Raw genomic sequence first — 72089 nt, forward strand, 5'->3', positions numbered from 1 at the left:
TCACCCATTAGTATGAATGTGTTATAGCCTTACACTGTGAATGTATTATCACCCTAAAGTATAAATGTATTATAACCTTACTCTGGAGATGTATTATCACCTACAGTCTAAATGTGTTATAACGTTACACTTTGAATGTATTATCAAGCTAAATTATAAATGTGATATAACCTTACGCTGAGAATGTATTATCACCTACAGTATACATGTGTTATAACCTTACACTGTGAATGTATTATCACCCACAGTATGAATGATTTATAATCTTTAACTGTGAACGGAACAGGGAGTGTACCAGAACACACAAACAGTTGACAAGGGTTCAAGATCAGAAGGATCAGAACACACGAATATATGGACAAAAAATCTTCATTATCTATAGCACATAGTTTAGATGTGCGAATTAATGAGAACATCTCTATTTATGGAATACAATCGTCAGTGCCGGTTACAGTAGGACACCAGGTGTTCGTGAATGGGTAGCACACACATTAAGTTAAGGCCAAGGCAGCTACACACGGATTAAGACGCCAAGAAAACTAGCGGAAATGACAGTCCAATTCACATAATGTCCCAGACAGTTACTGCCTATGAGAGACATTTTGAAGTTGGAGTAAGATAAGATATATGGATGAACAACTTCTGCATTACACTTAGGAGTGAAGGTGTAGATTCTATCACGTTGATGCTCATTATACATTATCTGAACAGCAGATCGTCCCCACATCTCACAACAGAAAAAGCGTTCGATATTGCATAATTTCATCAAACCAAAATCATAAATTTTGTCACAGTCATAAGAATTTGACTTTTGTTGAAACGTAAGTAGAACGTCTACCATCGTAGTTGTGAAGTACCAACAGGAAAAGCTGGAGTATAAATACGGTATCCTCTTTATTTGTGTCTCAAATAAATACGAGCACGATTTCATTCAAATTTGGCTCTGCGGAGGAACCAGGTATGGTGTATCTGACTTTCCAACCGAAAATGCTAAATGCGTTCTGTATGCAGGACATAGGTACTACCTGCTGAGGTGAGTGAGTGATCTTATGGCGTCACGCTTCATTTTGTCACATAGCCGCCCTTGTAGTGTTTGTCAGAATGTACTGACATTGAGAGTAAAATGGTGTAAAACACGGATACACACATTCATGCTTCGCAGAACAAACAAGGAGGCAATGTTTTATGATGTTCTTTTATTCTAAATCCCTTGAATACTGACTAATTGTCCCGTCAGTTTTGCAGCTACATTCTTGATCTGAGTGAAGACGGATCCCAGTTGAGCCTGGAATGGCTGGAAGAACTTGACGGCCTCGGCAGCGACCTGTGCGGTGGCTTGTCCAGCGTGGGCCAGGAACTGGACACAGATAGTTACATGCAAGTGTAAAGAATGCCCGAAATATGTCAGAACAAAGCACAAAGGTGAAACCCGAAAACAGTTGCATGATGCTGCCAAACACAATGTCATCGTCCACAGGACCCTCGACCTTGCTATCGGGGGCACGGGTGGCCCAGTCGTCTATGGCGCCGCGATTCGCTGTGCAGAGATGCGTCCCTTTGGCACACCAGAAATCTATGATTGTGGGTTCGAATCCAGATTCGCCCCAATTATGTTTCTAGGTTCGTCAGCACGATACTCGTGCTCGTGGGTTTCACCGAAGGGGTAAACGTCTAAGACCTGCTTCACTATGGGCTTTCCTCCGACATTAGGCTGACACGCCTTATGTAACTGGCATACTGTTGGGGGTGGCGTTAAACCTAACTCACTCGACCTTGCTACTGGCAAACTCTGGACACAGACACAGATAGTTACATGAGTTTACAATAACACCAGACCATACACACTGCTTCGTTATTAGAATGCATATGAACACTTGTCGAGAGATAGTAAACTGATATCAATCTGCCCCTTCAACTCCGAAAAATTGTTTCTTTGGAACTTGTAGTTCCAAGTATATATTAGATGTTATGACATGTAATGTCTTGACAAGAACCTGAATGCAATGCTTTAATCATACTGTTTGGGCTCGCCACTAAATACAATGTTTCAAAAGTAACAACGATTTAATGAAACTTACTCTCTGGGCAAGAGCCTGTATACAATGTTTCTATGGAACTTAACTTACTATCTGTACAAAACCAGAATACAATGTTTCTATGGATTTTACTGTCCTGCAGAAACCGCGAAAATAAGGTTTCTATGGAGTTAATGTCTAGACACCCCCCAGAACACATTGTTTCAATGGAACTTACGGCTTGGGCAAGGCCCGGATTACAATGCTTCAATGGAACCTACTTGCTGGACAAATCCCTGAATACAATGCTTTATTGAACTTACTGTCTGGACAAATCCCTGAATGCAGTGTTTCAATGGAACTTAATGTCTTGGCGTGGCCCTGAATACAATGTTTCAATGGAACTTACTGTCTGGACAAATACCTGAATACAATGTTTATATTTAACTATCTGGACCGCCTCCGTGGTCGAGTGGTGGTAGAGCGTCCGCCCAGAGAGCAGAAGGTCCGGGGTTCGATCCCCTGCCGCGTCATACCAAAAAGGGTTAAATATGGTACTTGTTGTTACCCTGCCTGGTTTTGGGCATGAAGGGGCTAAAACAAGGACTGGTCGGCTGGGAGCCAGTATACTGTGTCTGAGTGGGGTATTCATCTCAAACTGTGGCATGGTATCTCAGTGGGCTAACACTACAAATCGGCATCAGTCCGGACTAGTACAGGCAGCCACACACACTCACACTCACACACACACAAACACACACACACACACACACACACACACACACACATGCATGCACATCGCTATATAAGTAGTGCAATAATCTTGGACATGACGTTAAACCCCATTTCTTATCACCTCACCTCACCCTACCTCACGTCACATACTGTCTGGACAAATTTGTATTTTCTGGGCGAGGCACTGATCACATTGTTTCAATGGATCTTACTGTCTGGGAGAATCCCTGAATAAATATATCTACTGAACTTTCTTCCCTGCCGAGGAATCTGAATACACTGTTGCCATGGACCTTATTGTCTGGGAGAACCCTTGAATAAATTTTACTATGGAACTTACTTCCCCGTTTCTACTTAAGACCCCTGGCAGAACCCCTGAATACAATGTTTCAATGGAACTTACTGTCTAGGCGAGGCTCTCAATATCATTTTTCACTGTTACACTACTGTCTGTTAATAGAGTTTTAATCTGTCTGGGAGAATCCCTGAATACAATGTTTCTATGGAATTTACTGTCTTGGAGAACCCCTGAATGCAATCTTTGTTTTGAACTTACTGTCGAGGCTCGACTCTTAATACAGGTTTTCAATGGAACCTACTGTCTGGGAGCACCCCTGAATACAATATTACTGTTTGGACAAACATCTGAATGCAATGTTTTAATGGAACTTACTGTCTGGGCGATGCCCTTTAAGTTACCCAGTGCTGGAGTAAGAGCCTGTGTGGCGGTTGACTTAAGGCTGTCAAGGAATGTTTTAAGATCGCCAAAGGCGGTGCCAGACAGGAGACCTAAAAAGTCTCCAAATGTGTCCTTCAGTCCGCTTAGAACATCGCCGAGAAGACCACGACGACTTTGCTTGGAGAAGAGCTGAAAACATAAATCTCTATCACGACTTTCTGCTGCGCTGTAGCTGGGAGATGCATCTCTTGTTTAACAATATTCTTTAAAGCAACAGTAGGGTACATTTCCACAGTTTTATGAGATATTTGTTTCTAGTAATAGTTGCATGATATTAATTGATAAATCGGGAACTTTTTGCAAGGTAGTGGCAGTAGATGTAATGACCGCCAACGATCTTGAAAGACGATAGGGGTAAGATGGGAAGTTTTATGTGTTTTTGTAATCGTCATTCCGCGGCCTATGACGTTAATGCACAACGGTAAAAAAGTGTATGGTCCCGATAGTACTGTCCAGTGACCCTTCCTTGCACAATATAGTTGTGAGTGATTTGGATTAAACACTGCTTTATATCTAAATGTTTGGCTTAATATAACGTCTGTGTGTAGAATCCTCGAAGGGTTTCATTGCAATGGATCGTGATATTAACCTTTGCAACAGCGTTGGGGACAATATTCTGGATCAACGCATCAATATCAACGTCAAATGTTCCCTTTTCTGAAACAATGAACAAAACAGGAAGTTCTACTTCAAATGTATACAAAGAAGGTCATCTCAGTGAGGTTATCCACATGGAAGCACATAAGTCAGCATCACATTATTCAAACACTGACACAGGCATTTAACTGCACAAGCTAACTGAAAGCTATTATCGCCATAAGCTTCATATTTAATCTTATATGTGTATGTTGTATGTGCCTATAGTAGTACCCATCATGGACTCGACATCCTTCTCCAGGGTGGACAGCACCATCTGGGCGAGGGCTTTGACATCCTGGCCACTGGTCAGACCCTGGGCAGCTGTCTTCAGGTTGCCCTCAAGGTTCGTGGCGATCTGAACGTAATGATCAGAAATGAAATCTTCATAGAACGAGCATCCTCTATTTAGTCAAGGACAACCCGTAGGTCCCGTGACCAAATGATATAAACAATGGTTCGAACGTGTTTTTGAGTTTCCTGATGTATACTGAACAATTTTGACTTGGGCTGCCCGGGCTTTCAACTTGGGCTGCCCGGTTGAAAATCGGTTGAAAATCCCGTGCATTTTGGGAAAGGGTCAACAGTGGTCTTCTAGTAGTTATACTCATAAGTTGTTAGATGGTGGCACCAATTGCTTGGGCTGCTGGAATTTGCTTCATAAAAAGTGTAAGTTGACTATTGAACAGTTGAAGTCATCCCTCTCGACATACAGTCTTGTGGAGACTTATCTTCACGTTAACACACAGCTCATCGTCTTCCGAATGTTATTGTTGATATTCACCTTCTCTGCTTCCTCCTCATATAATGAGTTGAATGATAATGTGCATGAATTGTATTCACCTTCTCTGCTTCCTCCACATATAATGAGTTGAATGATAATGTGCGTGAATTGTATTCACCTTCTCTGCGTCCTCTACATATAATGAGTTCTGAAGAAATGTGCATGAATTGTATTACCTCCTGTGCTCACTCCACATAAAATGAGTTGAGAGATAATGTGTGAAATGTATTCACCTTCTCTGCTCCCTTCACATACAGTGAGTCGAGAGATAAAGTGCTTGAACTGCATCCACCTTCTCTGCTTCCACTACATATAATGAGTTCTGAAGTAATATGCGTGAATTGTATTCACCTTCTCTGCTCCCTCCACAGACTCCTTCAGCTTGTCCACCACAGAGAGCATCTCATCCCTCACATGTTCCAGAAGTCCGGCCTCCACACTGAGAACAGACACGATACTTTCATACATGGCATGCCATCTCTGGCACTGGACATGATTTACAAACACATACACAACACTGTTACAGAGGGCCTCTCATCTTTTACACTGAATGCAAGAACAAACACATCCATACATGGCATGCCATCTCTGGCACTGAGCATGATTTACAAACACATACACAAAACTGTTACAGAGGCCCTCTCATCTTTTACACCGAGAACACGGACAAACACATACATGGTACTTTCATACATGGCATGCAATCTTACACAGAACATGATTTACAAACATATACACAACACTGTTATAGACGGCCTCCCATCTTTTACATTGAAAACAAGGACAAACACATACCCGGTACTTTCATACATGGCATGCAATCTCTAACACTGAACATGAGTATAACAACTACACTACAATAGATACATACCTTCAAGGATGTCTGTAAAGCAATTGGCATTAATTGCCATGTGAAAAACAAATCATCTTACTTTGACTGAAAGCACCCATCGACATTATACATGCTCTGTTTGCTTGACACAAAATCCATCGTTTGTAGAAAAGTATTGAATGAAGGGAATGAAGGAAGTCAGAATATATCTAACCTCATCATGGTGGCTGTCAATAATCGAGGCCTGGCCAATTAAATTATCGGCCAATTGCTTCAGAAATTTCAACTTTTTTTTGTTATGACAACATACAGTTTGCAATATCACACATATCAATCGACTTTTCGACAAACATGATATCAAATGAAGATCAAAAGCATCTTGAATGAAATAAACTTTTAGTACCTGAAGACATTACTTACATTTCACGTTTTCCTACACTGGAGAGGAGTGCGGGGAGTGTGCTTTGGATGATTGTGGGTGCAAGTGCTGGAAAGGATTCAAATACATAGATTACAAATATATCGACATGGTAACACTGCAACCGTTTATCTTGTTCATGTATATCACAAAACATCGTGTTTCTATTATTATAGAGTTAGCATATTCATTAGATTCATGGAACATTGTATATATTATTTGGATGATTTCCTGAGATGGTCCCATCGCGATGATAAAAGGAATAATTATTGTCAGAGATCATACTTCACACAGAGGATGTATCTTTGACAATGTTTCCATAAGATTGACGTGAACAGTAATATACTCACTCTCAACCTCCTTGACAAGAGCTGTAAAATAAAATTGAAAAAGAAGTTAGACTTGTCACTTCATTGAAATGAAATCACTTAATTACCTTGCTTTCAGTTTGCATTTGCTTCCTGGGTCTCACAGCACGTCGTTAAGATTATAAAGATTATTGAAGAGCTTACTTTGGCCAATATTCTTCAGGGCGTTCTTCAGATCATCCAGGAAGTTTCGGCGCTCGCTGAAATGGGGAAGGATTGTAGTTCTTGTAACTACGCATTCCTTGCAACAGGATGAGTGTGTATAATCTGCATTTCCCCTTAAGTAATATTTGTTTTCAGCCAGGCTATACCAAACTCAAACATTCAACAATCATTCTGTGAGGTCAATACTTAACAATCCATCTGTTACATTTAATACGCAACAATCTCTTTGTCAGGTCAACATTTAAAGATCCATGTGTGGGATTAATGCTTAACAAGCCTTCTGTGAAATCAACACTTCCAAATCCATCTGTCACATGAGCGCTCAACAATCCAATCCGTGTTGCATTCTCCTTTTAGTAATATTCGAGCGATTGTGTTTCCAAAAAGGCTGTAACACAACTACTCGGAAGCGACTGACTTATGGCTGACATAAAATGATAAGGAAAATGCGATGCCACAAAAGCAGCACTCAATTTTTCCTTTATTAGTAGAGGTATCAGAAAATTTCTTTATGCATACAGAAATAATATATGTTTATCATGGTGGATTTTCAATAATCAAGTCTTGGTCTCTCATACCAGTGCGTGAAAGCATGAGCAGTGATGAACGTTAACTCGCTACACCCAAACACATACTTATCAACGTTCCACTTTGTGATTACCTGATCCCCGTTTTATTTGACTTTCATGACAAGCATGAAATATTGAGTAACTACTCTGCCCACGAAACTCAACGTGTATTCACAATGGACAGAAAATCTTGGAAAAGGTGTCTGTAAAGTAATCGGCATTAATTGCCATGTGAAAACAAAACATCTTACTTTGACTGAAAGCATACGTTGACATTATACATGATCTGTTTGCTTGACATGAAATCCATCGTTTGTAGCATGTAGAAAAGTATTGAAGGAAGGAAATGAAGGAAGTCAGAATATATCTAACCTCATCATGGTGGCTGTCAATAATCGAGGCCTGGCCAAGTAAATTATTGGTCAGTTGCTTCGGAAATTTCAACTTTACTTGCTTATGACAACATACAGATGCAATGTAACACACCTCAGTTGACTTTTCAACAAACATGATATCAAATGAAGAACGAAAGCATCTTGAATGAAATTAGCTTTTAGTACCTGAAGACATTACTTACATTTCACGTTTTCCTACACTAGAGAGGAGTGCGGGGAGTGCGCTTTGGATGATTGTGGGTGCAAGTTCTGGAAAGGATTCAAATACATAGATTACAAACAGTGGTCGACATGGTAACACTGCAACCGTTTACCTTGTCCATGTATATCAGAAAACATCGTGTTTCTATTATTATAGAGTTAGCATATTCATTAGATTCATGGAACGTTGTATATATTATTTGGTTGATTTCCTGAGATTGTCCCATTACGATGATAAAAGGATAATTGTTGTCAGAGATCATACTTCACACAGAGGATGTATCTTTGACAATGTTTCCATAATTTCTTTTGATAAGATTGACGTGAAAAGTAACATACTCACTCTCAATCTCCTTTGCAACAGCTGTAGAATAAAATTGAAAAGAAGTTAGACTTGTCACTTCATTAAAATGAAATCTCTTTATTACATGGGTTTCATTTTGCATTTGCTTCATGTGTCCCACAACACGTTGTAATATTATTTAACATTATTGAAGAGCTTACTTTGGCCAATAGTCTTAAAGGTGTTCTTCAGATCATCCAGGAAGTTTCGCCGTTCTCTAAAATGGGAAAGGATTTTAGCTCTTATAACTGTGTATTTCTTGTAACAGGGTTTGTATTTCCCCTATAGTAATATTCGTGTTTTCAGCCAGAGAATGTCTTCATGCATACAGAAGTAATATATGTTTATCATGGTGGTCTTTCAATAATAAAGTCTTGATCTCTCATACCAGTGCTTGAATGCATGAACAGTGATAAACGTTAACTCGCTACACCGAAAGTGCATACTTATCAACGTTCCACTTTGTGATTACCTGATTCCCGTTTTATTTGACTTTTTGGACAAGCATTAAATATTAAGCACCTACTCTGCCTTCGAAACTCATCACGTATGCACAATGGAGAGAAAATCTTAGAAGGGTGTCTGTAAAGTAATTGGCATTATTGGGCATGTGAATAGCAAATCATCTTACTTTAGTTGAAAGCCCACAGGATCTGTTTTCTTGACACGAAATCCATTGTTCGTATCATGTAGAAAATTATTTAAGGAAGGGAAAGGAGGCAGTCAGGGTGTATTTAAAGTCATCATGGTGGCTGTCAATAATCGAGTCCTGACCACATAAATTATCGGTCGATTGCTTCGGAAATTTCAACTTTACTTGGTTATGACAGCATACAGTTTGCAATATCGCACACCTCTATCGACTCTTCGACAAGCATAACATCAAATGAAGAACAAAAGCATCTTGTATGAAATTAGGTTTTTGTAGATGAAGTCATTACTTACATTTCACGTTTTCCTACACTAGAGAGGAGTGCGGGGAGTGCGCTTTGGATGATTGTTGGTGCAAGCGCTGGGAAGGATTCAAATACATAGATTACAAACAGTGGTCGACATGGTAACAATGCAACTGTTTATCTTGTCCATGTATATCAGAAAACATCGTGTTTCTATTTTTATAGAGTTAGCATATTCATTAGATTCATGGAACATTACATATCTTATTTGGTTCATTTCTGAGATTGTCCCATTACAGTGATAAAAGGAATAATTATTGTCAGAGATCATACTTAACACAGAGGATGTATCTTTGACAATGTTTCCATAATTTCTTTTGATAAGATTGACGTGAACAGTAAAATACTCACTCTCAACCTCCTTGACAAGAGCTGTAAAATAAAATTGAAAAGAAGTTAGACTTGTCACTTCGTTGAAATGAAATCACTTAAATACCTTGTTTTCAGTTTGCATTTGCTTCCTGGGTCTCACAGCACGTCGTTAAGATCATAAAGATTATTGAAGAGCTTACATTGGCCAATATTCTTCAGGGCGTTCTTCAGATCATCCAGGAAGTTTCGGCGCTCTCTAAAATGGGAAAGGATTTCAGCTCTTGTAACTGCGTATTTCATGTAACAGGGTGAGTGTGTTTGCATTTTCTCCTTTAGTAATATTCGTGTTTACAGTCAGGCTATGCCAGACTCAAACATTTGACATTCCTTCTGCGAGGTCAACACTTAACAATCCATCTGCTCAATTTAACACGTATCAATAGCTTTTTCAGGTCAGCATTTAAGGATCCATGTGTGGGATTAATGCTTAACAATCCTTCTGTTAGGTCAACACTTAAAAATCCGTCTGTGAGAGGGAACTGTGATGAAACTAATTTCAAGGTTCAACTATGGAAACCCAATATGCATACATCTTCATCACTTTGTTTACTCACATATCTCGTCTCCCAACGAGAGCAGTCAGTCCAGCGCTGATAAGACTTGGGGCAACCTCTGAAAGTAATTATGTTTATTGAGTACTTCTAGTAGTAGTGATGGTGGTGGTGGTAGTGGTAGTGGCAGTGGCAGTGGTACCAGTGTCAGGTATGTTTGGAAAGACCTGATATTTTGATGTGTCAAGAGAGGCATATGACACAGTGGGTGGTGTGTCAAGCGAGGCATGTGACACGTTGTGTGGTGTGTCAAGCGAAGCATGTGACAGTGTGTTTCGTGTTTCAAGAGAGGCAGGTGACAGTGTGTTTTGTGTGTCAAGAGAGGCATGTGACACTGTGATTGGTATATCAAGAGAGGCATGTGACCCAGTATTTGTTGTGTCAAGAGAGGCTTGTGACACAGTATGTGGTGTGTCAAGAGATGCATGTGACACTGTGTGGTGTGTCAAGAGAGGCTTGTGATACAGTGTGTGGTGTGTCAAGAGAGGCCTGTGACAGTGTGATTGGTATATCAAGAGAGGCATGTGACCCAGTGTTTGTTGTGTCAAGAGAGGCTTGTGATAGTGTGTTTGGTGTGTCAAGTGAGGCATGTGACACAGTGTATTTGGTGTCTCAAGTGAGGCATGTGACACAATCTTTGGTGTGTCAAGAGAGGCTTGTGACACTGTGTTTGGTGTGTCAAGAGAGGCATGTGACACAGTGTGTTTGGTGTGTCAAGTGAGGCATGTGGCACAGTGTTGGGTGTGTCAAGATAGGCATGTGACACAATCTTTGGTGTGTCAAGAGAGGCTTGTGACACTGTGTTTGAATCTGTTAACGAATCTAGCAATGTGACAACAATGGCGCCAACATCAATGATAACTACGCGTTACACATTAGACATGTACATATGTAGACAACTCACTTTCAGCAATTGGGAGCACCTCTGAAACAAAAGTATTCTGTAGTTAGACTTGTGTTCACTCTTAACGTATTAAATGTTCTTTCATATTTGTGCTAATATTTTCAATGTATGGTCAGGCAGTTACAAAGTATTGATTTTACATATATGTCCACACGTGTTGATCGTTTCAGAAAGGAACCTCGCGTTTCCAGTACATGGAGCATGGAGGACATGTTGTAGGTGCATATTTGCAGCTGAGAAAAAAAGGGTGAGAAACTTACGTTTTCCAATCTCTTCAACAACAGGTAGAGCGGCTGGAGAAAATAATATGCTTGTTATTTGCATAAATAGTAAAAGAGACGAAGTTACATTCTGTGGAATTGTTTGCAGAACAAGGTTATTGTGTGTCGTGACATCTTCTGCACTGGTGGATTCCTACGGTTTACGATGGTTTCCTTTGGGCGTTCTGGGCGCTGCTTACGTTCGGAATACTGGAATAATCTATCAGCCAACTAACTCATTCGAATGATGGTAAAACAGGATGCGTATGTATACGTCTACTCTTTTTTAACACAGGAACCGGCAATTGTGTTACCATGATGATATAACATCTTACCTTTGGCGGCAGTAGCGATGGCATTCCCGACTGTTTCAAGACCTTTCTTTATGTCATCAAATATGTTCCTCCTCTCGCTGTGACAGGAACGGCAATTGTAATGTTGGTAGATGTAATGATTGATATATATTTCAGTGTTACGATATTAACATGCGTTTGTTATTATAAGCGGTATCCGAGAATGAGTAATGTCTCTTTTTAACGTAAGTTATGAGATATGTGTGGGTTTTGCGATATTGATTGCACTACACATTGAACTTGTCAAGTGAAAGTGTATGTTTACGATGATGTGTGATGTACTCATGAATCCTTAATATGTTTTTTTTTATGGGACCGACGACGGCGTGCCTCAGTGATAAATATATAAAATTCCATGAAGAGTGTTGCGTCCATGGTTACATCACGAAGAGTATTGAACATCATGGACATGTGTGAAATGGGCTAAGAACACCAAATCAAGAACCGTTACAACAGTTATTGTCTACAATTAGTTCATAATAACCGTAGTTCGTTATCGTATTTTCGGTCAGTTCGTTATAAGCTTGTTCGTTATAAACGTAGTTTACTGTATATGATTTTCCCTCACATATGTGGCAGTTCTTATCCATAACAGGACAACTTTGTCGAACACTTTCTAATGTTCTTTCACTTTCATCAAATATGTAGAATGTATATTGGAGATTAGTGAATTATAGCAGTTTTCCTAGATTCGGTATCTAACGTTCTATTATGCACGTGATTACAATGTCTGAGGCCCATTTCTAGTTTCATCAGCCATGTAAAAACATGTATTCACTTACATGTCCCTTCTTCCAAGAGCTGCCGTGAGAGCCGTGCTGATGAGTGTTGGTGCCAGCTCTGTTAGAATGTCAACGGCATTATTACACAGCACAAAACATACTGAACCAATACCAATACTAATACAATAAACACACTGAACCAATACCAATACTAATATAACATAGCAAACAACACACTGAACCAATACCAATACAAATATGAAAAAAACACACAAAACACACTGAACCAAACTTAATGCCAGTATAACATAACACAAAACACACTGAACCAATACCAATACTCATATAAAAAACACACAAAACACACTGAACCAATACCAATACTAATATAACATAGTACAAAACACACTGAACCAATACCAATACTAATATAAAAAAACCACACAAAACACACTGAACCAATACCAATACTAATATAACATAGCACAAAACACACTGAACCAATACCAATACTAATATAACATAGTACAAAACACACTGAACCAATACCAATACTCATATAAAAAACCACACAAAACACACTGAACCAATACCAATACTAATATAACATAGCACAAAACACACTGAACCAATACCAATACTAATATAAAAAACCCACACAAAACACACTGAACCTATACCAATACTAATATAACATAGCACAAAACACACTGAACCAATACCAATACTCATATAAAAAAACACACAAAACACACTGAACCAATACCAATACTTATATAACATAGCACAAAACACACTGAACCAATACCAATACTAATATAACATAGCACGAAACACACTGAACCAATACCAATACTAATATAACATAGCACATAACAAACTGAACCAATACCAATACTAATATAACATAGCACAAAACATACTAAACCAATATTAATGCCAGTATAACATAGCACAAAACACACTGAACCAATACCAATACTAATATAACATAGCACAAAACAAACAAAAGCAATACCGATACTAATATAACACAACACAAAACACACTGAACCAATACCAATACTAATATAACATAGCATAAAACAAACTGAACCAATACCAACTCTAATATAACATAGCACAAAACAAACTAAAGAAATACCGATACTAATATAACATAGCATAAAACATACTAAACCAATATTAATGCCAGTATAACATAGCACAAAACACACTGAACCAATACCAATACTAATATAACATAGCACAAAACAAACAAAAGCAATACCGATACTAATATAACACAACACAAAACACACTGAACCAATACCAATACTAATATAACATAGCATAAAACAAACTGAACCAATACCAACTCTAATATAACATAGCACAAAACAAACTAAAGAAATACCGATACTAATATAACACAGCCAAAACACACTGAAGCAATAATAATGCCAGTATAACATAGCACAAAACACACTGAACCAATACCAATACTAATATAACATAGCATAAAACAAACTGAACCAATACCAATACTAATATAACACAGCACAAAACGTACTGGACCAATATTAATGCCAGTATAACATAGCACAAAACACACTGAACCAATACCAATACTAATATAAAAAATCACAAAACACACTGAATCAATATTAATGCCATTACAACACAGCACAAAACATACTAAACCAATATTTATGCCAGTATAATATAGCACAAAACACACTGAACCAATACCAATACTAATATAAAAAAAACACACAAAACACACTGAACCAATACCAATACTAATATAACATAGCACAAAACACACTGAACCAATACCAATACTAATATAACATAGTACAAAACACACTGAACCAATACCAATACTCATATAAAAAAACCACACAAAACACACTGAACCAATACCAATACTAATATAACATAGCACAAAACACACTGAACCAATACCAATACTAATATAAAAAACCCACACAAAACACACTGAACCTATACCAATACTAATATAACATAGCACAAAACACACTGAACCAATACCAATACTCATATAAAAAAACACACAAAACACACTGAACCAATACCAATACTTATATAACATAGCACAAAACACACTGAACCAATACCAATACTAATATAACATAGCACGAAACACACTGAACCAATACCAATACTAATATAACATAGCACATAACAAACTGAACCAATACCAATACTAATATAACATAGCACAAAACATACTAAACCAATATTAATGCCAGTATAACATAGCACAAAACACACTGAACCAATACCAATACTAATATAACATAGCACAAAACAAACAAAAGCAATACCGATACTAATATAACACAACACAAAACACACTGAACCAATACCAATACTAATATAACATAGCATAAAACAAACTGAACCAATACCAACTCTAATATAACATAGCACAAAACAAACTAAAGAAATACCGATACTAATATAACACAGCCAAAACACACTGAAGCAATAATAATGCCAGTATAACATAGCACAAAACACACTGAACCAATACCAATACTAATATAACATAGCATAAAACAAACTGAACCAATACCAATACTAATATAACACAGCACAAAACGTACTGGACCAATATTAATGCCAGTATAACATAGCACAAAACACACTGAACCAATACCAATACTAATATAAAAAATCACAAAACACACTGAACCAATATTAATGCCATTACAACACAGCACAAAACATACTAAACCAATATTTATGCCAGTATAATATAGCACAAAACACACTGAACCAATACCAATGCTAATATAAAAAATCACAAAACACACTGAACCAATACCAATACTAATATAACCTAGCACATAACAAACTGAACCAATACCAACACTAATATAACATAGCACAAAACAAACTAAAGCAATACCGATACTAATATAACACAGCACAAAACACACTGAGCCAATATTAATGCCAATATAACATAGCACAAAACACACTGAACCAATACCAATACTAATATAACATACCATAAAACAAACTGAACCAATACCAACACTAATATAACATAGCACAAAACAAACTAAAGCAATACCGATACTAATATAACACAGCCAAAACACACTGAACCAATACCAATACTAATATAACATAGCATAAAACAAACTGAACCAATACCAACACAAATATAACATAGCACAAAACAAACTAAAGCAATACCGATACTAATATAACACAGCCAAAACACACTGAACCAATACCAATACTAATATAACATAGCATAAAACAAACTGAACCAATACCAACACTAATATAACATAGCACAAAACAAACTAAAGCACTACCGATACTAATATAACACAGCCAAAACACACTGAACCAATATTAATGCCAGTATAACATAGCACAAAACACACTGAACCAATACCAATACTAATATAACATAGCACAAAACAAACTGAACCAATACCAAAACTAATATAACATACCATAAAACACACTGAACCAATATTAATGCCAGTATAACATAGCACAAAACACACTGAACCAATACCGATACTAATATAACACAGCCAAAACACACTGAACCAATACCAATACTAATATAACATAGCATAAAACAAACTGAACCAATACCAACACAAATATAACATAGCACAAAACAAACTAAAGCAATACCGATACTAATATAACACAGCCAAAACACACTGAACCAATACCAATACTAATATAACATAGCATAAAACAAACTGAACCAATACCAACACAAATATAACATAGCACAAAACAAACTAAAGCAATACCGATACTAATATAACACAGCCAAAACACACTGAACCAATATTAATGCCAGTATAACATAGCACAAAACACACTGAACCAATACCAATACTAAAATAACATAGCACAAAACACACTGAACCAATATTAATGCCATTACAACACAGCACAAAACATACTAAACCAATATTAATGCCAGTATAACATAGCACAAAACACACTGAACCAATACCAATACTAATATAAAAAATCACAAAACACACTGAATCAATACCAATACTAATATAACACAACACAAAACACACTGAACCAATATTAATGCCAGTATAACACATCCAAACAAACCCAACACTGAACCAATATCAATGCAATTATCACACGTCACAAGCCACACAGAACCATTATTAATGCCATTATTTCACAGCACAAAACAAACTGAACCAATATCAATACCAGTGTAACATGGCACAAAACACAACCAATGTTAAACTCACTATTCAGTGCAAAAAACAACAACACACTGACTCAATGTTAACTCCGTGATTTCATAGCATAAAACACTCTATAACATCCACCTAGATACTGCATATTTCATTTTAATTTGCAACAAATCTACACCTCGTTTCAGACAGAACTTGCAATAACGCTACACATAGACACTGTATGTTTCAGAAAGAACTTACAATAACTCAATACCTGTCACTGCATGTTTCAAATGTCTTCATATCTATTGCACTTACTTTCCACAGTGGGCAGAATATCTGTAATAAAACCAAAGCAGCACTGTTAATGTACCCGTTGTTAATGTATCAGTGTGTTATGAAACCGAAACATTGTTGTTGAGTAATTTTACTTGAACGGATAGGTTGATAAACATTGAAAGTTATTTGGCTACACTTGTGATATGCCGGAACATAATGTCCCTCTTACATCAACAGTTATGCCTCAGTAGATAATGATGAGGAAATCGCAGCCAAAGGATCAAACGAATGTTTCATACATCGAGTGGAAATGATTGCCATCTATTCCATAGATTGTTATACTTAACTAGAATATGCTGTTTTCAATAGTTACCTTTCCCGATCTGCTCCACCACAGGGAGTGCCTCTACAAGGGAAGTCGTGTAGTTCGTGAGTTCTCGTTAAGTCATGGAGGATATAACACGTCAGAGGTTATCACGCAAACATGCTTTGGGGTGGTAAATGTCATTATTTTAATGTGCGCGTTAATATATTACGTCACAAGGTCATACACTCAGGCATGACACCACCTTGTTTACTAAGTCTCAAGTCATTTGTCTCCTGTTCATATCAGTCCCGTCTAGTGGTAGCCTTTCAGTGCGAGTTACAAGTTCTTTTGCAGAATTATCAAGACATGCCGTTACAACTGTGACAGTGAGGAATAGGACAGTACATCCGTACACATCAACTTGACCATCTCTAGATGTGATGTCTGCACTTGGAATCGTACAATCATTGAACGACAGCTGCCAATGAATTTCCATCGGAAGCCGTCCACATTATATTTCTGGGCAATGTATACATATTTGCCCCCACTTGTAAACTGATTGTCGATACCTGAGACTAATAGTTGATAATATCAATATCCCTGACAGTCAATTCTGACCAGACAAGGGAGAAGCCCTGTTTGTTTGTAAACACTAAAAGTAGTACCTTCCTCAACTTAGTTAGCATAATTAACCGTACATAACCCAAACGGATGCTTTATCCTGCAAAGAAACACCCATTATATGATAGATTTCTATGACCTTGCTTCACAACCATACACGCGAAGTAAGCCTGCGTCTTGAAAATCGTTTGATTTTTAAGCCCAGCATTGGAACGACGTGTGAAGCGTTTTCTTGAATTTCACTGAAATTTCTACTCTACTCTCCCAACTCTTTCTTGCATACAACAATTGCTGATAGGAAATCTAAACAACAAGAAACAGGACATAACAAAATGGCTTACTTTGGGCGATGTTTGCGATGTCTGAAATCAGAAATAGTAAATCAATTAGTCAAGATAGTTTGTTTCAGTGCTTGAAGTTTGTCAAATATAAATATAAGACATGGTTTCTGATTTTTCTTTACACAGAATACCTGCAGGGAGGGGCGCTATCAGACAGTGACCCAGTCACCAGAGGAGCTGCAATGCCATAAGTTGTGCTACATATGACGAGAAATACCTGAGATCCAATGTTTCTCTACAAAATTGCTGACCTTTATAAAAACGTTCGTTGCAGTTGGAGAGTGTGTTTTATGTTTGCCTACCTTGGCCGAACTTCTCGAATCCATTCTTCAGGGTGTCCAGAAAACTCCTCTTCCCGATAGACTTGGCGACGGCCTCGATCTGCTTCTCAACACCCTGGATAAAGGCGTTGGCTGGAGTCAGATGTACATGTATTACTCTATGTCAGATGTACATGTATTACTCTATGTCAGATATACACGTATTACTCTATGTCAGATGTACATGTATTACTCTATGTCAGATGTACATGTATGACTCTATATCAGATATACATGTATTACTCTATGTCAGATGTACATGTATTACTCTATATCAGATGTACATGTAGTACTGTATGTCAGATGTACATGTAGTACTCTATGTCAGATGTACATGTATTACTCTGTATCAGATATACACGTATTACTCTATGTCAGATGTACATGTATTACTCTATGTCAGATGTACATGTATGACTCTATATCAGATATACATGTATTACTCTATGTCAGATGTACATGTATTACTCTATGTCAGATGTACATGTATTACTCTATGTCAGATGTACATGTATGACTCTATATCAGATATACATGTATTACTCTATGTCAGATGTACATGTATTACTCTATATCAGATGTACATGTAGTACTGTATGTCAGATGTACATGTAGTACTCTATGTCAGATGTACATGTATTACTCTATGTCAGATGTACATGTATTACTTCATATCAGATGTACATGTATGACTCAATGTCAGATGTACACGTATTACTCTATGTCAGATGTACACGTATTAATCTATGTCAGATGTACATGTAATACTCTATGTCAGATGTACATGTATTACTCTATGTCAGATGTACATGTATTACTCTATGTCAGATGTACATGTATAACTCTATATCAGATATACATGTAGTACTCTATGTCAGATGTACATTTTTTACTCTATATCAGATGTACATGTATTACTCTATGTCAGATGTACATGTATAACTCTATATCAGATATACATGTAGTACTCTATGCCAGATGTACATTTATTACTCTATATCAGATGTACATGTATTACTCTATGTCAGATGTACATGTATAACTCTATGTCAGATGTACATGTATTACTCTATGTCAGATGTACATGTATTACTCTATGTCAGGTGTACATGTATTACTCTATGTCAGATGTACATGTATTACTCTATATCAGATATACATGTATTACTCTATGTCAGATGTACATTTTTTACTCTATATCAGATATACATGTATTACTCTATGTCAGATGTACATGTATTACTCTATATCAGATGTACATGTATTACTCTATATCAGATGTACATGTATTACTCCATGTCAGATGTACATGTATGACTCTGTCAGGTGTACATGTATTAATCTATGTCAGATGTACATGTATTACTCCATGTCAGATGTACATGTATGACTCTGTCAGGTGTACATGTATTAATCTATGTCAGATGTACATGTATTACTCTATGTCAGATGTACATGTATTACTCTTTGTCAGATATACATGTGTTACTCTATGTCAGATGTACATGTATGACTCTGTCAGATGTATATGTATTAATCTATGTCAGATGCACACGTATTACTCTTTGTCAGATTTACACAGATAGTGGACCAACCTGCGTTTTCCTGTGCGATGACCTGCTGAGTCAGCACCTTCTGCTGCTGGAGGACGTCTTGCAGGAGATCAGCTCGACTCAGCGCGAGGATGCAGAGAACCAGGAAGACCCTCATGATGCTGGTCAAGCAGAGAAACAGGAAACCGTCAGTTGTGTATGTATGCATTTATATCAGTACTTTGACAACAGATCACACAGAACAGGATTCTGAATGAAACATGACAATGAAGAGTCAAACAGTTCGCCGGATGCACCAAAAGCATATACATAAACCACAACGATTAAACAAGTATCCATTTTATGGTCACTCGGGACATCGACTGCTGACCATGTACAACATCAACATGTTCAGAGGAACAAAGTGGAAAATGACAAATGCCTTACAATAGCGTTCAAAGGAACAAAGGAATGTCAGGTGGAAATATACATTGTAGGCACTCTCTTTGACCTGGAAAGTCGATAAGAGACATCGTGTCAGATTGAGTCAACCATCAGATAATAACTCGTAGACCTCCAACCAGAGCACAACCATCAGAGAATAACATGTAGACCTCTAAGCAGAGCACAACAATCAGAGCATAACACGAAGACCTTTAACCAGAGCAAAACCATCAGACAATAACGCGTAGACTTCCAACCAGAGCACAACCATCACAGAATAAGACCTAGAGCTCCAACAAGAGTACAACCATCAGAGAAAAACACGAAGACCTCTTACCAGAGCATAACCATCAGATCATAATATGTGGGCATCCAAACAGAGAACAATAATAAAAAAAATACATCTAGACCTCCAGCATCACAACCATCAGCGAATAACACGTAAACCGCTAACAGCAGCCCAGCCATCAGATAATATTACCAAGATCTCCAACCAGAACACAACCACCAGAACATAACATATGGATCTCCAACCAGAGAACAACCATCAGACCGTGGATCTCTAACAGCCGCACAACCGATGTTCTAACATACAAAGTTCTCGATATTCTGGCCAAACAGACAGTAATCATACATATGTTAACAACTGAATTAGTGCAAAGTAGATTGTTATAAACTGAAGGTAATAATGAAGGACCATTGTCCAGATGCACCAGCTGTAGTGCCTGGTGCTTGCGCTTGGTGCTAGATCCACGTACCTGGTGCTTGCGCTTGGTGCTAGATCCACGTACCTGGTGCTTGCGCTTGGTGCTAGAACCACATACCTGGTGCTTGCGCTTGGTGCTAGATCCACGTACCTGGTGCTTGCGCTTGGTGCTAGAACCACGTACCTGGTGCTTGCGCTTGGTGCTAGATCCACGTACCTGGTGCTTGCGCTTGGTGCTAGATCCACGTACCTGGTGCTTGCGCTTGGTGCTAGAACCACATACCTGGTGCTTGCGCTTGGTGCTAGAACCACGTACCTGGTGCTTGCGCTTGGTGCTAGATCCACGTACCTGGTGCTTGCGCTTGGTGCTAGATCAACGTACCTGTGCGGCGTCTGTGGACAGTGCAGGCACTGCATGGAGGTAGGTCAAACTATATATAGTGGCTGTGCAAGGAGTGGAGGGACATATGCAATCTTGCCAGTTGCTGCATTCTCAGGGTTTTGTAACTGGAACAATGGTTCTACAGTTTGCATTCAAAAACACAAGTAATGGGTAAATTAGGATAAACCCTTTATCCTCAGAGGCCCTAACGCTGTGAGAATGTTATGACCCTGAGCTGTGAAAGAATTACCATCGTACACTATGAAAGTGTTACCATCGTACACTGTGAAGGTGTTATCACCATACACTATGGAGGTGTTATCATCGTACACTATCTAGGTGTTACTACCCTGCACAGCAAAGGTGTTATCATGCTACACTATGAATGTGTTATCACTGTACACTATGGAGGTATTATCATCGTACACTTTGAAGGTGTTATCACTGTACACTATGGAGGTATTATCATCGTACACTTTGAAGTTGTTATCAGTGCACACTATGAAGGTGTTATCATCGTTCACTATGAAAGTGTTAAACACCTACACTATGAGGATGCACTACTGTTACAAACATAAGTAGCACCAATAATGTATTAGTGGAAGTGATTGTTGTAACCATTAGTAGCACCAAGAATGTACCAATGTCAGTGATTGTTGTAACCATTAGTAGCGCTATTGTTGTAAACATAAGTAGCACCAAGAATGTATCAGTGGCAGTGATTGTTGTATCCATTAGCAGCACTAAGGATGTATCAGTGGAAGTGGTTGTTGTAACCATTAGTAGCACCAAGAATGTACCAATGTCAGTGATTGTTGTAACCATTAGTAGCACTATTGTTGTAAACATAAGCAGCACCAAGAATGTATCAGTGGCAGTGATTGTTGTAACCATTAGTAGCACTAAGAATGGATCAGTGGAAGTGATTGTTGTAACCATTAGTAGCACCAAGAATGTATCAGTGGCAGTGATTGTTGTATCCATTAGCAGCACTAAGAATGTATCAGTGGAAGTGGTTGTTGTATCCATTAGCAGCACTAAGAATGTATCAGTGGCAGTGATTGTTGTATCCATTAGCAGCACTAAGAATGTATCAGTGGAAGTGGTTGTTGTAACCATTAGTAGCACCAAGAATGTACCAATGTCAGTGATTGTCTTAACCATTAGTAGCACTATTGTTGTAAACATAAGTAGCACCAAGAATGTATCAGTGGCAGTGATTGTTGTATCCATTAGTAGCACTAATGTGTATCAGTGGCAGTGATTGTTGTATCCATTAGCAGCACTAAGAATGTATCAGTGGAAGTGGTTGTTGTAACCATTAGTAGCACCAAGAATGTACCAATGTCAGTGATTGTCGTAACCATTAGTAGCACTATTGTTGTAAACATAAGTAGCACCAAGAATGTATCAGTGGCAGTGATTGTTGTATCCATTAGTAGCACTAAGAATGTATCAGTGGAAGTGGTTGTTGTATTCATTAGCAGCACTAAGAATGTATCAGTGGAAGTGGTTGTTGTATCCATTAGCAGCACCAAGAATGTACCAATGTCAGTGATTGTTGTATCCATTAGCAGCACTAAGAATGTATCAGTGGAAGTGGTTGTTGTAACCATTAGTAGCACTATTGTTGTAAACATAAGTAGCACTAAGAATGTATCAGTGGAAGTGGTTGTTGTAACCATTAGCAGCACCAAGAATGTACCAATGTCAGTGATTGTTGTATCCATTAGCAGCACTAAGAATGTATCAGTGGAAGTGGTTGTTGTAACCATTAGCAGCACTAAGAATGTATCAGTGGCAGTGGTTGTCGTAACCATTAGTAGCACCAAGAATGTATCAGTGGCAGTGATTGTTGTATCCATTAGCAGCACTAAGAATGTATCAGTGGAAGTGATTGTTGTATCCATTAGCAGCACCAAGAATGTATCAGTGGCAGTGATTGTCGTAACCATTAGTAGCAGTAAGAATGTATCAGTGGAAGTGGTTGTTGTATCCATTAGCAGCACTAAGAATGTATCAGTGGCAGTGATTGTCGTAACCATTAGTAGCAGTAAGAATGTATCAGTGGAAATGGTTGTTGTATCCATTAGCAGCACTAAGAATGTATCAGTGGAAGTGGTTGTTGTATCCATTAGCAGCACTAAGAAAGTATCAGTGGCAGTGATTGTTGTAACCATTAGTAGCACTAAGAATGTATCAGTGGAAGTGGTTGTTGTAACCATTAGTAGCACTATTGTTGTAAACATAAGTAGCACCAAGATTGTATCAGTGGAAGTGGTTGTTGTAACCATTAGCAGCACTAAGAATGTACCAATGTCAGTGATTGTCTTAACCATTAGTAGCACTATTGTTGTAAACATAAGTAGCACCAAGAATGTATCAGTGGCAGTGATTGTTGTATCCATTAGCAGCACTAAGAATGTATCAGTGGAAGTGGTTGTTGTAACCATTAGTAGCACCAAGAATGTACCAATGTCAGTGATTGTCTTAACCATTAGTAGCACTATTGTTGTAAACATAAGTAGCACCAAGAATGTATCAGTGGCAGTGATTGTTGTATCCATTAGTAGCACTAATGTGTATCAGTGGCAGTGATTGTTGTATCCATTAGCAGCACTAAGAATGTATCAGTGGAAGTGGTTGTTGTAACCATTAGTAGCACCAAGAATGTACCAATGTCAGTGATTGTCGTAACCATTAGTAGCACTATTGTTGTAAACATAAGTAGCACCAAGAATGTATCAGTGGCAGTGATTGTTGTATCCATTAGTAGCACTAAGAATGTATCAGTGGAAGTGGTTGTTGTATTCATTAGCAGCACTAAGAATGTATCAGTGGAAGTGGTTGTTGTATCCATTAGCAGCACCAAGAATGTACCAATGTCAGTGATTGTTGTATCCATTAGCAGCACTAAGAATGTATCAGTGGAAGTGGTTGTTGTAACCATTAGTAGCACTATTGTTGTAAACATAAGTAGCACTAAGAATGTATCAGTGGAAGTGGTTGTTGTAACCATTAGCAGCACCAAGAATGTACCAATGTCAGTGATTGTTGTATCCATTAGCAGCACTAAGAATGTATCAGTGGAAGTGGTTGTTGTAACCATTAGCAGCACTAAGAATGTATCAGTGGCAGTGGTTGTCGTAACCATTAGTAGCACCAAGAATGTATCAGTGGCAGTGATTGTTGTATCCATTAGCAGCACTAAGAATGTATCAGTGGAAGTGATTGTTGTATCCATTAGCAGCACCAAGAATGTATCAGTGGCAGTGATTGTCGTAACCATTAGTAGCAGTAAGAATGTATCAGTGGAAGTGGTTGTTGTATCCATTAGCAGCACTAAGAATGTATCAGTGGCAGTGATTGTCGTAACCATTAGTAGCAGTAAGAATGTATCAGTGGAAATGGTTGTTGTATCCATTAGCAGCACTAAGAATGTATCAGTGGAAGTGGTTGTTGTATCCATTAGCAGCACTAAGAAAGTATCAGTGGCAGTGATTGTTGTAACCATTAGTAGCACTAAGAATGTATCAGTGGAAGTGGTTGTTGTAACCATTAGTAGCACTATTGTTGTAAACATAAGTAGCACCAAGATTGTATCAGTGGAAGTGGTTGTTGTAACCATTAGCAGCACTAAGAATGTATCAGTGGCAGTGATTGTCGTAACCATTAGTAGCACTAAGAATGTATCAGTGGAAGTGGTTGTTGTAACTATTAGCAGCACTAAGAATGTATCAGTGTCAGTGATTGTTGTAACCATTAGTAGCACTAAGAATGTATCAGTGTCAGTGATTGTTGTATCCATTAGCAGCACTAAGAATGTATCAGTGGCAGTGATTGTTGTAACCATTAGTAGAACTAAGAATGTATCAGTGGAAGTGGTTGTCGTAAACATTAGCAGCACTAAGAATGTATCAGAGGAAGTGGTTGTCATAACCATTAGCAGCACTAAGAATGTACCAATATCAGTGATTGTTGTAACCATTAGTAGCACTATTGTTGTAACCATAAGTAGCACCAAGAATGTATCAAATTGTTGCCTTTTACAGTATTAAAGAAGTTGTTATCCATAAAAAATTGTGTCTATCAAGAATGTATCAGTGGCAGTGATTGTTGTGTCCATTAGCAGCACTAAGAATGTATCAGTGGCAGTGATTGTCGTAACCATTAGTAGCACTAAGAATGTATCAGTGGCAGTGATTGTCGTAACCATTAGCAGCACTAAGAATGTATCAGTGGCAGTGGTTGTCGTAACCATTAGTAGCACCAAGAATGTATCAGTGGCAGTGATTGTTGTATCCATTAGCAGCACTAAGAATGTATCAGTGGCAGTGATTGTCGTAACCATTAGCAGCACTAAGAATGTATTAGTGGAAGTGGTTGTTGTATCCATTAGCAGCACTAAGAATGTATCAGTGGAAGTGGTTGTTGTATCCATTAGCAGCACTAAGAATGTATCAGTGGCAGTGATTGTTGTATCCATTAGCAGCACTAAGCATGTATCAGTGGAAGTGGTTGTTGTATCCATTAGCAGTACCAAGAATGTATCAGTGGCAGTTATTGTTGTATCCATTAGCAGCATTAAGAATGTATCAGTGGAAGTGGTTGTCGTAACCATTAATAGCACTATGAATGTAATCATTTTATATCAATCCTGACATTTCTAGATCTGAAATTTGACAACACCCTTGTGCCTTTAATCGACGTAGTTCTCCTGACCAGATAACACTATGGTAGAGGCACCATCTGTAATAGATAAGCTGAATAATGTGAGTCTTTTGACAGAATTTAAGAAATGATGAGCCAATTTGTGCAATCCTTGAAATACAGATATATACACTCTGAAAGAGTTGTGGTTCTTGGAAATAACTAAAAATTTCCAAAAGAGATATTAGCTTCTAGTAATAGTTGCATTATAATAATGAACGAATTGTGAACACATTACAGTCCGAAGTGACGTATGACAGTAAATGTTATGACACCAACGATCAAGAAGGACGATAGGTGTAAGATTGAAATATCCAAAACTGACAACCACGATTTGTCAAACATTCATTCACTCGACCAGACACATTGCGCGTGTATCTCCTAATGGCGATTTGAGGGAGTGGGGCCTACTCCTCTTGCAGTTCCTGGCCAAGCTAAGCAAACGTGTTCGGCTGCCGATGACGTTGCCTCACACGTCTCCTTATCAGATATTCTTTATTCTTTTCGTGCTGTTGGCCATCGGCCTATTGTACATTTAGATAGTCTACAATTTAGATAGAACTACGATGATATTTACCAATATTTAGAAGATACGATTTAACACAAAAATGTAATTTAAATAAAGAATACGTATGCATTTTAGGACTACTAGCAATATCTGAATGCAATTCATGGTCATGAATATATTTTAATCATGATACAAATTCAAATACAAATAGTAATGCCATAATAAACAAACAACATGCAGTGTCTATCTTTTTCAATCTCGAAAAAGCATATGACACTACATGGAAACATGGTATTTTAAAGGACTTACACGATTTTGGATTGAGAGGCCGTTTGCCTCAATTTATATCCAATTTTTTAACTGACAGACAATTTCAAGTCCCTGTGGGCTCAACCCTGTCTGATCTTTATAATCAGGATCAGGGTGTCCCACAAGGCAGTATCTTGTCTGTTACACTATTTAGTATTAAGATAAATAGCCTGTCTAAGGTCTAAAAAGATTCCATAGATGGGTCGCTTTTCGTGGATGATTTTAACATATCTTATTCAATTGAAAGACAATTGCAGTTATGTCTCAATACAATCAACGATGGTCACTGGAAAATGGCTTTAAATTTTCTAAAGCCAAGACAAATTGTATACATTTTTGTCCCAAATATAAACCACATCAAGACCCTGTACTGTATTTGGATGGCACACCTATCAAACTTGTAAAGGAAGCCAAATTCCTGGGACTTATTTTTGATAGTCATTTGACATTTAAACCCCTCTATCAAATACCTTAAAGCTAAATGCCTGGAGGCACTCGATTTGTTAAAAGTCGTTTCCAATTCAAAGTGGGGAGGTGAACAGAAGACCCTCCTCCAACTATATAGATATCTCATAACTGGATTATGGCTCCATCGTTTCTGGAGGAGCATGCAAAAGCAATCTAAAAATTCTGGATTCTATACATCACCAAGGACTACGGCTCTACCTTGGATCCTTCGAAACTTCTCCCATTAACAGTTTATATGTAGAGGCTGATGAACCATCATTAAAACTCAGACGTCTAAAATTATCTTTACAGTATATTACCAAATTATCTTCAAATCAGTCAAACCCTGCATATGACTGCGTTTTTTACCCCCTATATGGGGACCTCTACCAAAAGAAATCTTCTCTTATTCCCCCTCTTGGAATAAGGTTGAAAACTGCAAATTCTGATGCGAATTTACACTTGAAAGTATTTCTCCTTACCGCCTTTTGTCTTCAGCCAGAGGTAGACCTGACACTAACAAAATTAAAGAAATCACAAACTAATCCACTAATGTATCAACAAGAATACTAAATATGATACATACAAATCTATGTTTACAGATGGATCCAAGGATGGTGAGGCAGTTGCTAGCGCTACCATCATTGGATTCAGAACAATATCGTTCAGGTTGCCAGTTGACACTTCAATTTTCACGGCAGAATCACACGCCATCTTGACAGCTCTTAAATACATTCAAAATCAATCTAAGCATAAGCAGTTCATTATATTTTCAGACTCTCTTTCATGTCTTCAGGCTATGCAGAATATGTCCAGTACACATCCACTATTACTCGAAATTGTCGAATTATATGATGATGTAGCTACTGGCCAATACGACAAAACTTTCTGTTGGTTACGCAGCCATGTTGGAATCGTTGGTAACACAATGGCTGATGCTGCTGCAAAAGCAGCACTCAACAAATCTGTGACACCACTTCTTATCCTCTATAGTGATATTAAACCGTTGATTAGATCGTACATCAGAGATCTAATGCAAAAGAAGTGGGACGCCCAGGTAGGTATAAATAAATTACATAACATTAAATCAAATATCGGTTACACCTACTTGGGTTGTCAGTCCAGATATGTGGAGGTCATTTTACGACGATGTTGGATTGGCCATACGCGCTACACCAATGAATATTTATTGAAAGGTGAGGATCCTCCGTTCTGCAACCCTTGTGATGAAAGAATCACGGTCAAGCATGTCCTGCTTGACTGTGTTGATTTTGCCATCACAAGGGATAAATATTTCAAAGTTAAATCTGTGAAGGATCTTTTTAATAATATCTATATTATTGAATTATTGGCTTTTTAAAAGAAATAGAGTTGTATCATTAAAAGATTATATATATCTACTACGTTTTTAACAGTAGAATTTTTGTCATTTTAATTGTGGCTAATCTAACATCACAATCGCCAGCGACTGATAGGATGGTGTAAACCCTGCTCGGGTCCATGCAGGTAGCAAAGGTACTGGAAGTCCCCATGGACTCCAGTGTGGTGATCTACCTTCAGTTGCTGGCGACCTATAGCTCCTTTGTATCTTGTATTGTTATCGTATGGAGTTATATTTAAATGATTATCTGCTAGTTTTAAATACAACCTGTGATAAATCTAGTTATTTTACTGTCCTTCGACGACAGGTTTTTATGGTCTAAATATATGTATTTTGAATATAGAACGTTTTCTCGTCACGATATGGCTGAAAAAATGCTGATGTGGCGTTAAATTTTAACTCACTCGCTCACTCACCTCTTACGGCATGAGCGGGTGTCGAAGACTTAACATCTACAAATTGTTTGCATGCTTATACATAGATCTGTTCAATGTCATTGGTATTTATTTAAGCCCCAAATTGCAGCTCCATATAACAATATTGGTGCTACTTGATATCAAATATCTTGAAAAATACTTTATACTCAAATGGATTTACATTCCTGCGTAATTCTAAAATACCAAAGAATACTTTTTTGGCCTGAAGTGCAGCGTTGCATACATGGTTAGACCAATTTAAAGTCTTTGAGAACGATACACCCAAAGATTTATTAGAAGAAACACATTCTGATGTAACATCTCCATAATACCATTTTTCATTTTAGACACTATTCCTCCCTTATTGAACACCACTACTTTAGTTTTATCAAAGTTAACAGTTAATGAATATCTATGGCAAACGTCTTTAAGACCATCAAAGCGCTTCAGTAGGCCAAATGCAGTATCAGCAATTAAAGTTACATCGTCCGCAAGGAACAATGAAAAAGAAGTTCTGTATGAAACTGGATTCCTGGGTCACATTTGGATTCAATTTCTAGAGCCGAGTCATTTATGAACGCATTAAACAGAAAGGGGCTTAATAAACAGCCTTGACGGACTCCAATATTACACGGGTTGGAAAGTTGGTTTCCATATTTAACACAAGAGATAACATAATTATGGATAGACTGTATATTTTTATACATCTTTGGCGAGACTCCGTGTACGTTGAATTCGCGCCACAATTTCGATCTATCAATAGTAGCCATGGAAAAATCCACACAAAATATATATATTAAAATATGGTTAATCAGCTGGTGCAGATAAACTTATTCATGAAATGTTTAAATATGTTTAAATAGGATATACTGTGTCCATTCTATGTCCATATTTAATGCAATGCTTGATACTGCATTCTTTCGGGGCGGTCGGGTAGCCTAGTGGTTAAAGCGTTAGTTTCCAGACATGGGTACAATGTGTGAAGCCCATTTCTGGTTTCCCCCGCCGTGATATTCCTGGAATATTGCTAAAAGCGGCGTAAAATCATACTCACTCACTCACTCACTCACTTTCCTACTTTGTGGACCCATGGGGTTATTGTTCCCCTTCACAAAAAAGATGAACTGCAGAGGTATAACAATACTTAGTACTTTGAGTAAAGTGTATACTAACATTTTAAATAAGAGGTTACAGTTTTGGGGTGAATCATGTGATAAAGTTTGGTAAAAAGAGAAATCTCCTTATCATGTTCCAGAGGTGTTCAGTGGGGGAATTGTCTGGGATCATTGCTGGCCATGGCATTCTATAACTGTTGGTCTGCTGGAGGTGAGCATAGATGATTCGTGCACGGTGAGCACGGGCGTTATCTTCCTGAAAGACAAAACGTCCACCCACACGCCTTGCCTCGATATACAGTCCAGTGACCCTTCCTTGCACAATATGGAGTGGGATTCGCTCAGTCATAGTGATGCCACCCCACACCATTACCGATCCACCGCTAAATCCGTCATGAAGTCACAAGCTGACATTGGCTGGATGTTTATTTCGACATCGCCAGACACGACTACGCATGTCAAGGAAGTGCAAGATTTGTATGGAGAGACACAACACGTGACCGCCCGGCTTATAGATGTGCTGCAGGCAGACCCGTATATATAGGAGAGAAGCATGAGTTTGTATACAGTCTTTGTCTAGTGTGCTTCTGTTTAATCAAGTGTGCATGTGTATGTAGTGTTTGTGTCGTGGGTATGTTTATGTAGTGTTTGTGTTTCATCACGTGGGTATGTTTATGTAGTGTTTGTGTTTCACCACGTGGGTATGTTTATGTAGTGTTTGTGTTTCACCACGTGGGTATGTTTATGTAGTGTTAGTGTTTCACCACGTGGGTATGTGTATAGTGTGTTTGTGTTTCACCACGTGGGTATGTGTATAGTGTGTTTGTGTTTCATCACGTGGGTATGTGTAAAGTGTGTTTGTGTTGCACCACGTGGGTATTTGCATAGTGTGTTTGTGTTTCACCACGTGGGTATCTGTATAGTGTGTTTGTGTTTCATCACGTCGGTATGTGTATAGTGTGTTTGTGTTTCATCACGTGTGTATGTGTATATCGTTTTTGTGTTTTATCACGTGTGTATGTGTATGTTGTGTTTGTGTTTTATCACGCGTGTATGTGTATGTTGTGTTTGTGTTTCATCAGGTGCGTATGTGTATGTTGAGTTTGTGTTTCATCACGTGTGTATGTGTATGTTGAGTTTGTGTTTTATCACGTGTGTATGTGTATGTTGTGTTTGTGTTTTATCACGTGTGTATGTGTATGTTGTGTTTGTGTTTCATCAGGTGCGTATGTGTATATTGTGTTTGTGTTTTATCACGTGTGTATGTGTACGTTGAGTTTGTGTTTCATCAGGTGCGTATGTGTATATTGTGTTTGTGTTTTATCACGTGTGTATGTGTATATTGTGTTTGTGATTGTGAGTGGCCTATCACAATATAACGGATACAAGCACACACACACACACACACACACACACACACACACACACACACACACACACACACACACACACACACACACACACACACACACACATGCTCACAGATGATGCAATATTCTTGAACGCGACTTTAAAACCAGTTTACTTCACCTCTAAGTAGTTCATATGTTGACACAACATTTGATTTTTATATTTGTTTGTGGAAGAAGCGTTTCATGATTAGACTCATCACGTGTGAAAGGTGCGCTCCACCTTGTGTACACCTGGGAGAGAACAGGTGCCACCTCCAGATAACCCAGCCTTGGCCCCGGCAGGAGTGCCACACTACCTCAACACAGTTTCACCACGTGGGTATGTGTATAGTGTGTTTGTGTTTCATCACGTGGGTATGTGTAAAGTGTGTTTGTGTTGCACCACGTGGGTATTTGCATAGTGTGTTTGTGTTTCACCACGTGGGTATTTGCATAGTGTGTTTGTGTTTCACCACGTGGGTATCTGTATAGTGTGTTTGTGTTTCATCACGTCGGTATGTGTATAGTGTGTTTGTGTTTCATCACGTGTGTATGTGTATATCGTTTTTGTGTTTTATCACGTGTGTATGTGTATGTTGTGTTTGTGTTTTATCACGCGTGTATGTGTATGTTGTGTTTGTGTTTCATCAGGTGCGTATGTGTATGTTGAGTTTGTGTTTCATCACGTGTGTATGTGTATGTTGAGTTTGTGTTTTATCACGTGTGTATGTGTATGTTGTGTTTGTGTTTTATCACGTGTGTATGTGTATGTTGTGTTTGTGTTTCATCAGGTGCGTATGTGTATATTGTGTTTGTGTTTTATCACGTGTGTATGTGTACGTTGAGTTTGTGTTTCATCAGGTGCGTATGTGTATATTGTGTTTGTGTTTTATCACGTGTGTATGTGTATATTGTGTTTGTGATTGTGAGTGGCCTATCACAATATAACGGATACAAGCACACACACACACACACACACACACACACACACACACACACACACACACACACACACACACACACATGCTCACAGATGATGCAATATTCTTGAACGCGACTTTAAAACCAGTTTACTTCACCTCTAAGTAGTTCATATGTTGACACAACATTTGATTTTTATATTTGTTTGTGGAAGAAGCGTTTCATGATTAGACTCATCACGTGTGAAAGGTGCGCTCCACCTTGTGTACACCTGGGAGAGAACAGGTGCCACCTCCAGATAACCCAGCCTTGGCCCCGGCAGGAGTGCCACACTACCTCAACACAGTTTCACCACGTGGGTATGTGTATAGTGTGTTTGTGTTTCATCACGTGGGTATGTGTAAAGTGTGTTTGTGTTGCACCACGTGGGTATTTGCATAGTGTGTTTGTGTTTCACCACGTGGGTATCTGTATAGTGTGTTTGTGTTTCATCACGTCGGTATGTGTATAGTGTGTTTGTGTTTCATCACGTGTGTATGTGTATATCGTTTTTGTGTTTTATCACGTGTGTATGTGTATGTTGTGTTTGTGTTTTATCACGTGTGTATGTGTATGTTGTGTTTGTGTTTCATCAGGTGCGTATGTGTATGTTGAGTTTGTGTTTCATCACGTGTGTATGTGTATGTTGAGTTTGTGTTTTATCACGTGTGTATGTGTATGTTGTGTTTGTGTTTTATCACGTGTGTATGTGTATGTTGTGTTTGTGTTTCATCAGGTGCGTATGTGTATATTGTGTTTGTGTTTTATCACGTGTGTATGTGTACGTTGAGTTTGTGTTTCATCACGTGCGTATGTGTATATTGTGTTTGTGTTTTATCACGTGCGTATGTGTATGTTGTGTTTGTGTTTCATCACGTGGGTATGTTTATATTGAGTTTGTGTTTCATCAGGTGCGTATGTGTATATTGTGTTTGTGTTTTATCACGTGTGTATGTGTATATTGTGTTTGTGTTTCATCGAATGTGTATGTGTATATCGTTTTTGTGTTTCATCACGTCAGGATGTATATATTCTGTTTGTGTTTCTGGCTTTCAGAATCGGTGATGTGATGACGTTTGTGATTGTGAGTGGCCTATCACAATATAACGGATACAAGCACACACACACACACACACACACACACACACACACACACACACACACACACACACACACACACACACACACACACACACACACACACACACACACACACACACACACACACACACATGCTCACAGATGATGCAATATTCTTGAACGCGACTTTAAAACCAGTTTACTTCACCTCTAAGTAGTTCATATGTTGACACAACATTTGATTTTTATATTTGTTTGTGGAAGAAGCGTTTCATGATTAGACTCATCACGTGTGAAAGGTGCGCTCCACCTTGTGTACACCTGGGAGAGAACAGGTGCCACCTCCAGATAACCCAGCCTTGGCCCCGGCAGGAGTGCCACACTACCTCAACACAGCCATGGCAGAAACCGTTTTATGGACGCTCCGTCGTCTTACACTGATTGTTCTCTGGGTCCACGTGACATATCAATCTCACTTCCAGCGCACTGTTGTGTTCATCCGCGCCAATACAGATCTCGGGGAGAATGTATTCATACGAGGAGGTAAACCACCAAGAAGGTTGTGTTCATCCGCGCCTGCCCCGTGTGGTGTCATTAGGCGGTTACAGAGCCAGGGTTGCTATTTCCAAGATAACATAAATACTGAGACCCAGAAGTGCAATTGTTCTAATCGAGCTATGCCACACACATGGAACCGCGTATATAGATCCCATAGTGAGTATTGTAGGGGCAGTTCCAACCGACATATATAGTAGCTCTGCTGTACTGTTTAGGAACATTATACAATGCCACATAGATATGTAAATGTTTCCCAAACCGCCCTGACATTATGGTTCCCGTCTACTGTCTCCTCTCTAATGTTCGTTTTATTTTCTGGACTAAAATCCCTGCGATGAACAGTCACACAACATAGAAACATATGCAGAGGTAGTCGTTATGCACGTATATGTTTTGCCATTGTCAAGACAATTCGGGTGGGCATGACGTCACATTCATGTCTAACACAGCAGGGAGAGGCAACTGCTCGGCTGACTCTTGTCCCATCCCCATCACACACCGGGTGGTGCCTACACACGCGCATGCAGGAGCATACTACACGTGGTCGCTAGGAGACCGACACCTGGACTGGAATGGGATGGAGACAAGCCAGCACTCCTTCCACGGCAACAAGCCCCATGGAACACCCATGATATGGACCACGAATAAGTAATGGGATTTTTTGAGTTCGTAGTTTCGATCCGATGATCGTCTGTACAGTCGAGACGTCACTGAAACACTGTGATATCATCCTACATCACACTGGCATACCGTGACGTCACTGAAACACTGTGATATCATCCTACATCACACTAGCATACCGTGATGTCACTGAAACACTGTGATATCATCCTACATCACACTGGCATACCGTGACGTCACTGAAACACTGTGATATCATCCTACATCTCCTGATATACCGTGACGTCACTGAAACACTGTGATATCATCCTACATCACACTGGCATACCGTGACGTCACTTAAATACTGAAATATATTCCCACATCAAGCTGATATACCGTGACGTCACTTAAATACTGAAATATATTCCCACATCAAGCTGATATACCGTGACGTCACTTAAATGCTGAAATATTTTCCCACATCAAGCTGATATACCGTGACGTCACTTAAATACTGAGATATATTCCAACATCAAGCTGACATACCGTGACGTCACTGAAATACTGTGATATCTTCCTACATCAAGCTGATATACCGTGACGTCACTGAAATACTGAGATATATTCCCAAATCAAGCTGATATATCGTTACGTCACTTAAATAATGTGATATCTTACTACATCAGGCAAAAATATCGAGACGTCACTGAAATATTGTGATATCTTCCTGCATCAATTTGACACCACGTGACGTTACTGACATATGGAGTTTGTAAATCTGTGAGACGGTGAGTGTGTAAATCTGTGAGACGGTGAGTGTGTAAATCTGTGAGACGGTGAGTGTGTAAATCTGTAAGACGGTGTGTGTGTAAATCTGTGAGACGGTGAGTGTGTAAATCTGTGAGACGGTGAGTGTGTAAATCTGTGAGACGGTGAGTGTGTAAATCTGTGAGACGGTGAGTGTGTAAATCTGTGAGACGGTGAGTGTGTAAATCTGTGAGACGGTGAGTGTGTAAATCTGTGAGACGGTGAGTTTGTAAATCTGTGAGTCGATGAGTGTGTAAATCTATGAGACAGTGAGTGTGTCAGCGAGTGAGTGAGTCAGTTGTCGCAGTATGCAAGATGGAGAGTGTGTCAGCGAGTGATTGAGTCAGGTGTCGCAGTATGCAAGATGGAGAGTACGTCAGCGACTGAGTGAGTCAGTTGTCGCAGTATGCAGGATGGAGAGTATGTCAGCGAGTGAGTGAGTCAGTTGTCGCAGTATGCAAGATGGAGAGTGTGTCAGCGAGTGAGTGAGTCAGTTGTCGCAGTATGCAAGATGGAGAGTATGTCAGCGAGTGAGTGAGTCAGGTGTCGCAGTATGCAAGATGGAGAGTATGTCAGCGAGTGAGTGAGTCAGTTGTCGCAGTATGCAAGATGGAGAGTGTGTCAGCGAGTGAGTGAGTCAGTTGTCGCAGTATGCAAGATGGAGAGTATGTCAGCGACTGAGTGAGTCAGTTGTCGCAGTATGCAGGATGGAGAGTATGTCAGCGAGTAAGTGAGTCAGCTGTCGCAGTATGCAAGATGGAGAGTGTGTCAGCGAGTGAGTGAGTCAGTTGTCGCAGTATGCAAGATGGAGAGTATGTCAGCGAGTGAGTGAGTCAGGTGTCGCAGTATGCAAGATGGAGAGTATGTCAGCGAGTGAGTGAGTCAGGTGTCGCAGTATGCAAGATGGAGAGTATGTCAGCGAGTGAGTGAGTCAGTTGTCGCAGTATGCAAGATGGAGAGTGTGTCAGCGAGTGAGTGAGTCAGGTGTCGCAGTATGCAAGATGGAGGCTATGTTTCAGACATGTCCAGGGCGGGCCCACGGTTCGTGATGACGGCTACGGGTACACGCCAACTAACAGGCTCGGTAGCAACTTCTGGATGGTGGATATCGACATGGACTGTTCGCAAACATACAAAGGCTGGTTTGAGTTTAAGGTGAGAAAGCTTGAAATTCATTCATTTTGTAATTTGATAAGAATGAATAGGTATTAGAAGAAAACAATATGTCCACCGGAAGATAGAGGCTATAACGCGAGTGCGCTTATGGGTGGTAAATATTCTGTATTAGGAATACATAGTGTTTATTCCTAATACAGAATATTACCATCCCCAAACACAAAAAGAGTGAAAACCTCTTTATCATATAATGTCATTCTTCAATTCTGTGCTAAAAAATCACTTCCCCTCTCTCACAAACATTACCTTCACATTGCACGTTTTCCTGGAGTGTGCGTATTAATATATATTACTTCAGAGGGTGAGTGTTGTGTTAGTCACTGAAACCTGTTTCTTATACAGTGGTGTAAGTACATGTATGCAAAACAACAATTGCCTACACAACTTGTTTTTACTTGCCTTGCCTTGCAATCCATTTGTCTGACCGATAGAGTAACTGTCCTTTATCAAAGGGAGGCTACTCTAACCCTAGTCTATGAGACGCCACGGCCACGCTCAGAAGTTGTTGACAGTCGACATGTCCTGTCATAACGTTACGAAGTGTAGTCAGATGTACACACAGTGACAAATCGAAACAAAGTCACAATTCGAACATATTAAGCCAAATCCAACTGTTTTAATGTGTGGAAAAGTTTCCAAGCCACAGAGGTCTACAAGCACAGATATGGAAACTGATCCCGCTTGGCTAGTGCACTCGCAAAATTGTTTCGCAATTTATATCTCCAAAGCTGTCAAAACCTGTAAAATGCCTTAGCTACGTCATAGTTGGACCCTGATTTTCAGTATATTATACTATTCTTTTGTTAATGAAAGCAATTATCCCAGTAGTTTATCTAGATTCCCGACAGTTAATTTCTGACTCGATCGCCAAATGACAAACCATGTTTGTTTATGGGCCCTGAAAGTAGTGCCTATTTGACCTTTGATATTTGCATTTCTATCCGCATATGACCCCAACGGATATTGTTTTAATCCGTTGGCTTTATCATGCCGAGAAACCTACCCATTATATGATAAATAGAGAATACTACACTCATTCTCGTTAGATACCATTTTTACGAAACGAGTGGACTTTCTATGGTATCTGACCGAGCGAAAGCGAGGTCAGATACCATAGAAAGTTCACGAGTTTCGTAAAAATGGTATCTAACGAGAATGAGTGTGGTATTTTATTTATTACCAACGTTAAATATATATTTAAGTGTAAATACATAACAACTTTCGTTCGTCGACAGACCAAACTGAAACCGGTTGCAAAATCTGGTTGCGCATGAATATTGATATATGACCAAATATGGGCATTGTTGACATGTTTATGCATACGTATTAACAACATGCGCCTGCTGTTCTGTTTGCAAACAAACCAGCACCGACGCTCAAGATCCTTTTGGAAGAAAGTCTTCAACTTATGGTAATTCAAGCGCCATGTTGTTAGTACGCAGGACACCGATAAGAAAATTTGAAATGTCACATTAGCGCCGCGCTTTGAATATCGGACCAACAGTCGGTCACACTGCCGGGGTCCTGTCTGTGCAATCAAAATGGTTTACCTTTACTGAAGACGTGAAAATCAACAAACTCAAGTCTGCTTGCATGTCAGTGACAGCTTCGAATGATCGAAGGGCAAGGTCGCCACCGGAATAAGAAAAGACAACCGCGATTCACTCACAGCGTTTTACGCTAGAGATCAAGGGACGCGCTCGATCGGCAGTCGTACATTGTAAATCGATTTATAGATCTAGCTCGATTATACGTCTGTAGGAGCTCTATGCATAACTTATTTTGAATGCAAACCGAATTTGATGCGTGTGACTATCTTGTTTGGTTTAATTAAGTGTTTGTAAATATCTCTCGTTCTCATGAATTTCTTCAGTTCTGCCTTGTAATCGCAAAATGAATGCCGTCTCGCGATTTTTTATGAATGAAAAAAGTAGTCCCGGTGTGACAGAGGTCACGGTTATCCAATCAAAACGAATAAAACAAGGTCAACCTTGTACGACACACGTATGACGTACGGATTTAGTATCTTACCACCTGTATCTTCACCACGTGGGTAATAAAAAATACTAGTATGCCAATGAATCTAAACAGTGTCATTTGATCTGCATCAAGCTGGATGTCGCAATGACAGTACTGGCGATGCGCTTCCTAGAAATATAGGCATGCAATAACACGTCGGGATTAATTATTCATCAGATGGGCGGATTTCGCTGGATGTACAAAATTAACTTATTTAACATAGAAAATGACAAGTACTAAACTCCGCTACATAGGTGCTTCGTAATTCCCAGGCCTACACGGCGGCTGGCGACCAAGGGTCATGGGAGCCGAATGTAGATCAAACCGAGGCATGCGGAGGTGACGTTGACGGGAGAAGACCATACCAGTCGATAAATCACATGGCGCTGTGCGGAAAGATGAATATCTTTTACTTCATGAACTATGGTTGCACCATCAACAATATCAATGACACGCTACAGTCTGTTAATACAGGTAAACCATTCCCCATTACCAACGGTTAGGCAAGACATGTGTGTAGGTAAGGAAGGTGTGCAAGTAAGGAGGGTATAAAGGTAAGGAGGCGTGAATGTAAGGACGGTGTACAGGTAAGTTATTTGTACAGGTAAGGACGGTGTACAGGTAAGGACGGTGTACAGTTAAGGAGGGTGTACAGGTAAGAAGGTGTACAGGTAAGTTATTTGTACAGGTAAGGACGGTGTACAGGTAAGGAAGGTGTACAGTTAAGGACGGTGTACAGGTAAGTTATTTGTACAGGTAAGGATGGTGTACAGGTAAGGAAGGTGTACAGGTAAGTTATTTGTTCAGGTAAAGACGGTGTACAGTTAAGGAGGGTGTACAGGTAAGAAGGTGTACAGGTAAGTTATTTGTACAGGTAAGGACGGTGTACAGGTAAGGACGGTGTACAGTTAAGGAGGGTGTACAGGTAAGAAGGTGTACAGGTAAGTTATTTGTACAGGTAAGGACGGTGTACAGGTAAGGAAGGTGTACAGTTAAGGACGGTGTACAGGTAAGTTATTTGTACAGGTAAGGAGGGTGTACAGGTAAGGAAGGTGTACAGGTAAGTTATTTGTTCAGGTAAGGAGGGTGTACAGTTAAGGAGGGTGTACAGGTAAGAAGGTGTACAGGTAAGTTATTTGTATAGGTAAGGAGGGTGTACAGGTAAGGAAGGTGTACAGGAAAGGAGGGCGTACAGGTAAGGAAGGTGTACAGGTAAGGAGGGTGTACAGGTAAGGACGGTGTACAGGTAAGAAGGTGTACAGGTAAGTTATTTGTATAGGTAAGGAAGGTGTACAGGTAAGGAAGGTGTACAGGTAAGGAGGGCGTACAGGTAAGAAGGTGTACAGGTAAGTTATTTGTATAGGTAAGGAGGGTGTACAGGTAAGGAAGGTGTACAGGTAAGGAGGGCGTACAGGTAAGGAAGGTGTACAGGTAAGGAGGGTGTACAGGTAAGAAGGTGTACAGGTAAGTTATTTGTTTAGGTAAGGAAGGTGTACAGGTAAGGAAGGTGTACAGGTAAGGAGGGCGTACAGGTAAGAAGGTGTACAGGTAAGTTATTTGTATAGGTAAGGAGGGTGCACAGGTAAGGAAGGTGTACAGGTAAGGAGGGCGTTCAGGTAAGGAAGGTGTACAGGTAAGTTATTTGTTCAGGTAAGGAAGGTGTACAGTTAAGGAGGGTGTACAGGTAAGAAGGTGTACAGGTAAGTTATTTGTATAGGTAAGGAGGGTGTACAGGTAAGGAAGGTGTACAGGTAAGGAGGGCATACAGGTAAGGAAGGTGTACAGGTAAGGAGGGTGTACAGGTAATGAGGGTGTACAGGTAAGAAGGTGTACAGGTAAGTTATTTGTATAGGTAAGGAGGGCGTACAAGTAAGGAAGGTGTACAGGTAAGGAGGGTGTACAGGTAAGAAGGTGTACAGGTAAGTTATTTGTATAGGTAAGGAGGGTGTACAGGTCAGGAAGGTGTACAGGTAAGGAGGGTGTACAGGTAAGGAGGGTGTACAGGTAAGGAGGGTGTTCAGGTAAGGAGGGCGTACAGGTAAGGAAGGTGTACAGGTAAGGAGGGTGTACAGGTAAGGAGGGTGTACAGGTAAGGAAGGTGTACAGGTAAGTTATTTGTACAGGTAAGGAAGGTGTACAGGTAAAGAAGGTGTACAGTTAAGGACGGTGTACAGGTAAGTTATTTGTACAGGTAAGGAGAGTGTACAGGTAAGAAGGTGTACATGTAAGTAAGGTGTACAGCTTAGTACGGTGTACAGTGTAAAGAATCTCACCGCTTTCAAGGAGAATCGTTTTGTTCCAGATAGGTGTGGTCACCGCAACCCCTCTCGCCGTATTGTTGGGGGCCACCCGGCCACCCCTGGGACCTGGCCTTGGATGCTGGAGGTCATGTACCAAGGCAATCACGGATGTGGCGCTGTCCTCATCTCCCCCACGTGGGCAGTGACAGCAGGCCACTGCGTCCGAACGTGAGTAGCATTGTGGGAACGTGTTGTATCACGGTATTTTTTCCTTAAAATAGAATAGAAGAATTGAGAATAAATGATGACATCAGAGTTGCTAGCGTTCCAAGATTTATTCAGGTGCAGTGTGACTTGGTAGTCTTACTTACTTACTTACTTACTTACTTATATTGGAGGTTTTACGCGCGCTTTCCGACTGCAGCGTATTTCGCACACGGGCGCGGCCAGGCCATTTAATGTGTTTCCGAAAAGGGGTAAAAGTTGTTTGGCAATCCAGTAGGGGTGTTTTAGTGGTTGCTTATAAAGAGATTTGGAAGTTTTGAGATTTGGAAAAAATGCCAAGAGGGTTTGGGATGGGCGAGCTAAGGGAGCTGAGTATGGAAGTTTGTTAGTTTGATTATGTGGTTTGGTTTTGGTAGTTTTGGGGGGTTTTAAATGCGATTTATTAGTCCTGTTTTGATTAAGTATACGCCTAAGGCTGTGAATTTTTCTATTTTATTTTGTGGGTTTAGGATTGCTTCTAGAGTAAGAGCCTTATATATATTTAGGGGGGTTTGTAGTGTAGTTCGGTGTGTTAGGTAGTGGGTGCAGTGTATGAGTGCGTGTTCTGGGGTTTCTTGTTGTTTGCAACGTGGACAGGTTCCTGTTGCGTGTTTTTTTTAATAATTTTGAGGTGGTTATTTAGGTTGGTATGTCCTGTTTGGAGTGATTACTCTGTTGATTTTTTTTGACGGATGTAGAATTTTTGGTTTGGTTAGGGTTTTTTGAGAACCTTTTTGATTTGGCTATTTGAGTTTAGATATAGGTTATGTCATTTTTTGGTGATTTTTTGTTTGTTGATACTTTTGATTTCTGATTTTGAGATGGGGTGGTTTAAGCTTATTTCTGGGATTTTAAGGGATAATTTAGCAGCTTTATCGGCGTTTTCGTTGCCGTATATTCCTACGTGGGCGGGGATCCAAATGAATACTATTTATTTGCCTGCCTTAGTTAAGTCGTTTGAGCTTTTTAATATTTGATTTATTAGTTTGGGGCGATTTTTGGTGTTTTTATTTTGGAGGGCCTGTAATCCACTGAGGGAATCTGTAAGAATTAGTATCTTTTGGTGTTTTTTAGATTGTTGGTTATGGAGGGCTGAGGCTATGCCCATTAGGTCTGCTGTAAAGATTGATTGATTGTTTGGGAGTCGAAAAGATTGTGTGGTTTTAGTTGGTTGTGCGATGGGACTCCGAAACCTGTGTGTTTGGAGATCGGATCTGAGGATCCGTCTCTGTAGATGTGACACCAATTTGGCCAATTTTCGTGTATGTATACTAGTGTGGTGGTTTTAGCTATGTTTGGGTCGGTTTGTTTATTTATTGTATTGGCTAGTGTTATGTCTATTTGGGGAGTTTTGAGTTTTGGGGTGAAGATATTTGATTGTTTGCAGTTTTGCTTTAGATTGTTTATTTGGTGTTCATTTAGGTAGTTGATTATTCTTTGGGATATTGGAGTAAGTAGAGGGTGTTTCCTAGGTAGGGCTTTGTTTTGGGGCCGGATGTTTTGGTTTTGGATGAGGGGGTTTGATTGGGACGCGGCCCAGAAGTTTAAAGGGGCACTGATCTAAAGCAATTTTAGGCAGCTTCCTTGTTCGAGGAAAGTATCCGTGAATCCACTTGTCTGTAGCAGTACAAAGAAACTTATTCGATGTCACGTGTCTCTGTAACAATCAACTATTTTAAAAGATATGCATCGTTTCGGGATATTATAACCCGTGTTCGTTTCTCAACTGATCACTTAGATTGATTCAGGTGTTTCACATAGGTGTCCAGTCTCAAGGGTCGGCTGAGAAAGCCCACGTGACAACTATTTTCATAACGTCCACTTTGTTTTAGCAAGCCTTGACATGTAAACACCCACTTTTGACAGACAGACAGACAGACAGACAGACAGACAATTGTTTATTTACGTCTCACTTCTGTACAACATACTACATACATATATACATAGAACATAGATAAAAGTACAGAACCACTCAGTATGAGTTATGAGAGACGAGGTCACATAAAAATAAATACAAGTAGAATTTATAAGTGGTAAAATATATCACGAAGGTAAATCATCATATAAAATATTCTTGCGTTTTTCAAGTAAAAGTTTGCAGGTTTTGGCTGTTAGAAACAACAAATCATCATTGGACATAATAAAAGAGAACTTATCAACATCAGATAAAACTTGAAAAGTAGCACAGAGATTCGCACATGTAGTTAAAAGGCTATCAGTAATGTTTTTATATAAAGGACAATGAAATATAACATGGCTTTCATCCTCCACGCATTCATGACAGTTAAAATACACCCGTTCATTCAATGGTATATTATTGTAGCGACCTGTCTCAACACGGAGCGGGGCAACACCACAGCGGAATAGAGCTATAGCACGGCGGTGAGACCGGGGTAGGGGAAACTGTAAATACCGTTCAACTACAAAACTTTTCTTAAAATGTCGATAAAGTCGGAGTTTGTTCTTTCCTGTTCCATGTCTACTTTCCTCCTGTCTGACTGACTTACTCCATTCCTGTATGAAGTTCTGCTTTATCTTCTCTCCAACCGTACTCGTTAAAAAGTGTATATAAAAAGTGTTTCCAATAGGGATAAAACGGTCTAACTCTAAACTTCGTAGTTTCTTGTGGACACGGAGATTCCAGTTACGTGTGCCTAATGACGCCGCTGCGTCTGCCCACTTGAACACTTTAAATACAAGTCTGTCCGGATTCACGTCGCATGATCGCTTGTAATACCTTGCTACACTTCTCCATAGCCTTACAACCGGTGGCTCCCATCCCATGTCCCCTGATACAGCGCTGTTTGGGGTTGACTTCCTCACTCATAAAATACTTCATGGCCCTGTTATGTACGGTGCTGATAGCTGGAATGTGATGAGCTCCCCATATCGCAGCTCCATAGTCTATTGTTGCCCACACCATGGAGTCATACAGCTTGGTAAATGTTTTGTACTCCATCCCTCCTAGAATCTTGCTCTTTGATATGAGAACAGAGCACGACTTGCAGCACTTGCCACGGCATTCCCCATCCGAGTGTAGTCCAGATGTTCTGTTAGTAACAAACTGAGGTAACAGTAACTCTCCACTATTTCCAAATTATTGCCGCTACACTGGAATAAACTATCCGTTCTTGTCACTGCCTGGCTCCGAAAATGCACAATCTTCGATTTGTTGGGATTAATTGACATCTTGTTTGTCGTACACCACTGCCAAAGCCCGTTAAGAAGTATATTTAAGTCCTGTTCACTCTCAGCCAGAAGAATGATGTCGTCAGCGTAAGCCAGAACACAAATGCATTCATCGTCAACAGATACACCAACTTCTAAGGCATTCAGCGTAGTTATGAGGTCATTGATGTACAAGTTGAATAACAGTGGAGAAAGTAGGCATCCCTGGCGTAGACCATTCTTGACGTTAAACCAAGACGTAAACGACCCGTTTATCCGCATACAAGCCTGAACATTCCGATACAGTGAGACAATAGCATTAAACATATTCCCCTGGATCCCGATGTCACTCAATTTACTAAATAGAATACCTCGATCAATACAGTCGTAAGCTTTCTTGAAGTCCACGAAAGCAGCAAAAGTTTGCTTCCCCATACTCTTACGAGTCTCTATTATGGATGTCACAGTAGAAATGTGCTCTGTAGTTGAACGTCCTCTTCTAAAACCGTTTTGTTCATCACATAAAATATTAGCCCCTTCCACATGTTCTGTCAATCTATTGCTGAAAACTCCACAATACAATTTATAAGATGTGTTGGCAAGCGTTATGCCTCTATATGAGAGTGGATCACGTGGGTCATCTGTTGCTGACTTTGGTATGGGGTTAATGATTCCTTTTGACCATTCAGTTGGAACTTTACCAGTAAGAAAACACAAGTTAAAAGTTCTGTATAAAAACTTAAGACTTTCTTCATTTTTCAAAACGTCCGCAGGTATACCATCATATCCCGGAGCTTTACCTTTCTCTGCTTGCATCATGACATGGTGTATCTCCTGTAGCTTTATTTCTTCATTAAGATGGGGGTTAATGTCAGTGACGTCACTATGGTGCACAACTTCCTCCTCGGTGCTGCTAGAGTTAGTGTTGAGAAGTGTGCAGTACGCTTGTGTCCATGTGTTTAACACAGCCTCTCTGTCTCTTACAACACTTCCATCCTCTGTAACTACTTCCATAGGAATCTGTTTTCTTCTTTCATTCCCAACCCCAACTCTTCCAATCTTTTTCCAAAACTCTCTTGTCCCCGAATCACACATGTCCTCTATCTCTCTAATAGTCTTGTTTCTGTATTCACGTTTAGCACGTTTACCCGCTTTATCAAACACTGAACGTTTCTGCACGTATATGGCTTTCAGACTAACACGTCTTGGACCACGGGATTTACACCAAGTGCGTTCCGCTCTACACATATCGTTCCATAACTCAGTCAGAGTCTCTGTCCACCACGCCTTCTTCGTTTTGTTCCGTTTAGAGTTTACATAGGAAGATAAAACACGCTTCGTCGGAAGAACATTGTACATTTCACTTAAAACAGTTTCTTGAAATAGGTTAAAAGCATTGTCTATGTCACACTGTTCTTGATTAGATGATTCTAGCACTGATATGATACTGTCTATCCGATCACGAACCTCTCCAGGAAATTGTCGGGTATATTGGTAGAATCACACTTGAGTTTAAAACCTGATCCATTATCCTCCTTCGCTACAGGGGTATTATATACATAGGAGTCCAAGTTCATAGTCCATACTAACATAGAGTGGTCAAGTTTACTCAATGCCTCAGCGTCTAACACACCAACTAGCCCCGCTTCCTCAATCAACACACTAGGTCGCACAACACGGAAATCAGTAATGCTCTCTAAACATTCACAGTTACATATACAAAAATCAACAACAGAGTTACCTCTCGGGGTTACAAACGTAAAATCATTCACTCCTTTCCGTCCATTCACAATACACATATTAGCATTACAAAGAAAGTCACAAAACAAACGTCCATGGTTATTCAGTGTGTTATCAATACAGGCAGCAAGTCGACACCTTCCACGTGGTCGCGTAGACCCGCACACCTGCTGTTGAAGTCTCCGCATATATACCTAATATTCTGAGTCTGATATAGGTACACCTGAGACAGTAGGGTATCTAAAAACTCCGGCGCATCAACATGTCGAGTGGAGTTCTCAGGCGGCAAGTAACACACTCAGATAGTTGACTGACATTCTATGATAGCTTTATGATTCAACTGCAACCACAGGATACCTTCGTACGTATTGTCTAAAAACTTGACATCATATAAATCACATACAGTATTTTTAACTAAAAAACCAACCCCTCAAGAACCACATTTGGCACTTCTGTGAAGTAGTACTCTGTTCGGCCCAAACCATGTATAGTTATCGACATGCAATTCAGTGCTACTAATGAGATGGGACTCGGCCACACCAATAATATCCACATCTAGAAAGTTTATAAAAGATTCACGTACAATAAAATTATCACTTAAAACATCAGTTGTCCAGCCGGCCACATTCCAAAACCCGCATACAACCTAGTTGTTACTGTCTGTCACGGAGTAGTAGTAATCGTATTATCGACGCAATCCGAAATCCGAAAATGCTTTCACTGCATGGATACCTGTTTTATTATTAAACTATAACCATCTGGGGTATTTCCAAATGACATCTGATGAGCTCCGCCGTTCTTTTTGTCTGTTTGTTTAGGCTGAAGAAATTTATTAACATGCGCCCTTTGTCGAAATCTTTATAGATCACGGTTAACCAATCAGTGTTCAAATATGCGTAAAACAAATATTGCCTCCAGCCTCCAAGTTTATTTAGCTGTCCTTGCAGACGGTAGCCCAGTCTCTGGTCACGCTCAGTTGCGTTGCGTATCATCCGGGTACTCACGGGAAAAAAAAATAACAAAGGCAACAACCAGTCCGGGGAATGGCGTTGGATCAGTGCCCCTTTAAGGTTAGGTGTTCCCTGCGTAGACTTAGTGCCATTTCTCCTGTTAGGGCATGGAGAGAAGTAAGAGAGGTGCCATATTGGGTTCGTGTGACCAGTCTAAGAGCCTAATATTGCATTGAGTCTAACTTTTGGGTGGGAGATTTGTTTAAGGTGTCGTAGATGGCACAGCCGTAATCAAGTTTAGATCTAATTAGTGAAATATAGAGTGAGAGGAGGGTATCTTTGGAGCCCCCCCCCCCCCCCCCCCCCCCCCCAGTTTGAGCCAATTAGACATTTTAGCGTGTTTAACTCTTTGCTGCATTGGGTTGTTAGGTGTTTTACGTGAGCATCCCATGAGAGATGTTCATCGAAAATTAGACCTAGGAATTTTTTGGAATTTTTTTTTTAATTTGATTGGTTCGTTGTTTAGCTGAAGATCTGTGGTGGCACGTTTCATGTTTTTGTGTTTGAATACTATTCCTGTTGTTTTTTCCGAGTTTAGGGAGAAGCCCCATTTGTCAGTCCATTGCTGTATTTTGTTTAGGGATTTTTGAAGTAGATTTTGGGACATTTTGATGCTTTTAGTGCGGATCCAGAGGGCTCCACCATCCGCGAATTTAGATGGGCTTATCTTAGGGGATAGGCCCTCGAATAGATCATTTATCATTAAATTGAAAAGTATGGGGCTGAGGATGCTGCCCTGAGGAGTGCCATTTTCTAGGGGACATTGGTCCGATAGCGTCAGGTCTATACCCACGGTTATTTTACGATCGTTTTGAAAGTCCTGGATGTAGTTTAATATTTGACCTTTTAGTCCTATTTCTTTTAGTTTTTGTATTAGCCCGTTGTGCCATACCATGTCGAATGCTTTGGAGAAGTCTAAGAAAATGCCTGTTGTATATTGTTTGTTGAGTTGTCCTGTCTTAATGTCCTGCTCTAATCGGGCGGGGTTATCTGAGGTTGTGCGGCCAGGAGTGAAGCCGCTTTGGTCTGGGTGTCTGGGTGTTATGATGTTATTTTGAGTTAGGTAGCTTGGTAGTCAAACTGCACCTACTTATATAGTGGAGGGGCGCATAGCAAACTCTGATTGGTTTAGTTTTGAAAACATTATTTTAATTTATTGTCACCATTACTTCCTTTGTTATTTCATGTGTTGTTCCGGGTTGATACAATATTCTCATAGATTACCTAACTAATGTCTACCTATAGTGGATAAAGGTAATAAAAAAATCAAAGGCTGGCGTTAAGTTGAGCTGGCGGCATTTTAGACTGACCGCCGACTTGTCAAGGGGATTATCGTTATTGGTCAGCTGTCAAACTGGAATGACACGCAACCGGTGACTGTAATGCGAACGGACATCTATTGTCTAAATTATGTCTCGCGGCATGCTTTTATAACCTAAGTGAGTTACTGCCATTTATGTGAGATGTCCGAGATTTGACTGTAAAGATACGTGAGTTAATTTTATAAATTTTGAATATTATTTTTATATTTTTATATAAATTATTAAGCAAGTTTGCGCACTATAACAATTGTATCAGATCGTTAGTATCCGTGTATAAGATCGTTAGTACCCTTGTATCAGATCGTTATTGTCCTTGTATCAGATCGTTGGTGTCCTTGTATAAGATCGTTAGTATCTTTGTATCAGATCGTTTGTGTCCGTGTTTTTTTCAGTGCTCCCGTCTGTTTCAGAGCTAAAACCTATGGAAAGGTTCTCCCGTCTGTTTCAGAGCTAAAACCTATGGAAAGGTTCTCCCGTCTGTTTCAGAGCTAAAACCTATGGACAAGGTTCTCCCGTCTGTTTCAGAGCTAAAACCTATGGACCTTGGGCGACCATAGTACGGACAGGGGAAACAAACCGACACACGATCAGTGGAAGAGAAAAAGATTACTTTGTCAAGCAAATAATCAAGGTAAGTGTTCACCGTACTGGCCCTTGTCTGTTGCTGATCCCACAGAGGGCACAGGTTGTGTTCCTTCATTCACTCAGAACGTTCTATACTTTTTCAGCACCCTTTATTTGACAAAACCAAGCCCAACCATGACATTGCTCTTTTGGAAATCTTGACCCCCGTGTACACAGAAACTGATGACGTCACAGCAGCATGTTTACCGAGCAGATACCTCTTGGATGATTTCGTGGCCAAGGAATGCTGGGCTATCGGATGGGGCAGAACCCATGGTGATTGTATGATAATTGATAATGATGATCATCATGATGACGATTTGCTTCCGTATCAAAACATTTCCATTGACATTGTGATTCAATAAGACGTCAATACTTCAGACGGGGGAGGCAGGGTGGCATGTAATTCAATAAGACGTCAATACTTCAGACTGAGGAGACAGGGTGGCATGAAATTCAATAAGACGTCAATACTTCGGAGGGGGAGGAAAGGGTGGCATGAAATTCAATAAGACGTCAAAACTTCAGACTGGGAAGACAGGATGGCATTTAATTCAATAGGACGTCAATACTTCGGACGGGGAAAACAGGATGGCATTTAATTCAATAAGACGTCAATACTTCAGGCGGGGGAGACAGGGTGGAATGTAATTCAATAAGACGTCAATACTTCAGGCGGGGGAGACCGGATGGCATGAAATTCAATAAGACGTCAATACTTCAGGCGGGGGAGACAGGGTGGCATGAAATTCAATAAGACGTCAATACTTCAGGCGGGGGAGACAGGATGGCATGAAATTCAATAAGACGTCAATACTTCAGGCGGGGGAGACAGGATGGCATGAAATTCAATAAGACGTCAATACTTCAGGCGGAGGAGACCGGATGGCATGAAATTCAATAAGACGTCAATACTTCAGGCGGGGGAGACCGGATGGCATTTAATTCAATAAGACGTCAATACTTCAGGCGGGGGAGACAGGATGGAATGTAATTGAATAAGACGTCAATACTTCAGGCGGGGAAGACAGGATGGCATGTAATTCAATAAGACGTCAATACTTCAGGCGGGGGAGACCGGATGGCATGTAATTGAATAAGACGTCAATACTTCAGGCGGGGGAGACCGGATGGCATGTAATTCAATAAGACGTCAATACTTAAGGCGGGGGAGACCGGATGGCATGTAATTCAATTAGACGTCAATACTTCGGACGGGGAAGACCTGATGGCATGTAATTCAATAAGACGTCAATACTTCAGGCGGGGGAGACAGGATGGCATGTAATTCAATTAGACGTCAATACTTCAGGCGGGGGAGACCGGATGGCATGTAATTGAATAAGACGTCAATACTTAAGGCGGGGGAGACAGGATGGCATGTAATTCAATAAGACGTCAATACTTCAGGCGGGGGAGACCGGATGGCTTGTAATTGAATAAGACGTCAATACTTCAGGCGGGGGAGACAGGGTGGCATGTAATTCAATAAGACGTCAATACTTCAGGCGGGGGAGTCAGGGTGGCTTGTAATTCAATAAGACGTCAATACTTCAGGCGGGGGAGACAGGGTGGCATGTAATTCAATAAGACGTCAATACTTCAGGCGGGGGAGACCGGATGAAGCTACAAGAGGTCAGGGTAGACGTGGCCACAAACACCGCCTGTCATGATTACTATGGAAACAACGTGACGACCCGCGATGTATGTGCCGGACTTGGTTCTAAGTCTGCTTGTGGGGTAAGTCTTGAAGGATTGCTCATAACGTGTTGCGTCTACACCAAACACTCCTTTTCCTCGGGGTGAGAATTGTAGCAGAATTGTTTGGATCGAGATGAACCGCTTAATACGAAGATGAGGGGGGAGGAATACTTTTAAATAATGTTTCTATATTATGTTTGTTGTTTTATAAAGTCTAGCTAACTGAATATCGTCCAGAGACTTCGGGTTAAGATGGCACACAGTCAGTGATTGAGTCTCTCCAACCAGTCGCCCCTCACGTCAAGTAGGCGAATGTTGGTGACAGAGATTCTAACCCGTTTCCACGGGATTAGGAGATGAGGCGTTTATTAGTTGATTTACGTATTCAAAAACCTTCGGTTGGTGGTCGAAATAAAAGAAAAAAACTAAGATTAGATTCTATTGTTGTGTTCATGTTTGTGCATACAGATCGGATGGGGCAAACCTGTTCGCCAGGTTACCTTTTTCACTGAATGTGAAATGAATGGTTCATAGCGTAGTCTCTAGATAACCTCACCCGAGTGTCTTTTGATGTTAAATAAGTCGACTAAAGTTTTAACTCCGAGGCTGGCGATACTTGAATATCAAAAGACACTCGGATGAGAGTGTATGTATTCTCCAGAGTAACTCTTTCAAGTATCAATTTGTAAACAGTAATATCCAGTCTACAGCTGACCTGCTTCCGTGGCATTGAGGTTCGTCATTTGATCAAATATTCGTTATGCTAGGTGAGATTCATCCGTTGATACCATGCCAGCAGTATTGTATGGCTTGCCTGAAGTGCGGAGTAGGAGGCTGATAGCGAGCTAAGGCAAGAGATGAAGTAGCACACTCAGTTCTCCTGCTGCTAATGTACATTTTGATAGGTGAGAATTATCAGTTGATATTATGACCTAAGGGATTAACCGTAGGTTTTATCATTAAACGGGGGGAACGGGTACCCCGTAGTCGGAGGCGCTGCAATTCACTGTGGAGAGTTGGACACGACAGAAATCTATGATTGTGGGTTCGAATCCCGGTTCGCCCCGATTATCGTGATTTACGATTTCAGTGTGTAGGATCTCGTGCCACTTTTATTATTAGTCCGGCTACATCACTTTACCCTGTGGAGAATAGATACCCGGGATGACGAGCCAGCATGTTGGCCACAAGGGCGTCCTCTGCCACTTGATGACAGGAAGCCTTGATCAGAGAAGTTGTTATTGAAGAGCGCATTGTACATCATACACCGGATGACAACTCACTACTTGATTTTCAGGGCGATTCCGGGAGTCCACTCTCCTGTCAGGTCAAAGGTCGATGGTTTGTTGTGGGCGTAGTCTCCTGGGGTGATGACGGTTGCCATGGACGCCCGACTGTGTTCACGCGAATCTCTGCCTATCTCGACTGGATAAAATCAGAAACAGGAATTGATATTTCGCATAATGTCATAATTGGGTAATAAACAGTCACTTCGGTCGTATAATTTCGTATCCCTTTATCCTTATGAAGAGGGAAACAAAATTAGCAACATTATTTTGATAGTTGTTAGTTTGATATTTATTTAGTAACAATTATTTCGCTTATTGTCAGTGTACCATCCATGTCGTGTACGTACCATGGATACAGTTTCAATGTACCTTCCATGTCGTGTACGTACCATGGATACAGTTTCAATGTACCTTCCATGTCGTGTACGTACCATGGATACAGTTTCAATGTACCTTCCGTGTCGTGTACGTACCATGGATACAGTTTCAATGTACCTTCCGTGTCGTGTACGTACCATGGATACAGTTTCAATGTACCCTCCATGTCATGTACGTACCATGGATACAGTTTCAATGTACCTTCCGTGTCGTGTACGTACCATGGATACAGTTTCAATGTACCTTCCATGTCGTGTACGTACCATGGATACAGTTTCAATGTACCTTCCATGTCGTGTACGTACCATGGATACAGTTTCAATGTACCTTCCGTGTCGTGGAAGTACCATGGATACAGTTTCAATGTACCTTCCGTGTCGTGTACGTACCATGGATACAGTTTCAATGTACCTTCCATGTCGTGTACGTACCATGGATACAGTTTCAATGTACCTTCCATGTCGTGTACGTACCATGGATACAGTTTCAATGTACCTTCCATGTCGTGTACGTACCATGGATACAGTTTCAATGTAGCTTCCATGTCGTGTACGTACCATGGATACAGTTTCAATGTACCTTCCGTGTCGTGTACGTACCATGGATACAGTTTCAATGTAGCTTCCATGTCGTGTACGTACCATGGTTACAGTTTCAATGTACCTTCCATGTCGTGTACGTACCGTGGATACAGTTCCCATTTACTTATATCTATAGTCAAGAAAACTGAACGTGAAAACTGAACGAGTGAGCGATATGTTGGCCCCCATCTCGTTTCAGTCTCAACTGCCATGTATGTCCAGATAACTTAGTTTCGTGGAGAACTACATGCTGTGACACTGTACTGGGCTCCTTCCAGAGGGCCCACCTTTAGATATTGTGACTCCGGGGTATGCTTGGGGATGTTATCTCAATAATCTCAACACTCACAGTTAATTAAATAAATTTGCTTATAGAATATTGGATCTTTCACAAATATAGAACCAACAAGTGATTAAAGTTTATATATATATATATTATATATATGATGGACAATAGTTATTACAATAGAATAAATTAAGACTTGGCCAAACTTAAAAGCTATAAACAACAAAAATGCCGTAAAATCAACGTCTGATCGTGATGAAAAAGAAATCTTCAACTGTTCGCAACTGTCACAGTTGATCAGTGACCTCATCAACGAACTCATTCTAAACAAAGTAAAATAAAATAAAGCAAAGCATAAAGCAATAAATGCCAAATTGAACTAAGTCTCTAATGAAAAATTTAAACAAATATTTAGATGATAATAAATTGAGTTGAAGCTACAGAATAATCTAAATGCGAGATACGAAACTAAAAGCCAACTCAGGTTGTGACGTAAAATGGCGGCTTGCTGCAAACCGGAACACAGCAAAGACGATACATTCTACATTAAACTGAACGGTAAATAAAGGTAAGAACTGAGCCATAAGTGAGGTAAATACAAAAGGAAAATGTACTAATCAATCAACTGAATATGTGAATGAACTGTTAAATCATAATGACGAATTCATACACAGAACGAAATCTGAAGAAGGTCATACGAAACAATAAATATTTATGATTACATATTAATGTATTTACATTGAAATATACAATAGTTATGAAACATTTTCACACATAATGATATAATTCAATAGCATATTAAACATGAATGTTATGTTCGTGTAATTAATAACAATAATATGAATTTACAATATTTACAATTTATCGATTTCCATAGGACACTTCAGACAGAATGACGAGAAGGTTTGTAAGGTGTTGTCCTGTAAGCAAAACTTCAGAAAACGACCAACACCTGACCTTGAAGCGGCCAACGCAGGGCGGACCACCCAACTTGGACACAACACGAGATGTTTAGAGATGATGGTTGGTTTGTTGTTTAACGCCGCACTCAGCACTAAACCAGTTATATGATGGCGGTCTGTAAATAGTCGAGTCTGGACCAGAAAATCCAGTGATTGACATCATGAGCATCGATCCACGTAATTGGGATCGATGACATGCATCAACCAAGTCTGCGAGCCTGACCACCCGATCCCGTAAGTCGCTTTTTACGGCAAGTTTGGGTTGCTGAGGACCTATTCTATCTCGGATCTTCACGGGTTTATTTAGAGAAGTGTGATGGGTTCTCTACTATCAACACTCACAACACACACAGACATGGACACAACAGGAGCTGTTAAGAGAGATGTGTGGCGGGTTCTCTGCTGACAACACTCCCAACACACACAGCAATGAACACAACAGGAGCTGTTAAGAGAGATGTGTGGCGGGTTCTCTACTATCAACACTCACAACACACACAGCAATGAACACAACAGGAGCTGTTAAGAGAGATGTGTGGCGGGTTCTCTGCTGACAACACTCATAACACACACAACAGGATGTGACGGCGGTCTACTAACAAGACTCACAACACACAGCAGTGAACACAACAGGAGATGTGTTATGGGCCCTCTACTAACAACACTCACAACACACGCAGACATGGAGACTACAGAGATGTTTAAAGACGTGTGACGTGCACTCTGCTGACAACACTCACAACACACACAGACATGGAGACTACAGAGATGTTTAGAGACGTGTGACGTGCACTCTGCTGACAACACTCACAACACACGCAGACTACAGAGACGTTTAGAGACGTGTGACGTGAACTCTGCTGACAACACTCACAACACACGCAGACATGGAGACTACAGAGATGTTTAGAGACGTGTGACGTGCACTCTGCTGACAAAACTCACAACACACGCAGACATGGAGACTACAGAGATGTTTAGAGACGTGTGACGTGCACTCTGCTGACAAAACTCACAACACACGCAGACATGGAGACTACAGAGATGTTTAGAGACGTGTGACGTGCACTCTGCTGACAACACTCACAACACACACAGACATGGAGACTACAGAGACGTTTAGAGACGTGTGACGTGCACTCTGCTGACAACAATCACAACACACGCAGACATGGAGACTACAGAGATGTTTAGAGAAGTGTGACGTGCACTCTGCTGACAACACTCACAACACACGCAGACATGGAGACTACAGAGATGTTTAGACACGTGTGACGTGCACTCTGCTGACAACACTCACAACACACGCAGACATGGAGACTACAGAGATGTTTAGAGACGTGTGACGTGAACTCTGCTGACAACAATCACAACACACGCAGACATGGAGACTACAGAGATGTTTAGAGACGTGTGACGTGCACTCTGCTGACAACACTCACAACACACACAGACATGGAGACTACAGAGATGTTTAGAGACGTGTGACGTGCACTCTGCTGACAACACTCACAACACACGCAGACATGGAGACTACAGAGATGTTTAGAGACGTGTGACGTGCACTCTGCTGACAACACTCACAACACACGCAGACATGGAGACTACAGAGATGTTTAGAGACGTGTGACGTGCACTCTGCTGACAACACTCACAACACACGCAGACATGGAGACTACAGAGATGTTTAGAGACGTGTGACGTGCACTCTGCTGACAACACTCACAACACACGCAGACATGGAGACTACAGAGATGTTTAGACACGTGTGACGTGCACTCTGCTGACAACACTCACAACACACGCAGACATGGAGACTACAGAGATGTTTAGAGACGTGTGACGTGAACTCTGCTGACAACACTCACACCACACGCAGACATGGAGACTACAGAGATGTTTAGAGACGTGTGACGTGCACTCTGCTGACAACACTCACAACACGCACAGACATGGAGACTACAGAGATGTTTAAAGACGTGTGACGTGCACTCTGCTGACAACACTCACAACACACGCAGACATGGAGACTACAGAGATGTTTAGAGACGTGTGACGTGCACTCTGCTGACAACACTCACAACACGCACAGACATGGAGACTACAGAGATGTTTAGAGACGTGTGACGTGCACTCTGCTGACAACACTCACAACACACACAGACATGGAGACTACAGAGACGTTTAGAGACGTGTGACGTGAACTCTGCTGACAACACTCACAACACACGCAGACATGGAGACTACAGAGATGTTTAGAGACGTGTGACGTGCACTCTGCTGACAACACTCACAACACACGCAGACATGGAGACTACAGAGATGTTTAGAGACGTGTGACGTGCACTCTGCTGACAACACTCACAACACACGCAGACATGGAGACTACAGAGACGTTTAGAGACGTGTGACGTGCACTCTGCCGACAACACTCACAACACACGCAGACATGGAGACTACAGAGATGTTTAGAGACGTGTGACGTGCACTCTGCTGACAACAATCACAACACACGCAGACATGGAGACTACAGAGATGTTTAGAGACGTGTGACGTGCACTCTGCCGACAACACTCACAACACACGCAGACATGGAGACTACAGAGATGTTTAGAGACGTGTGACGTGCACTCTGCTGACAACAATCACAACACACGCAGACATGGAGACTACAGAGATGTTTAGAGACGTGTGACGTGCACTCTGCCGACAACACTCACAACACACGCAGACATGGAGACTACAGAGACGTTTAGAGACGTGTGACGTGCACTCTGCCGACAACACTCACAACACACGCAGACATGGAGACTACAGAGACGTTTAGAGACGTGTGACGTGCACTCTGCTGACAACACTCACAACACACGCAGACATGGAGACTACAGAGACGTTTAGAGACGTGTGACGTGAACTCTGCTGACAACACTCACAACACACGCAGACATGGAGACTACAGAGATGTTTAGAGACGTGTGACGTGCACTCTGCTGACAAAACTCACAACACACGCAGACATGGAGACTACAGAGATGTTTAGAGACGTGTGACGTGCACTCTGCTGACAAAACTCACAACACACGCAGACATGGAGACTACAGAGATGTTTAGAGACGTGTGACGTGCACTCTGCTGACAACACTCACAACACACGCAGACATGGAGACTACAGAGATGTTTAAAGACGTGTGACGTGCACTCTGCTGACAACACTCACAACACACACAGACATGGAGACTACAGAGATGTTTAGAGACGTGTGACGTGCACTCTGCCGACAACACTCACAACACACGCAGACATGGAGACTACAGAGATGTTTAGAGACGTGTGACGTGCACTCTGCTGACAACACTCACAACACACGCAGACATGGAGACTACAGAGATGTTTAGAGACGTGTGACGTGCACTCTGCTGACAACACTCACAACACACGCAGACATGGAGACTACAGAGATGTTTAGAGACGTGTGACGTGCACTCTGCTGACAACACTCACAACACACGCAGACATGGAGACTACAGAGATGTTTAGACACGTGTGACGTGCACTCTGCTGACAACACTCACAACACACGCAGACATGGAGACTACAGAGATGTTTAGAGACGTGTGACGTGAACTCTGCTGACAACACTCACACCACACGCAGACATGGAGACTACAGAGATGTTTAGAGACGTGTGACGTGCACTCTGCTGACAACACTCACAACACGCACAGACATGGAGACTACAGAGATGTTTAAAGACGTGTGACGTGCACTCTGCTGACAACACTCACAACACACGCAGACATGGAGACTACAGAGATGTTTAGAGACGTGTGACGTGCACTCTGCTGACAACACTCACAACACGCACAGACATGGAGACTACAGAGATGTTTAGAGACGTGTGACGTGCACTCTGCTGACAACACTCACAACACACACAGACATGGAGACTACAGAGACGTTTAGAGACGTGTGACGTGAACTCTGCTGACAACACTCACAACACACGCAGACATGGAGACTACAGAGATGTTTAGAGACGTGTGACGTGCACTCTGCTGACAACACTCACAACACACGCAGACATGGAGACTACAGAGATGTTTAGAGACGTGTGACGTGCACTCTGCTGACAACACTCACAACACACGCAGACATGGAGACTACAGAGACGTTTAGAGACGTGTGACGTGCACTCTGCCGACAACACTCACAACACACGCAGACATGGAGACTACAGAGATGTTTAGAGACGTGTGACGTGCACTCTGCTGACAACAATCACAACACACGCAGACATGGAGACTACAGAGATGTTTAGAGACGTGTGACGTGCACTCTGCCGACAACACTCACAACACACGCAGACATGGAGACTACAGAGATGTTTAGAGACGTGTGACGTGCACTCTGCTGACAACAATCACAACACACGCAGACATGGAGACTACAGAGATGTTTAGAGACGTGTGACGTGCACTCTGCCGACAACACTCACAACACACGCAGACATGGAGACTACAGAGACGTTTAGAGACGTGTGACGTGCACTCTGCCGACAACACTCACAACACACGCAGACATGGAGACTACAGAGACGTTTAGAGACGTGTGACGTGCACTCTGCTGACAACACTCACAACACACGCAGACATGGAGACTACAGAGACGTTTAGAGACGTGTGACGTGAACTCTGCTGACAACACTCACAACACACGCAGACATGGAGACTACAGAGATGTTTAGAGACGTGTGACGTGCACTCTGCTGACAAAACTCACAACACACGCAGACATGGAGACTACAGAGATGTTTAGAGACGTGTGACGTGCACTCTGCTGACAAAACTCACAACACACGCAGACATGGAGACTACAGAGATGTTTAGAGACGTGTGACGTGCACTCTGCTGACAACACTCACAACACACGCAGACATGGAGACTACAGAGATGTTTAAAGACGTGTGACGTGCACTCTGCTGACAACACTCACAACACACACAGACATGGAGACTACAGAGATGTTTAGAGACGTGTGACGTGCACTCTGCCGACAACACTCACAACACACGCAGACATGGAGACTACAGAGATGTTTAGAGACGTGTGACGTGCACTCTGCCGACAACACTCACAACACACGCAGACATGGAGACTACAGAGATGTTTAGAGACGTGTGACGTGCACTCTGCTGACAACACTCACAACACACGCAGACATGGAGACTACAGAGACGTTTAGAGACGTGTGACGTGCACTCTGCTGACAACAATCACAACACACGCAGACATGGAGACTACAGATACGTTTAGAGACGTGTGACGTGCACTCTGCTGACAACACTCACAACACACACAGACATGGAGACTACAGAGACGTTTAGAGACGTGTGACGTGAACTCTGCTGACAACACTCACAACACACGCAGACATGGAGACTACAGAGATGTTTAGAGACGTGTGACGTGCACTCTGCTGACAACACTCACAACACACGCAGACATGGAGACTACAGAGATGTTTAGAGACGTGTGACGTGCACTCTGCCGACAACACTCACAACACACGCAGACATGGAGACTACAGAGACGTTTAGAGACGTGTGACGTGCACTCTGCCGACAACACTCACACCACACGCAGACATGGAGACTACAGAGATGTTTAGAGACGTGTGACGTGCACTCTGCTGACAACAATCACAACACACGCAGACATGGAGACTACAGAGATGTTTAGAGACGTGTGACGTGCATTCTGCCGACAACACTCACAACACACGCAGACATGGAGACTACAGAGACGTTTAGAGACGTGTGACGTGCACTCTGCTGACAACACTCACAACACACGCAGACATGGAGACTACAGAGATGTTTAGAGACGTGTGACGTGCACTCTGCTGACAACACTCACAACACGCACAGACAGGGAGACTACAGAGATGTTTAGAGACGTGTGACGTGCACTCTGCCGACAACACTCACAACACACGCAGACATGGAGACTACAGAGACGTTTAGAGACGTGTGACGTGCACTCTGCTGACAACAATCACAACACACGCAGACATGGAGACTACAGAGATGTTTAGAGACGTGTGACGTGCACTCTGCCGACAACACTCACAACACACGCAGACATGGAGACTACAGAGACGTTTAGCGACGTGTGACGTGCACTCTGCCGACAACACTCACAACACACGCAGACATGGAGACTACAGAGACGTTTAGAGACGTGTGACGTGCACTCTGCTGACAACAATCACACGACACGCAGACATGGAGACTACAGAGACGTTTAGAGACGTGTGACGTGCACTCTGCTGACAACACTCACACCACACGCAGACATGGAGACTACAGAGATGTTTAAAGACGTGTGACGTGCACTCTGCTGACAACACTCACAACACGCACAGACATGGAGACTACAGAGATGTTTAAAGACGTGTGACGTGCACTCTGCTGACAACACTCACAACACACACAGACATTGACACAACGGGAGATGTTTAGAGACGTGTGACGTGCACTCTGCTGACAACGCTCACAACACACACATACATTGACACAACGGAAGATGTGTAGAGTCGTGTGACGTGCACTCTGCTGACAACACACACAAACATTGACACAACGGGAGATGGTTAGAGTCGTGTGACGTGCACTCTGCTAACAACACTCACAACACACACAGACATTGACACAACGGGAGATGTTTAGAGACGTGTGACGTGCACTCTGCTGACAACACTCACATCACACACAGACATTGAAAAAACGGGAGATGTTTAGAGACGTGTGACGTGCACTCTGCTGACAACACACACAGACATTGACACAACGGGAGATGTTTAGAGACGTTTGACGTGCACTCTGCTGACAACACTCACAACACACACAGACATGGAGACAATATATTACGTTATGCATCGGAAGAAGTTTATATACACATGTGTCACCACCAATATTTATCATGCTTTCTGCCCATACACTGTACTCTAATTCATCTACAAATTGTTCGGGGAAACCTCCAAACAGGAAAGACAGAAAGGTATCAGCGTCTGTCCAGATTCTAACAAATATTTTACGATCAAGCAAATCAATTATCAAATATGATATTTCTTTCTTTTAAATTCTGTTGACATGACATGATAACGTGTTTCACTGTATCATTCGCAACTGTTCCACAAACACATTCCTTTGGTTCTATTGGCATTGAACCTAAGCGAACTAGTCCAGCTAAAGAAATAAAATATTCTGGTCGATCGAGAGCAAGCTTCCATAACCTTTGTTCTCGTCCAGATCGTATTGTGAGATATCTAGATAGAGGTAATCTGCTCAGAAGCGCGTTGTTTAGTAACTGTTTTTCGTGAAGGTGAATCTATTCTTTCACCAGTTTTGACCACAATCGTTTCTTGATGAAATTTGAACACATTATAGAATCATTAACCTCGTCTGACAAATTATATTGGGAGACAAGACGCAGGGACAGAGGAGATCCCTGCACAACATGCAATTCAAAGGATCCCTTGGTCGTGGGTTCAGGGACAGAAGAGAACTCCGAGTCGTGCAATTCCTTGTGTAGAAGTGCGTCAAAAGATCCCTTGGTCGTGGGTTCAGGGACAGAAGAGAACTTCTGGTTTCCTCTTTGCATGTGTATGGGATTTGTATAATCTACAGTTTCCTCCCCGTGGTCTATTATCCGCTATCCATTCTCGTCTGGCCACCCTCATTTCATAGTGGGACTGATTTAACCCATCATTTTTCCAATAGGGCTTCAAATGTGATCTATACACACTTTGGGGGATATGGTTAGAGCCGGCCTTCATAAGACATTTACTTAGCTCTCCGTTAAAATGCCCTATGGCATCAGGTTGAACGTGGTCAGATGCTATACATACGGAGGAGAGAAGTTTGTCAACTTCTTTTGTATACATACTTATGTGTATTTCGTCTGCCTTGTGCCACTTTGGAACATGTGTTGTTTCCACATTGGATGGGGTTTGATGTGTACATTGTATGCAGACAAGGCAAGGCAAGTGGTCCGAAGTATCATACTGACATTGATCAAGTATGCTACACTGGATGATGCAGTTACGCATGTTGGATGGTATGAGGGCTTAGTCAATAAGTGATGTATTAACATTGTCTCTACTTCTGTTATGTTAAGTTATGAGTTACACTAACTAGGTGCCTATGATCTATTACCTTTTGGAGTAGCTTATCACGTGGATATCAGAATTCAAATCACCTAAAATGACAGTGTCACCTTTGGCACTGGTATCATACATGTCAATGAGTTCATCTAATGCGTTAACATACACTGAATGTAAGACGTTAGTTGAGGGAAGACATATGAAGAAGACATTATAACACTTAGCATTAATAGTAGTACAAAGAAATGAGAGTTAGTATGTTGCGACTTAGCACTCCACATGGATGTATCATTACACAGAATAGCTGTGCCACCAGAGCCTCTAGCAGAAAGTAATTGTGAATTGCGTGAATAGGTAATAACTGAAAAACCAGACAAGTCATTAAATCTATACTCACAATCCGGCGAAAGCCAGCGTTCCTGAACAGCCAGTATGTCCACTGAGTTTGGAATTACACTATTTATACCACGTGTACCATATAACTGACCACGTACATTCCATGTAAGAAGACTAAGAGTCATAACTGAAGACACAAGGGACACTGGTTTCAGCATGTTTTCTACTGACGTCGTTGATTGTTATCACTGTACTGACCGTGGTTTTCATAGTTCCTAAAGCGAGGAAAGTAGTAACGACATTGTATATTTGTCGCAGAGGCTTATGCAGGGTAATGGAGACACAAAAGCATGCTGTTTTTACAACTGGATTTATTCCAATGATGGTCCACGTGCAATCAGTGGTTATGATGATGATGAAGATGAAACCCTAAAACACAATATTTACAAAATGTAGGCAAATATCATAACCAATAGATCATTAAAAGAATACTGCCATTATATATATCTATTACATGTGTTTGATATACCAATCAATAAGGTATAATGTGAACGCTTACTTTACATTTAGTACGGTAAAGCATGTTATGGCGGATATCTTCTCAGTGAGGATGATATCACTGAATACACTTCAAAGCAATTAAATAATACTATATTAAGCAATACAACATAACAATAGTATAGACAATTATGCCATGACATGTTGACATAAATATATGTATAACTAATGGAAGTAACTATCACCTCGTCTAAGGGACGGAGGCCAAACCACCAGATGTCATCAAAACTGGTCATCCAGTATCTTACGTCACCTGATAAATGATATATAAATACATGAATCTTACTGGTATGGTAAACATCACAAACATTGTATACATGGCATGTGAAACTCATCTAGCAGTATAAAAATCAACATATTTAGGCATTTCATATGTATGATAAAATCAACAAATATAATGTTTTGGTATTTCACACTTTCATGATAAAATAGTACCAATACATGCTTAAATCTAGTACACTCATTATGCATATACCTCAATGGTAATATCTTACAATATTCAAATATATATTGCACTAACATGAATATACTGATAATTCATGTTTATAACATATACATGATATACTGTTCTTATGGAACATAAATGACTTGATATGAGTGTACTAAAATACATTTATATATATATACTAGAAACCTAAGTACAATAATAATAAATATAGTTAGCTCACCCCAAAATGAACTGTCCTTTCCCAGTGAGAGTTGTGACTAGAAATGGTGCACATAGTAAAGGTATGAAGTACATGACCAAGGTGGTCATGTGACGCGGGAAATACAAAGCCAGGCCAAGCTGACCGACAGAGAACAATAGGCTAGGCTGAGACCGCAGTAGCTTTAGCACAAAGAATCAATCACCACATGTTAGATTATGTTACTAAGGTGTGAGTTAGTGGACTAAGTAAACTAATTTATTTAATAAATACACTAATCCTAAAATACCTATGTTTTGGATAAGTTTATACCAAACTACTTTTTCAAAATAATCCAAAATATATACATCCTGCCACACACTCCCCCCTATTGTGAAATGGCGTCCCGGCATTTCCTGAAACAAACACAAATACAGATATCAGGCTATATACAAATTCACAATCAGAAGTGCAGAATTCTAAGAATTTGTGACCAGTGAGAGTATGGCTCTGTAGGCATCGGCGGGGAGGTCCTTCAATGTTCCATTTTCTGCTAGTGATCTCAGGTAGCTGGCTCTACTCTCCCAATCTGCTGGTGGTACCACTGTTTGTGCCATAGCATACTCACCACTGGTGATCCAAACTGGTTGACGCCTTTCTCTTCCAGATCGTCTTGGTGGCGTCGAAGGAGAAGATGCTGTCTCCTCATTGGTTGACAGTCTTTCTTCAGAGTGAATTTCTCCTTCTGTTGGAACATCACCTTCCTTTGGTAATGTCTCCTCTTCGTCCACAGGTTGCACCTGAGGCTCTGTCTCACCTGTCTGTGTCACATCCTCCTCCCTCCCCTGAGTCGCGGCATCAGGTAAACTCGCTGTAGAGTGGTCCTGATCCAAGACTGTTTCAGTGGAGTCATCTTCAGCAACCTCAGCACTGTTCCCTTCAACAGTAATGACTGAAGTCTTCGGGACTGACTCAGCAGGTGGAATTTCTGTCACTAGTAGAGTTACATCTACTTCACCATCGACACTGTCGCAATCAGTTGAGTTTGGATCTTCTGTGCTGACAACTGTGTGGTCCTTCTTTTCTTCCTGTTCCTGCCTTCTCTTCATTGGTGCTGGTGTTGGTCCTAGTTGAGATGGTGTTAACAAGGAGCCGATGGGCAACAAGAGATTCCGGAGTAAGGTCCTCTTCTTCCCATCACCATTCTCCTTCTGGACGACATAGGCGGGTATCTCAGGATTCGGTTGACTTTCCACAATGTAAGTGTCCTCTTCCCATCTGTCAGCAATCTTATGCCTACCATCTAAAGCAACAACCTTGACTAGCACCCCTGATCTTGAGATCTTGAGATCATAGTTCTTCTTCTGCTGTTGTCTTGCCTTCTCTGCTGCTGTGGCTGCTGTCTGATAGGAGTCCGAAAGTCTCTTCCTTAGACAGTGCACATAATCAGTGAGAGTTTTCCTTTCTTCTGGCCTGTCTATCCCAAAGGCAAGATCAACTGGCAGTCAAACATCAAAAAGAAAGGGCTCTCTCCTGTGGAGTCATGTTGAGTGCTGTTATAGGCATGGACAAGGCTTGCTACATGGGATTTCCAGTCTTCTTCGTTGGCTCCAATGTTCCTAACATGTCAAGCAGAGTATGATTAAATCGCTCGCACATGCCGTTTCCTTGGGGGTGATACGGTGTTGTCCTCGATTTGTCAATTCCAGGCACTTGACACAGTTCCTTCACTAGTCAACTCTCAAAGTTGGCACCTTGATCAGAATGTATCCTTTGAGAAAAATGTTCTGGTATCCACCTTTTGATGTTTCCAAGGTCAAGAAGTCGATGCAGACCATCTCCAGTGGCTGACTAGTGCTGATGCTATGCAGTGGAGCTCTTGCATTTGTTGGGATCTTTCTCCTGATGCATCTCTCACAGCTCTTGATCCATAGCTCGACATCACGTGATATCCTTGGCCAGTAAAATCGATCTCTACACAGGGCCAAGGTGGCCAATGTCATCCTGTAGTCCTCGCAGAGCCTTGTTCCTAAAGTTGCCTCTTCTCCTTGCCATTGATGTTGGTACACCTATAAAGCACTCCATGGTGTAGTTGTAAGTGGTCTATCTCCCGGCGAAGATTTACTGGGACATCTGGTCTTCTCCTGTTATGAAGATTTGCAATAATAGGACCTAGTTCAGGATCTCTGCGTTGAGCCTTGTGCCAATCTCGTGTAGATAGACTTGATAGTTCACTGCCATTTTCATCATCAATAACTTCTGCACTGAAACAGAGACTCTCCACGTAGTTCCTTGGTTGCCAACTTCCACAAATGGCTTGCACTTCATCTGTTGCAATGTCTCTGTCTTCAGTCTTTGGCAGTCTGGATAAGGCATCAGCATCTGTGTTCCCTTTGCCTGGCTTATACTTGATGTTGAAGTCAAAGGAAGCTAGGGCTGCTAACCAGCGATGTCCAGTGGCGTCCAGCTTTGCAGATGTTAGGACATAAGTAAGAGGATTGTTGTCGGTGTAGACAGTAAAGTTGTGTCCGTACAGGTAGTCTTAGAACTTCTCTGTTACTGCCCATTTCAGTGGTAGAAACTCGAACTTATGCGCTGGATAATTCTTCTCTGCCTTGTTGATCACTCGCTTTGTTCCTTCTTGCTCCTGGTACAGCACTGCTCCTAATCCAAAAGAACTTGCATCAGTGTGTCGCTCAAAGGGCTTGCAATAATCCGGATACCCAAGGATTGGAGTTGATGTTAGGGCATCCTTCAGCTTCTGCCAAGGTAATCTTGCTTCCGGCTTCTTTCCTTTCGGTCCTTTCTTCTTCACTGTTGGAGATAAGAGATCACTAAGTGGTCGGGCTATGTTGGAAAAGCTCTTCACAAATTTCCGGTAATAGCCAGCAAAGCCCCAAAAACGGCGAACTTCTTCAGGGTTGCGTGGAGTAGGCCAGTTCACAATCTTTTCAGTTTTAGCAGGATCTGTCTGGATCCCCTCAGCTGAAACAATGTGACCAACAAACTTCACCTTCTCCTTGAAGAATTCGCATTTCTTGATTCAGCTTGATTCCACTTTCCCGTAGTCTCTGTATGATCTTCTCTAGTCTGACTAGGTGGTCCTCAACGGTGTTGGAGAAGACAATGAGATCATCCATGTAGATCAGACAAAGTTCGAGGTACAGATCTCCAAGCATGTCCTCCATTTGTCTCTGGTAAGTAGCAGGTGCGTTCACAAGTCCAAATGGGAGTCTGTTATATTCATAGAACCCAAGTGGTCCAACCATGAAAGCTGTTCTGGAATTGTGCTCCTCAGCGACATCAATCTGGTGATATCCTGACTTCATGTCCATGACAGAGTAGAATTTGCTCCCTGCTAACTTATCAAAAATCTCCTCGATCCGGGGTAGAGCATAACTGTCTTGAACGGTTCCATTGTTAAGAAATCTGAAGTCCACGCACATCCTCAGGGAATTGTCCTTTTTGCGAGCAAGCATGATGTTAGAAGCCCAAGGGCTGTGTGAGCCTCGAATAATTCAACAAGCTAACAGTTGCTTCAGATGATCCTTGACCTCAGGAAACATGGCTGGTGGTATCCTCCTATGTCTCTGTTTGAATGGTACCTCATCTGTTAGCTCGATCCTGTGCTGTACAGTTGTAGAATGACCAATGTCCATATCCCCAGTAGAGAACACATCACTGTATCTCTTTAACAGATCCTCACATAACTTCTGTTGATCTTCAGTTATTGTTGGAGATATATCCACCTTGTCCAAAGGATGTTCCATGTCCTCCTTCACCATCCTCTCGAGGTCAATTGTTGATACCTCCTCAATCCGAACTGGTTGAATCTCACACCAAAGCTCTCGGGGGAATGACTACAGTTTGAGATGACAAGTTAGATACCTGGACCGGGATGTACTTATTTTTGTAGTGGGCTATCTCCAATCCAGGTGGCACAGCAGCATTTGTTGTTTGCTGTATCATCACACAGGTATCTCGATAGGGGAGTTCCTTGTCAATGTAGCCTCGGATGGTGGTTGTAGTGTTAGGAGGTACAATGATCTTGGTACGCTCATTACACTTCACAACACCCAGCTTTCCAAAGTTCTTTTTTAAAGCCTTGTCCTGAAGCACAATACTCCTAAAAGCTAAATACCAGGAAGTATGTAGATCAACTGTCTGAAGGGAGTTGGTCCCACTCCTTGTCTTGCAGTCTTCCATAAGCGGGTAAAGGAAATTTGTTCCTAACAAGACTGGTACAGTAGAATTATAGGCACTATCAGGTACAACTAAACACAAGCACTTGCTTTGTTCCTTCAATGCCTCCACAAGTACCTACTTCTACAACAATATAACCACTATACGGAAGGGATTTACCATCAGCACACTCTATATGAATAAAGTCCTTCAGGGGCTTGATCTCTGTTCCTGAAAGATGTTCCTTGTGGAATGACTCAGAAACAGTAGACACAGTGGATCCAGTATCAAGCAGAACCTTGCATGATATTCCATTGATGGTAACTGATGTTTCACTATCTGATCCAATGAGTCCAGGAGGTAGCTGAGGACGAACTTTAGAGGGGCTCTGTCTATATGAACCTAACGTCTGCCCCTTGACATAGGTCCTCTCCGGTTTAAATAACCTCGTCTGTGGTCTGTCCTGATCAAACAACCAATCTGAAGGTGTCCAGGTTGTCTACAGTTGTAACAGCAACGCTCCTCCCTACGCTGTGGTCTATGAGGTAAGTGCTCCACTTCCCCTTCAGGTGCAAAGTCCATGGCTCCTGATATCCTTTGGTGGCGCTTGAGGAAGTCGGTGCTCCAAGTTATCCATTTTAGCTGAAAGCTTGAAAAGAATCCCCTTCAGCTCTGATATCTCAGAGTTCTCGGCTGTAGGTGTAGCAATGGCTTGCTTAGCTGGAGCTGCTGACGAGGTTTTCTGTGGTTGAGTTTTGAACTCTTTCATCCTCACTTCTCGTCCATACTCTGTTCGACGGATCTCCACCCTGAGATGGTCAAAGTCTGTGATGGTATCGAACTTGTAGTCGCTAATGTCCTTCAGTTCTTGATGTAGACCCATCCAGAACACATTACGGAGCATCTGGTCAGCATCCATGTCCTTCAAGAAACCTTGACTCTTGACATCATACAAGAGGTCTTCAAGTCTACATCCCCATGTAGTCAGATCTTCAGAAGGACCCTGTTTGCACTGTAGAACTGGGCTAGGAGGGTCTCTCCTACCTCGCTAGGCTTGAAGATACTCTTGAGTTTCTCAAATATTCGGGAAATGGAAGCTGAAGGTCCAAGTCGCATCACTACTCTGACTGCATTGCCACGAAGGGAATGATGTATAGCCTGGATGACATCTTCTCTAGGGTGAGTCTCATCTCGTAACAAACGCTCAACCTCATACTGCCATATATCAAAAGAAGCTTCACCCTTGGCTGCAGGATCACCTGAAAAAGAGGACACCCTGCAGTGGTTCTGTGGTGTTATGTCTGGACGAGGCATATGGTACTTCTTCTGTCTTCACTTGAGTTGGGACAGTCAAATGGCTCTCCATCCACTGTTTGAGTTCAACACCAGATCTTACATCTGGGTCAACTCCCAGCTTCTGAAGAGAAGCCATGACTGTCTCAAACTCCTCCTCGGATAGATCAGCCATGCTTATAATACATAGAGTGCAAGGTAATAAATTGAATACTGAAATGAAGAATGTACCTGCAACCTGGAAATAACAAAGTGAGCAATATATGACGTGTCCCCTCAAAAGGTGAGTGGGGCACACTGCCAAACAAAAAGAAATGAGTGTAAGCTGTGATTAACCTGAAAATAAGTGAGGAAAACAAAAGTATAAACAATAAAGAGGACTCAGTGTACTAAGCAGGTGAAGCAAAGCACAAACGCTGCGGGCCGCGCAAAGCAGTATTCAACATGAGAGCAAATAAATTCATTCACACTTACATGGCTGCAATCAAAACAAAAAGAAAATTAATAGCAATGCAGTAGCAGCGCGCAGGACGTCCTTACCAATGTGGGCTTACATAACTAAAGTTTCCCCAGTATATGGAAACTAATAAAATAAAAGAGCCTAAGTTTGGTTTAGAGATATAAGTAAAGTACTAAGGCATGATATAAATCTAACCCTTTATTTAGATATTGTTGGTATAAACGTTATTTCATTGTCAGTCAACAACATGTGATACAAGTAATAATCACGTGGTTAGTAACTGAACTGACTGAAGGCAAAGAACTAAAGTTGACAGCAAAGCAGACAGTAATAGGTTAAGACAAGGGTGCTGTGCAAAGACCTAATACCGTCATACCCAAGTACAAAAAAATGTAATACCTATGTAAACATTTATTAGACCGGTCACATATAAAACTACAACACGCAAGATGTAAAATGCTAAGTGGCCACAATGAAATATGTACGTACCAAGTTTGTTATTAAATGGTGATATCACAGTATGCGCAAAAGTCACAGGATATAACCCTAAGTCTAAATATAAAAAAATTAGACAAGTATATATCACAGCAAGGTTAATGTATGATCACAATTATCACATGTTTATCTATCACAGGTAGCTACCGTTTAACAATATATAATCACAGAGTAATTGTACAAATAAACTATTTCACACAAATGTCAGACATCACGTAAATCTTCTTCTTGTGTCCAGGCGCCACGATGTGTCAGTAACAAATATCACCAATTCTTTCACAGGTACTTCAATGTATAAGTCTTGATATCACAGAAGAATAAATATAGGTCTTGATATGACAGGGGAGTGTCAATATCCCAGTACTCAGTATATCATCAGCGTCTATATCACAGAAATAAAGTGTCACTTTCACTTATGAATTAAAACATAAATAAATATAAAGCATACACGGAAGCCATTATGAATGTGGGCAGGCTCAATGACGTCACAACTATGATGTCTGTGTGGTCAGGCTATCTGATGTGTCCATCTTGTCAGCTGGAATAATCCCACCAGGGATGCCATTTGTCGCAGAGGCTTATGCAGGGCAATGGAGACACAAAAGCATGCTGTTTTTACAACTGGATTTATTCCAATGATGGTCCACGTGCAATCAGTGGTTACGATAATGATGAAGATGAAACCCTAAAACACAATATTTACAAAATGTAGGCAAACATCATAACCAATAGATCATTAAAAGAATACTGCCATTATATATATCTATTACATGTGTTTGATATACCAATCAATAAGGTATAATGTGAACGCTTACTTTACATTTAGTACGGTAAAGCATGTTATGGCGGATATCTTCTCAGTGAGGATGATATCACTGAATACACTTCAAAGCAATTAAATAATACTATATTAAGCAATACAACATTACAATAGTATAGACAATTATGCCATGACATGTTGACATAAATATATGTATAACTAAGGGAAGTAACCCTCACCTCGTCTAAGGGACGGAGGCCAAACCATCAGATGTCATCCAAACTGGTCATCCAGTATCTTACGTCAACTGATAAATGATATATAAATACATGAATCTTACTGGTATGGTAAACATCACAAACATTGTATACATGGCATGTGAAACTCATCTAGCAGTATAAAAATCAACATTTTTAGGCATTTCATATGTATGATAAAATCAACAAATATAATGTTTTGGTATTTTACACTTTCATGATAAAATAGTACCAATACATGCTTAAATCTAGTACACTCATTATGCATATACCTCAATGGTAATATCTTACAATATTCAAATATATATTGCACTAACATGAATATACTGATAATTCATGTTTATAACATATACATGATATACTGTTCTTATGGAACATAAATGACTTGATATGAGTGTACTAAAATACATTATATATATACTAGAAATCTAAGTACAATGATAATAAATATATTTAACTCACCCCAAAATG

At 40.8% G+C, this 72089-nt stretch overlaps 2 protein-coding genes across 8 annotated transcripts; one reads left to right on the top strand and one right to left on the bottom strand.

The window, feature by feature from the left end:
- Positions 1 to 1177: 1177 nt before the first annotated feature.
- LOC139454594 (uncharacterized) lies at positions 1178 to 21505 on the bottom strand. Of its 3 annotated transcripts, none has more exons than XM_071236407.1 (25): positions 21444 to 21505; positions 19975 to 20093; positions 18362 to 18472; positions 18060 to 18080; positions 17164 to 17196; positions 16830 to 16850; positions 12379 to 12436; positions 11579 to 11655; positions 11244 to 11276; positions 10984 to 11004; positions 10083 to 10140; positions 9669 to 9724; positions 9508 to 9528; positions 9146 to 9212; positions 8362 to 8417; positions 8201 to 8221; positions 7839 to 7905; positions 6672 to 6727; positions 6510 to 6530; positions 6162 to 6228; positions 5261 to 5348; positions 4360 to 4483; positions 4079 to 4146; positions 3424 to 3618; positions 1178 to 1357 (listed from the first exon to the last, which is right to left on the bottom strand). In XM_071236407.1, the coding sequence occupies exons 1-25, from the start codon at positions 21476 to 21478 to the stop codon at positions 1202 to 1204; spliced, it is 1650 nt and encodes a 549-aa protein (XP_071092508.1). In that variant the 5' UTR covers positions 21479 to 21505; the 3' UTR covers positions 1178 to 1201. The 3 variants fall into 3 exon arrangements, with proteins under 3 accessions (XP_071092508.1, XP_071092510.1, XP_071092509.1); XM_071236409.1 differs by lacking the exon at positions 21444 to 21505 and adding an exon at positions 21411 to 21432; XM_071236408.1 differs by lacking the exon at positions 21444 to 21505 and adding an exon at positions 21081 to 21161.
- A 9370-nt stretch (positions 21506 to 30875) lies between these two features.
- Positions 30876 to 52490, top strand: LOC139454596 (chymotrypsinogen B-like). Of its 5 annotated transcripts, XM_071236410.1 has the most exons (10): positions 32677 to 33764; positions 34028 to 34303; positions 34768 to 34966; positions 36748 to 36883; positions 39196 to 39397; positions 41226 to 41391; positions 49154 to 49298; positions 49396 to 49567; positions 50898 to 51031; positions 52290 to 52490. In XM_071236410.1, exons 2-10 carry the CDS (start codon positions 34159 to 34161, stop codon positions 52470 to 52472), a joined length of 1482 nt encoding a protein of 493 aa, XP_071092511.1. In that variant the 5' UTR covers positions 32677 to 33764; positions 34028 to 34158; the 3' UTR covers positions 52473 to 52490. The 5 variants fall into 5 exon arrangements, with proteins under 5 accessions (XP_071092514.1, XP_071092511.1, XP_071092516.1 ...); XM_071236413.1 differs by lacking the exons at positions 32677 to 33764; positions 34028 to 34303 and adding an exon at positions 30876 to 30886; XM_071236411.1 differs by lacking the exon at positions 32677 to 33764 and having other exon boundaries at positions 33794 to 34303; positions 49193 to 49298.
- Positions 52491 to 72089: the final 19599 nt, after the last annotated feature.

The sequence above is a fragment of the Haliotis cracherodii genome, unplaced genomic scaffold, assembly GCF_022045235.1.
Source record: "Haliotis cracherodii isolate W230 unplaced genomic scaffold, xgHalCrac1.p SCAF_10, whole genome shotgun sequence".
NCBI lineage: Eukaryota > Metazoa > Mollusca > Gastropoda > Lepetellida > Haliotidae > Haliotis > Haliotis cracherodii.

Coding starts and splice junctions, on each gene's coding strand:
- LOC139454594 (XM_071236407.1), bottom strand. CDS start 21,478: ATGCAGTGCCTGCACTGTCCACAGACGCCGCACAG. Junction 9,529..9,668: donor CCTGAAGAATATTGGCCAAT/GTAAGCTCTTCA, acceptor TTTATTTTACAG/CTCTTGTCAAGGAGGTTGAG. Junction 1,358..3,423: donor TAAAGGGCATCGCCCAGACA/GTAAGTTCCATT, acceptor ATCTGTGTCCAG/TTCCTGGCCCACGCTGGACA.
- LOC139454596 (XM_071236410.1), top strand. CDS start 34,159: ATGGCAGAAACCGTTTTATGGACGCTCCGTCGTCTTACACTGATTGTT. Junction 34,304..34,767: donor GAATGTATTCATACGAGGAG/GTAAACCACCAA, acceptor TGTCTAACACAG/CAGGGAGAGGCAACTGCTCG. Junction 39,398..41,225: donor GCTACAGTCTGTTAATACAG/GTAAACCATTCC, acceptor GTTTTGTTCCAG/ATAGGTGTGGTCACCGCAAC.